Source organism: Cenococcum geophilum (assembly GCF_001692895.1).
Source record: "Cenococcum geophilum 1.58 unplaced genomic scaffold K441scaffold_31, whole genome shotgun sequence".
Taxonomy (NCBI): Eukaryota; Fungi; Ascomycota; class Dothideomycetes; order Gloniales; family Gloniaceae; genus Cenococcum; species Cenococcum geophilum.
The window spans coordinates 729,942-796,938 of NW_027137589.1; the positions used below are offsets into that span (position 1 = coordinate 729,942).

The 66,997-nt window shown below is 36.4% G+C and overlaps 5 protein-coding genes across 5 annotated transcripts; 4 read left to right on the forward strand and 1 right to left on the reverse strand.

Moving 5' to 3' along the window:
* Nucleotides 1-39,634: 39,634 nt before the first annotated feature.
* Nucleotides 39,635-42,120, forward strand: K441DRAFT_502449 (uncharacterized protein; the record flags this gene model as incomplete). The annotated part of the gene is made up of 6 exons (XM_067642021.1): nt 39,635-39,955; nt 40,012-40,405; nt 40,704-40,880; nt 40,941-40,965; nt 41,029-41,634; nt 41,694-42,120. Coding segments are annotated over 6 exons (1,950 nt in total), but the record flags the coding sequence as incomplete, so codon positions are not given.
* A 729-nt stretch (nt 42,121-42,849) lies between these two features.
* On the forward strand, nt 42,850-43,065 carry K441DRAFT_508659 (ankyrin; the record flags this gene model as incomplete). The annotated part of the gene is made up of 1 exon (XM_067642073.1): nt 42,850-43,065. A coding segment is annotated over one exon (216 nt), but the record flags the coding sequence as incomplete, so codon positions are not given.
* Nucleotides 43,066-43,290: 225 nt separating this feature from the next.
* Nucleotides 43,291-43,575, forward strand: K441DRAFT_504347 (ankyrin repeat protein; the record flags this gene model as incomplete). Its single annotated transcript, XM_067642041.1, has 1 exon — nt 43,291-43,575. A coding segment is annotated over one exon (285 nt), but the record flags the coding sequence as incomplete, so codon positions are not given.
* Nucleotides 43,576-44,801: 1,226 nt separating this feature from the next.
* Nucleotides 44,802-46,879, reverse strand: K441DRAFT_639628 (uncharacterized protein). The gene is made up of 5 exons (XM_067646586.1): nt 46,612-46,879; nt 46,414-46,529; nt 45,196-46,329; nt 44,987-45,136; nt 44,802-44,933 (listed from the first exon to the last, which is right to left on the reverse strand). The coding sequence occupies exons 1-5, from the start codon at nt 46,626-46,628 to the stop codon at nt 44,908-44,910; spliced, it is 1,443 nt and encodes a 480-aa protein (XP_067502137.1). The 5' UTR covers nt 46,629-46,879; the 3' UTR covers nt 44,802-44,907.
* A 701-nt stretch (nt 46,880-47,580) lies between these two features.
* K441DRAFT_569456 (P-loop containing nucleoside triphosphate hydrolase protein) lies at nt 47,581-48,806 on the forward strand (the record flags this gene model as incomplete). Its single annotated transcript, XM_067643865.1, has 2 exons — nt 47,581-47,725; nt 47,797-48,806. 2 exons carry the CDS (start codon nt 47,581-47,583, stop codon nt 48,804-48,806), a joined length of 1,155 nt encoding a protein of 384 aa, XP_067502138.1.
* Between the last annotated feature and the right edge of the window lie 18,191 nt (nt 48,807-66,997).

The following is a 66,997-nucleotide window of genomic DNA, read 5'->3' on the forward strand; positions in this document are numbered from 1 at the left end:
ATTTTGGGGATTTTAGTTATAATAATCTAGTAGGCTCGCCGTAATGGACTGTAGTAGCGCTCTACCATTCTAATGGAGTTATATGCTTTAACCGGTACTCCCTTTATACTAATTCCCATAATAGTGGTATATTGCTTAAATTCCTTACTAATAAAGTTCTTTCCGGCGTCGTGGGTAATTAGGTCTGGTGGCCCTAGGTAGATATTAATCTAGTATATCCGTAGAACGTCCTATGTGTGTTTAGCGCTAATGTCTTATAGCTATCTACCGGCTTAGAATCGCGTTCCTTTATTAATAACGTATAGGAGGGGTGATCCGCTAATGTATATAATATTAACAATGATATTATAGTTAAAATTAATATTATCTTATAGGGTAAAGCAGAATCTACCTGGTAATTTGCTAAACTTTTAATAGTGGTAGTAGAACTTAGTTGCTTAATGGCTATTCTATTAGTTTTATGGCTAGTATAGTAGAGTAGTTTTTATAATTTCTTAACTAAGGGATATCTAAATTAACGGTGTAGGCGCCGTAGCTCTATATCTGTTAAGTAGTAGGGGTTTACGTTAAAGGATTTAGATAAATATAACTGTAGTAATAAGCTCTATAAGAGAAATGGGTGGCTAAACTATCGCACTACTGGCACCTTTTCGGTGCAAGTAATAACAACATTTCTAAGGTTATTGTAGTAGATTTGGAGTCTGTCTATATCCGCTAAATAGAGTAGGAAGGGGGTATCCGCATAGACAATATGAAACTATATCTTGCCTATAGGGGTAATAACGTTCGCAGTTCCAATGGAGGTAGTAATTCTAATACCGAACTGCACGTTAACTTGTCCTTTAGTTAAGGTATTAAGTCTTATAAATTAATCCGCGTTCTATAGTGCCTGGAATTATCTATAACCGGCCATAGACTTCTTTAACGCACTAGTATTAATTATAGTTCCTATAAATACTGTAGAAGTATAGCGTAAAGCGGCGGTTGTTATGTTATAGTTAAACGGGTTAGTTTCCGTAGTAGGTTCCGTAGAGGTTATAGTAAGTAAGTAAGCGTAAGCCTTATTAGCTAGTTCTACGCTTATAGAGGTTGCTTTGTCTATAGTAAGAGTCCCGAATAATATAAGGTAGTAGCCGTTAGGGTCTTCTAGTTCTTCCTCGCTGTTATTATTATTAGTGTTTTTATTAGCGTTTGTGTCTAGCATAAGAGCTTTAAAGGTCTTATTGCACTTATTATTGTCGTCTCCTTTATAGTAGATAGTGTATTATCTAAAGCGTTTTTTAAAGTTACCGTTGCGGCCCTTGTTATTATTAAAATATCTTTTATACTTATTTCTAGAACGGTTCCGCTCCTCCTCTATATGTTTCTATAAGCGGTAGCTCTCCTTTTAGTAGATATAGTACTTGGCCTTTAGGGATCTGATGGTGTTTTGTCTATAGGAGCGGGTTTGGTTACGGTTATTATGGATATTACGGCGGTATATGCGATCCGTAAAGTAGGCTCCTTAAGACGGTCTTATTAAGGCCTAGGAGGGGTGTTCCTTCTCCTATATAACTATAGAAGATTATAACTTGCTAATTAACTAGGAGAGGTCTTTAAAAGGGTTAGAAATGGCGATATGGTATGCTAGTACTCCTTAGCAAGTAGTAACTAGTTTATTTATAAGGAAGAGGTTTATATAAAACTCTGGGTGTAATCTATGGCGATGTTTTAAGAGCTTATTAAGGAGTAGTTGGAAACTCTAATAGATTTGCTTATTAGGGTTCTTGTTAATAATTCCTTGGAAGTTAGTAGCGTTCCATTTAGTAAGGTTTCTCTAATAGTACTCTAGTTCTTTAAAGAAGTAACGTATATAGTTGCATGCCTTAGTAAATAATCTAGTTAAAAGGCTGCTATTGTAGTAGTGATCCTAGGCAAGTCCCTTTAGTATAGTTGGGAATGCAGTTATATAGCCTTTAGGAGGTAGACTAGCTCTCTTGCAGATATTATAGAAGATAGTTAACTTAAAGTTAAAGCTATTACTTACTCCATTGTACTTCTAGTCGTCTATATAGATCTTAGCAATAGTAGCTGCCTCTTTGCTGTACGTAGGCAGGTGTATAGTAGAGTCGGTATTGGCAGTACTAGGGTAAAGATACTGGGTAGGAGGAAGACTAGGTGGGATAGGAGCGGTTACTAGAGGGAGGGTAGAGGCAGTTGCCGTAGGCGATAATTACTGATTCTGCGTCTGTAGGAGTTAAGTAAGGAAAGTAAGTAGTTAATCTTAGGTAGAGGTAGGTGCAGCTTGCTATTAGGTAGCGGTTAGTGCAGCTTGCTAGGGTATAGATGTAATAGCTAGTTAGGGTGTTATAGGGGTAGGTATTTGCGTTCTAGGTGTTGTAGCTGTAGCTATAGGCTGGATTATAGGCGTTGGAGGTAGTGGAGGTAGTTAATGGTTTGTAGGCGTCGGCACCGTATAGGAAGGTAGTGGGCTATAGGGGGAGGTTGTAGGAGCTGAAGAGGCTATAACTGACGGGGGTATAGCTTAATTTAATATTAAAGCTGTTTATATTGAGTTAAGTTGTTCTTATAGTGCTACTATAATTATAGGGCTGACTTCCTTAAGAGCTCCTGTGATTTCCTTATCTGTCCATTCGTGAGGTTCCTCTTCTGTAAGAATATTATGTAGAACCTTATAAAGTAGGTATCTATTGCTATGTGTGGCGATATATACTCCTCTTTGGAGTAGGTAAGTATAGAGCTTTACTCTAGTAATAGAGCGTATCTTTCTAAAGTCCTTAATAGTAAAGCCTTTAAATTCTTCTTAGAATAGCGACTATAATGTATAATCTGTAAAGTTCTTATATATATACTTATAGATTTTTGTTTCTATATATTCTTTTAGGTCTTCCTCTAAGGCAGTTATTATATTAATCCCGTAACTATATCTAGTAATTCTCTCCTTCTATTTAGGATCTATTTTATTATGTAAAGCAGTATGCTAGTTTTTGTATATATTGTAGTTCAAGGTTAAGGTTAAGGTTAAGGTTGAGGTCGAGGTCAAGGTTAAGGTCGTCGAGGTAAGGGTGTCAAGGTGAGGGTGTTGAGGTGAGGGTGTCGAGGTGAGGGTATTTGGGTGTGTACGTCCTTTACAGCCGTTGGGCCTGTAAAGTATTCTTAGCAAGACTGCGATTCTCTTAGCGATCTGTTATATTGGCTGTAAGGCTAGTATAAATTCTCTTAAGCTTAAGGGAGGTCGTAATCTTCTCCAAGTAAAGATATAATTCTCTAGGCGATTTAACGCGTTAGCAGTTAAGCTAATACGTGGTCTTAAGCTTTAAGGGTAATATAGCTTTCTCCTGTAACTGAAATAGACAAGGCCAGGCGATCTGTGTACTGTTACCAGTACGGTTCTCAAGCTCTAGCTTATTGCGTATTTCCTAATCTGTACGTCTACTAATTAGTGTTGGTATACTCGCTTTATCAACGGGCACGAATATCACTGTATAATATGTATGCGGTGTTGAAGTTGGTAGTTGATTAATTGTCTAGAAGTAAGGGGTTGCTCCAAGGTCAGGTTAGCTAGCCTCGCTTCGTGGTCTTGTAACCACGTCACATAACTAACATTCCGATAGTAACTAAATCTTTAATTTAGTGCATATCTATTATAAAGGCCTTAATTTATATACTATATATTATAGGGCTTCTTTAGGGTAACTATAATGTTAACCTAATTGTTATTAGCCTGTTTAAAGCTTAAACCCTCTATTAAAGCTTTATTTTTAACCTATAAAAAATTTAAGCCATTATATGGATTTTATAGATAATTACTAACGATATACTACCTAAATTTAATTCTTTTTGCTATAAGACCTTGCCTTTAGGTCTTGTAGTAATACTTAGTAAAGTAGTACTTCTTAATTAAAGCTATATTATTAAGAAATATAAGCTTAACAATCTACTCCTAATATTTTATTTTAATAAAGGAGAAATATAATAGTGTATAATTACAGCACCTGTTATACCGACCGCGTGCTTACGCGTTCGGTACACCAGGTACGCGTTTACGCGTTTAGTGCACTAACTACTCGCTTACGCGTCTGGTGCACTTATAAAGCACTAACTAATTAGGGGGGAGGTGCATTAGTATATAGACTACGTAGTCTGCTTTATACAATTAACAGTCACTGTTATCTAAAAGAGTATACGATACTATATGTATTTCATGCCCCTAGATCTAACTTACTCGTGCTATTAAATTGGTACAAATACTGATTAGTAAGCGCGCACAGATTAGTAATTACTTAATACCTCCCCCGAGCGATATATACGACAGCGACTACCTGTTTAGAATCCTAGTACGACCTACTAGAAGGTCGGAAGTTGGGGATTACGGACCTATTACTAACTCTGTATACTTATTTAAGTCTTAGTACGGTTTACCGGAAGTTTATAAACGCGAATATAGACCTTTACAGAACCTCCTACCCTCCCACAAACTACTACGGACCTACTAATTACCTTTACAGACCGTTATAAGACCTTACGGAAACCCCCTACCCTCCTGTAAATCGTTATAGACCTATTAACCGCCTTTACGGACCACTATAAGACCTTTTCCACCCGCTACGTACTATATTATATAGTATAGCAGACATAAGCAAGCAGATTAATAAAGGTTAAGAGAAATAGAGCTAAGGAGTCGACCTTATGTCTATAACTAACGTTAACAACTATATTAAATATAAAATTCTTAAATACGGATATTTTAAGCTTATAAATAACGACCTGTGGGAGTAATATAAGGAAGACTTTGCGGACTTTACGGAAGCTATTTTTAAGGCTTGTAACCCTACTGCCATCTATAACCTATAAACCCTTTTACGTTACTAAGGCGTATGGGTTAAAAGGAATAAATAAGTTACTGTTGTACGGTCTCTATATGACACACTATATAAGGAGGACTAAATGGAATAGACTAAAGAGTAGATCTTAGATTATATTAAAACCAGCAACCTCTTTACCTCCTTTAAACTTAATAGAATCTCTAGCCTTATAGCTAACCCATTTAATCGAATTTGTTCTATAAACCCAAGTGGTATTAAAATTAATTTTACTGGCTAAAGTATACCTAATACTTAAGTTACGGACTATAATACCCCTTTAAACCAAAATACGGACTAAATTACCTCTATTATTTAAGTCACAGATTTACAAGCTATATATTTATAAGCTATATATCCGCAAGCTATAGATCTGTAAGTTATAGATCTATAACCTACCTAAGTAAAGACCTATAGTAAGGAGCTAGCTAACCTGGCCAAGCTCTATACCGACAAATCTAAGTATAGCGGTGAAAATAATAATTTTAACTTTAAACTGACTATCTTTACGGACCTCTGTTAGAAGGCCGATATCCCTAAATAGAAGTTTAGCCAAGCCTACTCTACTATACTGCGCGGCCTAGCACTTAACCACTACTACACTAACCTTAAGAGTAACCCCCTTGGTATTCCCTTTAATAAGCTTTACAAAGCTACCCGTAACTACTTTAAAGGACCAGAATATAAGCGTAATATTCTTACCTAATAGAATGCAACTAAGCTACGGACCGTAATTAATAAGAATATTAAAAAATTGACTATAGAGTGCCTGCAAATTCTTATTAAAGACCTTCGGCACCTATAGCACGGCCTTAACGCTAAGCTTTAAATAGACGACTTTCTGTATAATAAACTTATTATAGCCTGCTAGGAAGTAGAGCCCTATAAGTACGCCTATTATAAGCCTATAGATACCTTAGCTGGCCTTATTAATAATCTACGCTCCTCTATTATAACATATAAAGTCTTAAACCCACTAGGCAGCACTTAAGCCTTTATTACGGATATTTAATATCCGTAACTAGACTTAGATGTCTACTTTACGGACCGCCGCTATTGCTAGCAGTACCCGTACCGACCAAGTCCTACCCGTAACCCCCATAGTAACCCCTATACGAAAACATACCCCCACAGATAAACTAGCTAGAAGTACTTCGTGTGCGGTAAGAAAGGATGTTGGTTTATAAGGCATACCTAAGAAGAACGTAATAACTCTAGGAAGAGACTTAATAGCCGTATTAACTAGTTCATTTTGGAATACGAAGGAAAGGAAGTAGAAGAGCCCCCTAATAAGTCAATAGAAGCCCTTATAATTAACTTTAACTTAAACGCTTAGGAATAAGAGACCTTAGAGACATTCCTAACTACTTTTAGACCTTTTACGGATAGTTAAGCCTTCAATATTACGACCGTATTAGCCGACCGTTCCTTTATATACTTAGTTACGCCTAAAAACTATTTTGTAAGTACCCCTATTACAAACATTATAGATTATAAGCAGGACCTATTTGTATATATTACTATAGAACACTATACCCCTAAGGAATTCTACGGTGTTATAATCGATATAGGTGCCTCTAAGAAGTTTACTATAGGTTATGGATAATACCTTACATATAAGACCACTATAAATGATAATACGGATATTAATACTATATAAACTGGGGCCGTAAACGTCTAATTTGGTATTGGCTTAACCGCATTGATTAGATTAGTTAAAGTTAAGACTTTAATTGGCCCAGTTAACTTCCACATAGTAAAAGCGGATACCTCTTTCCTACTCTACCTTGCGGACATGGACAGGTTATAGGTCTACTATAACAATGTTACGGATACCTTAATTGGCCCTATAACTGCCCTAGGAAGCAAGTATATTACCCTGCTAATTATATAACGATTTAGACACCCGTTCCTTATATAGGGAGAGACTCTACGGACCTATATTTAGGAATCTTTTAACTATAACCCGTGCTACCTTACTAGTACTAAAATCCACCGCCTGTACCGCTGTTTTGGCTACCTGTTAGCTGAAAAGCTATATAGAGTCCTTAAACGCTCTGGACACGACGACGTTAATAGGAAGGTAATTAACCACCTAACTAAATACTGCTCCTTTTGCTAGAAATACGGACGTTCCCTAGGCTGATTTAAGTTTACTCTTTATAAAGACCTTAATTTCAACCACTTAGTGTACGTAGATATTATGTATATTAACGGCAGCCCAGTATTATATATAATTGACGAGGTAACCCGCTATTAAGCTGCCCGTTAGTTGCAAAATATATTTATAAAATACACTTAGGACATTTTATGGACCTACTGGATTAATATATACGTTGGACCCCCTAAGTATATTACCTACGACGCTGGTAAAAACTTCATTAGTAAGGAATTCTAGCAGTATGCTACGGCTATAGCTATATTAACAAAAGCTGTTCTAGTTAAGGCGTATTGGTCCGTTAGGCTTATTAAGTGAGCTTACCTAGCCTTATAGAGAGCTTACTAGATTATTATGGATGAATGTAAGGACATCTAAAAGAAACTGGCTCTATAGATGGCCGTAAAAGCCGTTAATAATACCGCTGGCCCGGACGGACTAGTACCTACCCTTTTGGTCTATGGAGCCTACCTAAGGATAAGTAACCTAGGCCCTCTTACCCCGTTTATTATGGAACGAGCAGCTATAATATAGAAGGCAATGGCCGAAATAGTTAAATTACGGGCCAAATAAGCAGTTAATAGCGCCCTATATTACCGCAACGGACCAGACATAACCTTAGTTTATGACCTTCCGCTTAATTCTAAAGTCCTTATATGGCGTGAAAGCGGTAATTGGATAGGACCTTACTGTTTACTAGCCGTAGAAAATGAAACGTGCTGTGTATAACTCCCTAGCGGACTAACTAGCTTTAGGAGCACGTCTATAAAACCCTACTTTTGGCCTAAAAATACCTATGACGTTGAGCTAGATAAACTAGAAGCAACTACTAAACTAGATAAACTAGAAGCGACTACCGAATTAGATAAACTAGAAGCACCCTTACCTACCCTAGAAGTCTCCTAGAAACTTACTAAACCTATTAAACCTGCTGTAAAGCGTAGCTAAGGACGCCCCTAAAAGCACCCTATAACTAAGAACCCCGTAATAAAGAATTACCTAACCTTTATAGGAATATCCGCAAGGCAATCTCCGCCTGCGGATATATTAGTTTTAGTATAGGAAACCCCTTTTACGGACTTATAACGTAAAGAGATTAACGGACTACTTAAGAAGGGCGTCTTTATAGTTATGATGGAGAAAGACGTTCCATAAGGCGTCCGTATATTTAACTTACGCTTTATTAACGAAATTAAGCACCCTAGTACTAACAAAGCCTTTAAAAAGTTAAGGCTTATTATATAAGCTTATAACGACTAGGGAAAGGACTTAGTCCTTACGCAATCGCCTATAATTTAACGAGTTAGTTAACGGATTATACTTGCACTTACGCCTAAACTACAGTAAACTAAGCCTGTAGCCCTATACTTACGGGATATCTTATAAGCCTATATGCAGTCTAATACCTACCTAAGTAGGGATATCTTTATATGACTATCCCGCGAGCTTAACCTATAACTAGGAACAATTTTATAGGTTATAAAACCTCTTTACAGAGTACCAGAAGCTAGAAACCATTAGTTTAAGATATACTACTAGTACTATATTAGTAAACTTAAAATGGAACAGTCGACCTATAACCCCTACCTCCTATATAGCCCATTAAACGGCCTTGGTATTATTGGACTCTAAATAGATAATACCCTCTTTCTAGTAGACTAAACCTTTGCGGATGCTAAAGAAACTAAACTATAAAAGGTAAAGTTCTTAGTAAAGCTGTAAGAGTAGTTAACTAAGCAGACTCTAATTAAGTTTAATAGAAGCTTAATTATATAAAAGGGTAACCTAATTAAGCTGACTTAGGAACGCTAAGCTTAAAACCTAAAGCCTGTTATAGCAAAGCCTATAAACCTTACTAGTTCCCGCGGAGAGACCCGCAAGACTGTAAATATAAAGGACTAATATGCTATACAGCGTGTAAGAGGCGCCTATATTGCTATAGTTTGTTAACTTAAATCTGCCTATAATTTATCCTTTGCGGCCTAGGTAATAGACCTATAAGAGGAAAATATTAAATAGCTTAATAAGCGCATTTAGTGGTAAATTATAAGATTTAATTTACCGTCCGACCTAGTCCCCCTAATGGGTCCACACAGACTAATTCCTATGGGAAAAACCTCTTTACTGAGAAAAACCCCATTTTTAAGTGTACAAAAAACCCCCAGGGGAGACGTGAGAGGTAATATTCCAGATAACATCCATACTACATTAACGGGAGGAAAAACACTGTTAGGTTGCTGCTTTGAGACTCCCTTTACACAGGAGTGTCTAAATACCTATCTTGCCCCATCTGCTATTTAAACCATCTTTGCTATATTTATATCTTGCTTATCTAAGTTGTATGCCTATCCCTAGCTCCTTTTCTAAGTCTTCTATAAATATCTCCTAATAAATAACACTTGCGTTCCGCCCGGGCCTATATACTAAGGTCTCTTATCTACTCCTCTATTAAAGGGTTTCTATAACGGGGTGTATATAACTTAGTATTGCTTTTGCCCTAGGGCCTAAACCTAGGCCCTTATACCTATTTATAAGGTATAGGAGGATAATCTAGTATTTAATAGGGGGCCTAATCTCTATAACTAGATACCTAGGTTACCGGATAATGTTAAAATAGGGGGCCTCTGCTACGCTTAGGGCGCGGATTGCTTATATATGTGTGTAGATGCTATACGGTATGTGTAGTATTTATAGGAGGGAGGGTCTACGCCGAAGGGATAATACTTGTCGATTTAATGTCTAAATATATACATTAAAGATGTAGTAGCGGTGTTTAACCTTTTTACTAAGGCTCACCCCTTAGTAAAAAAACCTTTGCACCACCACTACGTCGCTGCGTAGGCGCTGCGCAGCCGTATATACGTCTTTGCGTTTGCTCTAGTAGTCTATTAACACAATCCAAATGGAACATTAATAGTAGCTACTAGGTTCCTGGGCTCCACCGCATAGGGGTACAGAAGTCGCTTTTCTAGAGTCGTTTTTTTAACTGGTTTAGCGCTAAGGCCTATAAAAACTCTGCTATTCTAATAGCGTTAAGGGTTAAGTATTTAAAGGCCCCCTCTAGCCACAACGTAACGCTGCTACATCAGTAACAGACGAGATCCTCACTCTCAGCTTGGCCATACGGACAAGATGAGACGGAAAAGAACCCCTATAGGACCGTATGGGTCAGATCTCAATTTTAATATTCCTTTTTAGTAGTAAATTAATAATACAGTAAGGGGACTTACTTTTATACCACTAAACCTGAATTTCCTTAGCTTACTAGCATTTATAAATACCTCCTTTACTAATAATAAAGACCTATTATTATAAATCGGCTTTATAATTGTACTTACGGACCGCAATTAGGACATAAATATACTGTATTAGTCTTTAATTAAGTGTAAATAAGTAACCTATAGTGTACTAGCTTCTAAACTATATATACTAGCTTATAGCTTTAATATAGCAGCCGCAATTAAATTAATAGTCTAGAAGATTCTATAACTAGAGTAGTTACCCCTAGTTCTATATACCGATTTAAAGTCTCTCTATAACTACCTAGTTAAACTAGGTACGATATAAGAGAAGAGGCTTATAGTTAACCTAATATGCTTATATTAGGCCTATAAACGACGTAAAATTATAGAGGTTAAATAGATTAGCGGCGGAACTAACCCAGTAGACGCTATAATTAAGGTAAAGCTATATTAAGCCCTTAAAACCTTAATTAACACAAATAAGCTTAACCTAAAAGTTATAAAATAGGTAGAATAGGACTAATGGAGTACCTACGGTACGCCTACGGCCCGTTAGAAGGCCGTACGGCTTATTATACGGCCTATTTTACGGACCGTAAACTATTAGGTAGAAAACGGTAGAAAGCTACAATAGAACTTAGTGGACTTACGTAACCTACCAAATTCTGCTATAATCTGCTAGGGTAGTTAAATTAACTAATTACGATTTTCTATCCCCGGGATAGAAAATCGCTATTAGCTCGCTTAGTACTAGCGCCTTAGCGGCCCCTAAGATCTAACTTATAGCTCGTCTATAGCCTATTAAAAGGCCATATAGTTTATTTTATGGACCATAAGCAGGACTTATGGCTAGCTTAAAGTACTGTTTAGAAGGCAGCCTAGACGGCACCTTAGGGGAGATTTCCTATGTATTTTCCTTTATATTTTATGGTTTTATTAAAGCAATTATAGAGGCTGTATATAGGTGGTTTTATTTTTTAAGTACCGCTAGTGTATAATTACAGCACCTATTATACTAACCGCATACTTACGCGTTCGGTACACCAGGTACACATTTACGCGTTTAGTGCACTAACCACTCGCTTACGCGTCTAGTGCACTTATAAAGCACTAACTAATTAAGGGGGAGGTGTATTAGTATATAGACTACGTAGTCTGCTTTATACAATCGACAGTTACTATTATCTAAAAGAGTATATAATACTATACGTATTTCGTGCCCCTAGATCTAACTCACTCGTGCTATTAAATTGGTACGAACAAATAGATTTAAAGGTTACTATATTAATTAATTTATATTTTAATAAAAACTTAATTATATAATAGCTTATATAGCTATTAAGTAAAAAAAATTAGGCTTTATTACTAAATAATTTGGTTTTAAGTTAAAATATATATAATAAATAATCTAAATATAATATAATTGGTTATTTCATTTTTCCTTAAGCCTATATATATTTACTAAGGCATTTTGGCTTAATATAACTATGTCGGTATAACTCTCTTTATTAACGTGCACGAATATCACTTATAGTAGTACATATGCGGTATTGAAGTTAGTAGTTAATTGTTGTTTAGAAGAAAGGGGTTACTCCAAGGTTAGACAGTTAGTCTCGCTTCGTAGTCCCGTAACTACATCACGTAATTAATGTTCTGATACTGGAGCAACTCTAAAAAGAAGGCTAATCTACACTCCAAAGTTAAGTCTTCTAGACTACTCGTAACGTATACGCAATAGCGACTTTCTACTAAATTCTGCTATGTTACTAAATTCTGCCAAATTCTGCCATGTTACCGAATTCTGCCAAATTCTGCCGAACCTAACTTCATCCCCGGGATGGAAAATCGCTATTGGCTCGCTTAGTACTAGCGCCAACGCTAAACCAAAGTCGAATCCATTCGCTTAACCCACCCTACAGCCTATAATTTAACTCAATTTGTGTTAATAAGCTATAATAATACTATATAGGGCTTACTCTTTATCATAGCGTCCGCAGGGTTAGTATCTTTATTAATCCACTTAACTTTAGTAATCTATCTTTATTTATAAGCTTAGCGAAGGCATATTATATTAATTATTAAGCGTTTCTCTTACGTAGTTCTTAGTTGGACAAGACAGTTATATAAAGACTTTAAATTAGTATAGAGAATAAGTAATAAGTTAACCTATAAGACCTTATCTAGCGTAGATTTAATTATAGCGCCTATATTAAAACTATACGCTATACTATATAACTCTAAGGCTAATATACTCCTAGTGACTCTTTTGCACTTAATTAAGGACTAATAAACAATATTTACCTTATTTAAGGCGTCTGCTAGTATAAATACATAGCCAATTTACAAAGATAAGTCCTTATTATTAGTAAAGGAAGCGTCCGTAAATACCAGGAGTTATAAGGTATTAATATCTAGCTTAACGAACTTTAGGCCTCTATTTACGTTCTTAATCTACTAGCTTAATCGCTTATTAAGACTCTTTATATTATCTTTAACTGGGTTAATTACCTAGGTAATAAAGGATAGGTTAAATAAGGCCTCTAGCTGACAGACTAAGGTAATATAGGCTCCTCTAGCGCGTTAAGCGATATACTAGTCCTTTGGTATAAACAGGCTATACATAACTCCTCTAGAGCTAGTGCTATCTACTAGCGTAGTATTAACTACACTAAGGTTCTCACACTGGCGCTTTTGTGTTAGCGTAATACTCCCATTTTATGTTAATTAAATAAGTCCTCCGTTAAACTTAATTGGTATATTAGCGGTTAATTACTTTCGCTCCTTAGCTATAAATTTAGCCTTATATAGTTCGCTTTATTTAACCTCTATAAAGGTATTATCTGCAAGGAATAGTATATCGTTAATCTATAGGCCAGTAATTTTAAAAGGCTTATTACTATAGAGTAAGTAAGGGTTGTATATAGACTGGTCTATTTACAGCTAATTAACATAGTATAAATAGTAGGTCTTAAACCAGTGGTTTCTAGCTTTAGGTACTCTGTAAAGTGGCTTTATAACCTTTAGAATGGAGTCCGTATTAATTCCCAATTGTTTATTTAGCTTATATAGTAGTTATATATAAAACTCGCGGTTTAGGTTCGTAGTAGACTAGATATAGGCTTATAAGATGTCTTGGAGGTAGAGTTATATCTATAGTAGCATAGCAGCAATACAGAGAATCAGCCGCTGGCTAACCCGTTAAATTGTTGGTAACTAAGTAAGGACTAGCTCTTTCTCTAAATTATTATAGGCCTATATAACAAGTCGTGATTTCTTAAAGGCTCTATTAGTTCCCTTATTCTTAATCTTATTAACAAACCGTAAGTTAAAGAGTCTGACCCCCTTTGGCATATCGTGTAGCTTAATAATCTTAAAGACGCCTTTCTTAAGTAGGCCTATAACCTCCTTTTATTATAAAGCGCTAAATTAGGTGTTATCATCGTTCTATAAGTAGATAGCGATATCGGCGATATCTATAATATCACCCGTAAAAGCACCTGTATCTATTATAGCGTCTATAATAGCCGTGTCTGCGACAGCCGTAAGTAATAGGTATTTATAGGGGCGACCTCTACCTTACTTTGGCGGTAGCTGTAGTTCAGCTTTAGGTAACGATTAAGGTTCAGCTAGTAAAGGTACTAATTCAACTAATTTAATAGGCTCTCGTGGTTCGACTAGGTCTTATAGGTCTAGTAAGTAAAATTTTATAACCGTAGAGCGGAAGGTTGTAGGCCTATTTAGTAGCTTTACGGTATAGGTCTTACCGTCAACGGCAAGTAGCGTATATAGCCTATCCCAATAACCACTCTGGCCAGTATTGCCTTCTCTCTAGACTAAGACAGGCGAACTAGGTGGGAGGCCGTAAATGGCATTAGTTTGTGGTCCGTTTCGCATATTAAGAGCGTTAGCGATCTATTGTTCAGCTTATAGCTTCTGGATTTCTACTATTGCTTTCTTAATAGCCGCAGCTCGCTATGTAACTAAAGGTAATAGCGCGTCCGATTTAACCATTTGGGGGTAAGCTCCGAAGACTAGAAGTATAGGGATTAGGCCTTCTAGGCCAGCTGTGTTATTAATAGCTTTAAAGGCTATTTATAGGGCCATCTCCTTACTAATTTCAGGGATTTCAGTTATAATAATTTGGTAGGCTTGTTATAGCGGACCGTAGTAGCGCTCTACCATTCTAATAGAATTATATAATTCAACTAGAACTAACTTTATGGTTACTCCCATAGTAGCAGCGTAGTGCTTAAACTCCTTGCTAATAAAGTTCTTTTTGGTGTCTGTAGTAATTAGGTCTAATAGTCCTAAGTAGCTATTAATCTAGTATATCCGTAGAATATCCTAAGTGTGCTTGGCGCTGATATCTCGTAGCTATCTACCAGCTTAAAATTAAGTTGCTTTGTTAACTATATATAGTAGGGGGGAGCCGCTAATATATATAATGTCGACGATGATATTATAATTAAAATTGACGTTGTCTTATAGGGTGAAGCGAAATCTACCTAGAGATCTGCTATACTTCTAGTAATAGTGGTAGAGTTTAGTTAGCTCTTTAATAGCAGATCTATTAGTATTATAGCCGTAGCCAGCCTTATTAAGAAGCTTTTGTAGTCTATTAACTAATAGGTAACTAAACTAATGGTATAGACGTTGTAGTTCTACGTTAGTTAAGTAGTAAGGGTTTGTATTAAAAGACTTAACTAAATAGGACTATAAGGAGAAGCTCTATAAAAGAAATAGGTGGCCAAATTGTCTAACTACTAGCACCCTTTTAGTGCGAGTGATGATAACGTCCTTTAGGTTATTGTATTTAATATAAAGTCTATCTATATCTGCTAAGCAAAGTAGGAAAGGGGTATCTGCTTTAACGATATGGAATTATATCTTACCTATAGGGCTGTTAACATCTATAGTTCCAATAGACGTAGATGCTCTAATTCCGAATTAGATAGTTACTTAACCCTTAGTTAACGTGTTAAGACTTACGGACTTATCTACAGCCTATAGAGCTTGGAATTGGCCGTAGCTAGCCGTAAACTTACGCAAAGCACCCGTATTAATTATAATTCCTATAAAGACCGTTAAGGTATATCGTGACGCTGTAGTTGTAGCCATACTATAGGCAAATAGGTCAGTCTCCGTGTAAGGTTCTGTAGTAGACTTTGTGGTAAGTTCTAAAGCCGTAAGCAAGTATATATAAGCCTTATTGGCTAGCTCTACGCTTATAGAGGTTGCTTCCTCTATAGTAAGTATTTTAAAGGTGGTAATATAGGCAGAACTATTGTTAGGTTCTCCGGCATTGTTCCTAGAGTCGTTAGCGTCTTTAGCGTCTTATATATAGGCTTTAAAGTCTAAATTATCGTCTTTATCTTTTTCGCAAGCAGCGACGTATTACTTAAAGTAGTTGTTAAAGTTACCCTTATTACGGCCCTTAATATTAGTAAAGCGTCTCTTGTAATTATCTCTAGACCGATTACGCTCCTCCTTTATATATTTCTATAAACGGCAGTCCTCCTTCTTACAGATATAGTACTTGGCCTTTAGTCTGCCGTTAGTTCTATAGGGGCGATTACTATTGTAGCGGTTAGTGTTTTGGTCTCGATTCTGGTTATTTTAGTAGTAGCGTTAATCTATAAAAAAAGCTTGGTGAGACGATCTTATTAAGGCCTGTAGGGGGTATTCTTTTTCCTATATAACAATAGAGGATTATAGTTTGCTAATTAACTAAGAGAGGTTTTCTAAAGGGTTAGAGATAGTAATACGGTATACTAGTACTCCCTAATAAGCAGTAACTAGCTTATTTATAAGAATGCGGTTTGTACGGAAGTCTAGGTATAGTCTATAACGTTATTTTAGTAGCTTGTCTATAAGCAGTTAGAAGTTCTAATAGATTAACTTATTAGGGTTCTCGTCTATAACTTCTTAGAGGGTTATACTATTCCACTCCGTAAGGTTCTTATGGTAGTATTCTAGCCCTTTAAAGAACTGTTATATATAGTTACAGGCTTCCGTAAAAGGTCTTAACTTAAGGTTACTATTATAGTAGTGGTCCTAAGCAAGCCCTTTTAGCATGCTAGGGAATGCTACTATATAGCCTTCTGGTGGCAAGCTAGATCTCTTATAAATATTATAGAAGATGGTTAACTTAAAGTTAAAGCTGTTACTAACTTTATTGTACTTTTGGTCGTTTATGTAGATCTTTATAATTATAGCTACCTCTTTATTATATCTAGGCCCTTACCTAGGTCCTTACTCCACACTAGGCATAACTAGTTTAGGTAGTATATATATAGGTAGCTATTACGGCTGCTGTGGTTGCTGCGACTATAGTAATTAGTTAATAAAAGTGTGGATTTAGTTATAATTGGAGGATTAAGGACCAGGAGGGGTAGTAGGGGTAGTAGGGGTAGCGATTGGAGTAGCTAGCGGTACAGCAATCGGAGTAGCTGGTGGTGCAGCGATTGGAGTAGTTAGCGGTACAGCAGTTGGAATAGCTAGTAAAAGAGCTGGTGATGCTTATATAGCTAATAAGGGACTATAGAAAGGTGTTAACACTAGTAGAGCTATAGTAAGCTTGTCTAAGGTTAAATTAAGTTGGTCTTGCAGAGCCATAGTGATTATTAGCTTAATATTATTAAGTGCTAGACTAATCTCTTCGTCCGTCCATTTATGAAACTCTTTTTCTTAGAGGAGGTTAAATAGTGCTTCTAAGATTAAATATCTGTTATTATACTTTCCGATATACACTCCTCTCTTAAGTAAATAGATGCGTAACTTTGCTCTTATATCAGTTCGCATGCGTTTAAAATCCTCAGTAGTAAAACCTTTAAATTCCTCCTTAAATACTGTCCATAGTGTATAGTCTATAAAGTTCTCCTATATATGTATATAGACCTTTATTGCTATATAGTCTCCTAGCTTATCTTTAGAAGCTATAGCAGCAGTAATTCCATTACTATACTTTAATATCTTTTCTTACTACTCTATTGTAGTGTAAAGCAGTATACGTTTAGGTGGAGGTTATAAAGGTTTAAGGTTTAAGATTTAAGGTTTGAGGTTAAGGTTAAGGTTAAGGGTTAAGGTTAAGGTTAAGGTTGAGGTTAAGGTTGAGGGTAGTGTATACGTTCTCTACAGCTATTAGGCCTGTAAAGTGTTCTTAGCAAGATTGCTATTCTCTCAGCGATCTATTATATTAGCTATAAAGCTAATATAAATTCTCTTAAGCTTAAGGGAGGTTGTAATCTTTTTTAAGTAAAGATATAATTCTCTAGGCGATCTAACGCGTTAGCAGTTAAGTTAATACATAGTCTTAAGCTTTAAGGGTAATATAGCTTTCTCCTTTAATAAAATAGATAAGAACTAGGCGATTATAAACTGTTTCTAGTACTACTTCTTAAGCGCTAGCTATTGCGTATTTCCTAATCTATACGTCTACTAATTAGTGTCGGTATAACTCTCTTTATTAACGTGCACAAATATTACTTGTAGTGGTACGTATACAGTATTGAAGTTAGTAGTTAATTATTGTCTAGAAGAAAGGGGTTGCTCTAAGGTCAGACAGTTAGTCTCGCTTCGTAGTCCCATAACTATGTCACGTAATTAATGTTCCGACAAACTACATTAATAATAATTAATTAAGGGTAAATATTGCCCTTATAATAGATATATATTTATTATTATTAATTCTATTTATCGCCCGATTTGGTCCCTTTTTAGGTCCATATAGGCTTCTACCTTCTATATATAGGAAAAAACCCCCTAGGGGGGAAAACCTAGGTATATCCTTTTAGCTAGTCTTACGCGCTCCGCCTTCGCCTAGCCTATATACCTTTATATAATGTCTGCCTTATATACCATGCTTCCAAGGTATCTTGGAAGATCTAGGGGGTAGTAGAAGGGTTTAGTAATTCGCCGGCGTGCCACCTTTGACTAGGTAGGGGGTGTCCAGTCTCTAAGAGACTAGAAGGGGGCGTATCCTTTAGTGTCCTCCTGCTGGATCTCATTTGCTGTCTAGAACTGCTAAAGGACTCCTTAGCTTATAAGCCATTATGCTGCTTCGTATAGACCCCTACTTATAGAGAGCATTTAGGTAATATCATTTGTGCCTACTCTAGCGAACAACTGGTCTCTTGTAGTGCGTTAGTTGCAGAATAGTAGTATATAGCGTACTGACTATATAGGCCATCCGCACGTACAGTATAGCGTAATATTTGGGACATAGATGCTTGCTAGCTATACATTTAGCCCTAGGACCTCTGTCCTTAGTAAGAAGGCGGCTATAAATTCTACCTTCGTCTGTCCTTTGTATAGGGGGAGAGTTAATATCATCCATAGGGTAATCCATATAGCTGCCCTCTGTGTTTTTGCCGCCTTCTTCCATTATTAGTTCTACTTAATATCTGCCCATCTTGCGATGTATATAGTGGATCTCCACTTATGCTAGTGGCCTCCTATCCTCTACTACCGTAGTAGCGCTCCGCCGGCGTAGCGCCGGGTCTCCGCTTAGTGTTATAGTAGCTCCCATATTTTCTGTTCTTTCTCTGCCGTATATAGGCGGAGGGCTTCCTAGCTTATAAGCTTAGGCACGTTACCCCTCTAGGGGGCCCTTACTCCTTATATACAATTAAATATTTGGCGTATATCCTTCTCCACTAGGTGGTCTTATACTATAGCTGCTCTCTATATAGTAATTGTGTCTATATATATATCTAGTAGAGGTACTATTACTTCGCGTTTTAGTGCGGCACGTAGTGTCCTCTTATAGGCCCCTATAATTCTACGTAGGTATTAGTTTTATAGTTTAACTAGTGGCTCTAGGGAGCTTTTTACTAGTGGCTTGCCTTTTAGGTTTACGCCCCAGATCTAGGCGCCGTATAGCATTGTTAGCCTTACTATAGCTGTGTATAGTAGTCGTGTGCGTCTAAATAAGGGTCCCCAGGTCAAGGCTGCGATACGCGATATCGCTGCGAATGCTGCTGCTCCCCTATGAGTCGCCTGTGTGATATACGCATTCCAGTTTAGTCTAGCGTCTACCCATACCCCTAAGACCTTAAGGGTGGCTTCTGGTTTTGCTTCGTAGCCCTAGATGCTTACTATTGACGCTAGGTTGTTATTCGCCTTCCTTTTCCTTGTAAAATAGATAAGCTAATATTTATCTAGTGCAAATTTAGCGCCATGCCGTTTTGCCTATATGACGCACCTATTATACACCTAGTTTAGTCTAGTGCAGTTTTCTGCTGCTGTGTTTCCCTATGTGATTAGGTTTATATCGTCTATAAATCCTAAGGCTACTATTTCCTGGTTGCTCTTAAATGTCTCTAGTAGCTTAGATATAAAGAATAAGAATAGGATTGGCAATAGGGGCGACCCCTATAGGATGCCTGTAGGTATTGGTATTAATTCGCTTTTATAGCCCTTAAACACTATCTTAGTAGTACGCCCTNTTAGAAAGGCTTNTNTAAACTTNACTATCNATTNTAGTAGACCCTTCTTTCTTAGGATCTATAGGAGTCTCTTATACGATATGTTGTTAAAGGCTCCACTTAGGTCTAAGCTGAGTATAAATACTACGCATCCTAGGCGGGCTTACCACGCCGCCTAGACGCTAAAGGTAATTAGGGAGAGGGCTAAGAGGGTTAATCGCTTCTTTCTTGCGCCTATTTGTGTCTATAGTAGTAGTCCTTACTTCTCTGCGGCGTCTTATATGCGCTCTATAACTATCTTTTCTAGAAGCTTTCCTAGTGTATTTTTAAGGGCGATTGGTCGGTAGCTTTTTAGGAAAAAGTAGTCCTTTTTATTTGGCTTTCTTAAGACGACTATAGTTGTTACTTTATAGCAGTCTGGTAGATTGCCTTCGTATAGGTAGATAGTTGCAGCGTTCGCTAGTAGTATTGCTAAGGCTTCTAACGTAGCCTTAATTGCCTCGTTTAGGATCCTATTTAGTCCTACCGCTTTGCCTATAGGGAGCTTCTAAATAGCTTCTTTTATATCCTTTATTAAGACTATCTGGCTTATCTCTAGGGGTAGGGGGTAGTCTTAGTTGCTGGTGTCCTATAAGTCTGCTTAGCCTACGCCTAGAAAGAACCTCTCTGCTAGTATTCTTATTTTTTCCCCATTATTATTTGTATACTAGTCGTGTGCTGTCCAACGTAGTGCGGGTAGGTGGGGGTCCCCTAGCGTTTCCCCTACGGCTCGCCTACTCTACTTTAACATTCGCCAGAGTCCTTAGTTGTGTGGCTTAGTGGGGTCTAAAGTAATTTCCTTAAGGAACTAGCGCTAGCTGTTTCTGCTTTCCTTCCATATTGTCTTCTTAAGCCTATTCTTTAGGGCTTTATAACTCTATTAGTGGTAGACCTCGCCCGTCTTACTATATTATCGCCTTGCCCTCCTTAAGCCTGCGAGTATCTGCGCTGCCTTTGGTAACCATTCGCGCCGGGCGTGTTTACTAGGCTAGGCCATTAGGCAATACTTATCTAGGCAGTTACTTATAGTCTTTTAGATATCCTCTAGCGTTACCTAAGGTATTGTTGCTAGCCTGTTGGTGATTTCCTGGGTATATTTTTCCTAATCGAGTTTCTGGATAGCGTATCTCTGGCGGGTTCGTTACGCTGGTGCGTTAACGTTAAGGGTTATCCGTATAGGTATGTAGTCTGCAGTTATTGCCTATGTATTCTCTAGCCCGCAGAAAGCTAGCTAGTCTACTAGTGCTTCGTGTATAAATATAAGGTCGATTATACTCTCTTAGGTTCCTCTTTTCCAGGTAGGTTCGCCTATTAGGGTGGTTAGGGCGAGGCCTCGCGTTTCTAGTTTATTAAGTAGGTAAGTTGCTTATACTTCTACTATGGCCTGCTGTCCTCCCCATACTATATAGTGTGTATTGAAGTCCCCTAGGACTATTATCTCGCCTTCTGCTATGTCAATTGTTTATTAAAGTAGCCCCTATATAGTTATCTGGGGCCTATTATCGCTTAAGTTATAAACATTAATTATACTAATTTAGCCCCTATTTGTAGCTATTTGTAGTTTAGCTATATTAGGGCTAATAGTATAATAGCTCTAGGCCTATATATTAATGCGTTAGCTAATTAGAAAGCATACACGGGTAGACGGGTTTAGTTTATATAGGAGGTAGTATCCTTTTAGTTAGTACGTTTTACGGGTTTGTTTATTATACGCTAGCTCCTATAGGGCTATTATTTAGTATTCTTCTAGGTCCAGGCTGTTAAATAAAGGGCGTATTGCTCTATAGTTTAAGTGTCCACAGTTGTATTATATTGTTGTTAATCCTTTTATAGTTCGTCTAGTGACTTATAGGCGTCTTCTATTCGTGTCTAGGGCGTTTTACTTAGGGCCGCTACAATTGGGATTCTTTGTTAGGATAGGTCTCTGGCAGCGTTAGTGCTGCCTTATAGGCGTCCTACGGCTCGTCCAGAATACATATGCATTGTAGAACTACTATATACAGCAAGTTTACCTAAACTGCTTGCCTAGTTCCTTACCACAGTTAACGCAGTAGCTAGTGGACAAAGCCAGCTCCTACCTATATGCACCTAATTTACTCTATAAGCCTATCCTTATAGCTTGCCCCTGCCTAAATAAACCGACACGCGCATCTGTCCTTTTGGGCTATACAGATAGTGTCATTAATAAGGTATTAATCCTTCCTTTAAGACAGGTCCACTAGGAGTTAGAGCCTAGTAAAGGGGTAAGGTTCCTAGAGTTATTTATCGCTGCCTAGAATATATATATATTATAGAACTACTATATATAGTAAGTTTGCCTAAACTACTTGCCTAGTTCCTTGCCACGGTTAACGTAGCAGCTGGTAGACAAAGCTAGCTCCTACCTATATGCACCTAATTTGCTCCATAAGCCTATCCTTATAGCCTACCCCTGCCTAAATAAACCGACACGCGCATCTATCCTTTCGGGCTATATAGACAGTATTATCAACAAGGTATTAATCCTTCCTCTAAAACAGGTCCACTAGGAGTTAGAGCCCAATAAAGAGGTAAGGTTTCTGGAGTTGTCCGTCACTGCCATTATATACCACGCCCCACAGCCGTTGGCTGCTTTGCGTTACCTATAACGCTCTTACAATAACAGGCCGACTGTATCTTATAGGCGTGGGCCCATAATAACTCAACGCCGCGTAGCTACCGTCCCTTAGCCGCCTACTAACTAAACTTATTATCCTTTTATCTTAACCAATACCTACATCTAAGTCCGTTCTAGCCTACCTATATAGGTTTATCCTAGCTCTTTCTTAGTCCATTTTGGATTAACGTCGCCGCCTAAAGAAGGGTGCCCCCAGCTCTTTCTTAGTCCGTTTTAGATTAACGTCGCCACCTAGAGAAAGGTTAACGCCGCTACGTAGAAAGGGAGGATTAACGTCGCTAAATGTGGTTAATGGTGTTGAGATTCTTCCTATGCCCTCGCTATAGGTATAGTCTTAGAGCGGAATAAGTACAGAGGTGCCCTATCGTCTCCTTAGATTCCTATCGCTTCCACCAGCAAATACAAGCGCTGGCTTGTGGCCCTAGGTCGGCGCCTAGGTAGAGAGACGTCAGGTAGTTTTTAAGACCATTCCTCTATTCTTAATAAGTTGCCTTATATTGTTAACAAGCGCCAAAACCCGCAAAAACTCTGCTGTTCTAACGGCGTTAAGGACGACGCATTCAAAAGCGCCCTCTAGCCACGACGTAACGCCGCTACATTAGTAACAGACGAGATCCTCACTCTCAGCTTGACCGTATAGACAAGATAAGACGGAAAGGAACCCCTATAGGACAGTATGGGTCGGATCTCGCTTTTAGTATTCCTTTCTTAGATATATATTTATATCTATTTAGTAACTATATAAAAGCCTCCTTTTTATAGGGACCTCTTATAGTTATTAAGTTTGAATATATATATAATATTACTCTAAATTTATCCATATTCTAGGTATTTTTGGCCTATATATTAATCTTCCTTTCTACCCCTCTTATAAAGATTTTAAAACGTTTAAATTTGCTTTAATTATGCCCTATTAGTTCTATATAGTTTTTATTAAGTATATAATTTAATATTTAATATTAAAAATTTGGTAAAAATAGCTAATTACCTATATTATACCAAAGGGCTTAGTATTACCATTTTAACTAAATATTTAAGCTACTATTTTGTAACAATTATAAATATAAAGGAGTAAATCTTTATAGGTCCTATTTAAGTACCTAATTAATAAGTAAGACCTCCTATACAGGAGTTAATTATAGCTTATATTGGTGTATAAATTGGTTTAATAGCTTGCTATTTAATTAATCGCTTAAAATTAACAAAAGGACACTATATACAAGCACAGCTTTTCGCACAGACGTATAAACACCAGATTCGGAATCTACAATAGCCATTTATAAGTTCTGCTTATTTTAGTCCATATTGATCGACTTGTTGTGGAGAAAATAGGTTAATAAATCGGTGAGTTGATTTTGGTGTGGTGACCGAGTTCGGGAGGCGACCGAGTTCCGGGGGCCCAAGCTTATAGGCTTAAAATAATTGCAAGAGCTAGATCTATTAACGGTAAAATTTTAGGCCTTATATATGCGCTTATTGCGATATTATAGTTGTTTCTGTAATCTTTAATAATACGATTTCTAACTAAATCGAAATTAATTTAACTTTAGGCTGTTATTGGCTAATTTAGACTAGATATTTATGAAATATTAGGTCGTCCCTCTAATCGATCAACTTTTAGTAGTATTTTAAGCCGTTGTGGTTAAGCAATTCGATCGCGAATATAGGGAAAATTATGGAAAATGTCGGAAAATGTAATAAACGTTGGAAAAGTGCCTCAGACGTGATTCTGGTGGTGCACCACGAACGTAGTTAGTCATTCGCTTGCGGGCCGATTGACTCCGTTATCTCAGTAAGCAACTTAGACGGCAAGGGTAGAACTTAAGGCGCACTCACTAATACTAAAGTATTACTAGTTTTTATCCTAAAAAACGCTACTTTTTTTTAACTAATTAGCTATCTACCGACCTTAAGTTCGCCCTGCCGTCTGAGGGCCTTTAGTGCGGGTTTTGGTGAGGCTTAACTTTAATTTTCACAATTTTGTATAAGAGACACTTTCACCTATATATTTGACTCCCTAATAACACCTATTTAACCTAATAAACTAATAAGTTAAGTTAGACCAGTCTCCTTTATAATTAATTACTTTTTTATAATAGGGATACTACTTCCTCCTAAGTTACGCGCTTTTAGTATTTGGGTAAATACTAACGCGTTCTTATCCTCCCTACTCTCTAATATTAACTCCCTTTCCCCCTTAACACCGTCCTCTATATCTCTATTACCTTAAAGGCAAATTAGGAAATAGCGGAACTGTCTTTACTAGCGCTAAAAGCTCCGGGCGATATAAACATTATAGCGGCAGAATAACTTTAATATAAAGTAATTCCTTAAGGTATGGGTTACAGAGGGTGTTAATAATAGATTAGGTGGCCTCTATATTAGTTAGTGGATTTTATTATTATGTTCTGCTTTAGAATAAGCGGAGGTTTATATAGCCCTTTAATTAACTAGTTACGTATTAGTAGGGGATATTTCCTTAATAGAACTTATCTAAGAACTTAATATACTGCTTGGGCAGCCATATTTTAATAAGTTTAACCACTCTACCTCTATAGAGAAGGTTAACTTCTCTTAAGTATTAGAAAAAATTTAATTAACTACTCCTAAATGGACTGTTCTACTTAAAAAGCTTATAAGCAATTAACGCTAGGGCTAGAGTAGTTATAAAGGGTTAGGCAATTCTAAGATTGTCTAGCAGTAATTATATTTAATTACTTCTATTATTTATAGGAGTCGTACGCGGTTTACTGCCAATTTCTTTATAAAAATATTAGGAATCTACCTACTTAGGAGTGATATTAAGCGTTAAGTTATTAAAGTATTAGCTAGGCTGGGTCTCTATAATAGTTACAAATACATTAATTAACACCTTATAGATATTGCTAATAATATAAAGGAAGGTTTAACCCCTTAGCCTATATTTTATATAACTAACTAATAAAAAGAATAAGCTACTAACCCTTGTAGCTAATCCTTAAGCGCTACTAGTTTATAATAATTTTAAAGACGATGTTAGAGATTAAGTGCTCGGATTTTCTGGAATAAAAATTCGTAATATAACCACTACGCTTCTTATCCTTTATCCTAAGATTTTAACTACTAGCCTTAAGCAGTTAATGTTTAACCCGTTATAACCGCTTCTTCTTAATAATAATATTTTATCTTTAGGTCTTCGACGGGACTAGATCTTATAGCAGTTGTTAATATACTTTATTACTACTACTATTCGTCAGCTTTATTTATAAGCAGTTAAATATATTTTTAATAATAAGCTAGGTCTTTTTCCTATAGTACTAAAGCTTAACTTACTATCTCCTTAAAAGACTACTCTATAACAGCTAGGTGCGATCTTTTATAATAAGGGTACAATTGAAGGTATATATAGTGTTTATTAAGATATCTAGATCTATAAACTTGGTCTTAAAGAGGATAATAAGTTAGGTTATTTTACTTAGCGCCTTTAGCTCGCCTAGGGCGATTAGAAGACCGTTTAGTATATTAGGAGCGTAAAAACTAAGCAGTCTCTTACTAGTTAAGCTTTTAACTATTAGGATTGGTTACTTAGGCCACCTACGTTCTTTTATATCCTTTAAAGTTTCCTTTACCTTATAGTTTGCACTTATTGGGAGAGTCCTCCTAGCACTTACTTAAAGGCTATACTCCATTATAATATTACCCGTAACGTTTTGGTTTTCGTAAACTTAACCAACACTACCTCACTAGCTAGGTAGCTGCTAGTACGGTATACAGCCCAGCAAGGAACCCAGCCGATTTTAACTAGCGATTGCTAACAAAACGAAAATTCCTTTAAAACTAAGATAATAAACTATATAGTATATATTATTATAATCTAAATTAGTAGAAATAATAAAGAGTCCTATCTCTTTATACCTGCTTACTTTTTAAATATTAAACTCTCTCTAGGAATAAAATCGTTATTTTTTAGTAAAGAGATAATTAAGGTTCCTATAGTTTTAAATTTTATAGAAGTATAGTAGATTTTTATAATTTAAAAAGTGAGTAGGTATAAAAAGATAGTAATAATAAAGAGTTCTAGTAAGTTTAATTATACTATTTATATAGTCTATAGTTTATTATTAAAGTTTTAAATTTTTTAACCGATTTTTGGTTTTGTTAGCGATTTGCTAGTTAAAATTTTCTGGGTTCCTTGCTGGGCTATACACCGTACTAGCAGCCACCTAGCTAGCGAGGTGGTGTTGGTTAAGTTTACGAAAACTAAAACGTCACGGGTAGCTACTAGGACCGGCATCGAATCTTATAAAAGAATGCTAAATTTTATTTTGTTAAGCTATTGATTATATAAGGCTAGACAGTTTAAGTGGTCGCACTTTAGTATAATATACTTAGTACTAAGGGATAGTTTTAAGGGGTTAATAGCAAGGAAAATAATAGGAAAGAATCCTATAATAATGCTATTATATAGCTGTTGGTATGTATATTTATATCACGTGTATAGAGCACGTGATCTACGCGAGACGTATATATATACTATTAACACTGCATTAGAAAACAAGTAATTATCTAACAACCAACACCGCATACGTATTGCAATATAGTGATATTTATGTACGTTAATTAAAGTATGTATACCGACACTAATTAGTAGACGTATAGATTAGGAAATACGCAATAGCAAAGCTCGAAACCATGTATTAGCTTAACTGCTAACGCGTTAGATTGCAGAGTTATCGCCCTATTTTAGTTAAAGGAGAAAGCTATATTACCCTTAAAGCTCGAGACTATGTATTAGCTTAACTGCTGACGCGTTAGATCGCCTAAAGAATTGTATCTTTACTTAGAGAAGATTACAACCTCCCTTAAGCTTAAGAGAATTTGTACTGGCCTTATAGCCAATATAATAGATCACTAAGAGAATAGCAGTCTTGTTAAGAACACTTTATAGGCCTAATAGCTATAGAGAACGTATATATAACCCTTAACCCCAACCTTAACTTTAACCTTAACTCTTACACCTACCCTTATACCTATAACTATGGCATTAACAGAGGAACAAGAATGGGCTGTAAAGGTTAGGAAACATAGCGGCGGAATTAATTTAGGCGAGACTATAAAGGATAAACTAGCGGAGTTTGTGGAAACAAAGATTTATATATATAAGAAGGAGGACTTCTTAGACAATACCCTATAGACTATATTTCGAGAAGAATTCGAGGAGTTTACCCTAGAAGACTTTTGAAAGATACGTTTAGATACTAGAGCTAAGCTGCAAAAACACCTACTTAAAAGAGGAGTATGTGTTGCCAAGTATAATGCCAGAATTACCCTCTCTAATATATTATTTAATATTATTTAAAAAGAAGAATAACGTGAATGGACGAACAAGGACCTTATAGCAGCTATTAATAAGATAAAGGGACCGCTAAATACTGGAAGCTTATAAGATCGACTTAATCCCACCCGCGATAGTCTAGCTATAGGTTTAGCTACTGGCCTAGAATTAGCTTAGCCTATAGCTATAGCTTTAACACCGCCTAGAACATAGATACCTACCCCTATAACACCTACCCCTATAACACCTATACCCCGGCAAACTGCGCTAACTGCTACCTAACAGTAGTATTACCTTTAGTATAACCCTTAGTAACCTGGCTAATAGTAGTATACCCTATTATAATCTAACCTATAGCAGCAACTAGACCTAGGAGTAGGAGGAACAGCCTTATATAGTAAAGAGGCTACTATAGTGGCAAAGATGTATATAGATAGCTAGAAATACAATGGAGTTAGCAAAAGCTTTGATTTTAAATTAACTATTTTCGAAGACATCTGTAGAAGAGCTGGCCTATAACTAGACGATTATATAATTGCATTCCCTACTATACTAAAGGGACTCGTATAAGATTATTACTATAACCGTACCCTTTCAGCTAGAACGTACCCAGAAGCATATACCCATATACAGAACTTCTTTAAAGAACCTAAGTTTTATAGAAAGAACCTTATGGAATAGAACGCAATTACACTATAAGACATTATTGACGCAAATACCAACAAGCCTATATACCAGTGTCTTCAGCTACTAATTAATAAGCTATGCAAGCAGCAGCATAGAATTAACTCTGAATTTTAAACACTACTATTTCTTACTAATAAACTAGTTATAGCTTGCTAGGGAGTTCCTACCTATAGAATTGCCGTCTTAAACCCTGGAGAAGACTTATCTTAGTTAATTAACAAATTGCAGTCTTTAATTATTGTATAGGAGAAGGAACACCCTAGCTAAGAAGTATATACTACCTTCTTTACGGATCGCCGCTACTATAACCAAAATCGCAACCGAAATAACTGAAATCTTAGCTGTAACCAAATATACGGACAATTTAATAGTAACAGTAGATCTAAGGGACGTTGCTACATCTACTAAAAAGAGGATTACCGTTTATAGAGATATATAGAGGAGGAACGTAATAAGGCTAAAGAGGAATATAAAAGCCGCTTTAGCAATTAAACTAAAGGACGGTTTAACAACCGCTTTAAAAAACGCTTTAAGTAGTACATTATTGACTGCAAAGGAGACAATAGTGAGGATTTAGAGGACTTTAACAAGATCTTTAAAACGCTTATTACAGACATCAGATCTAAACTTAGTTTAGAAGAGCTAAAGCAACCTCCTACTACCTACTTTATAACCTTTAGAGACCTTATACCTAATAAAGCAACCCTTATAAGCATAGAGCTGGCCAATAAAGCCTTTACCCACTTACTAACAGCGGTAGATATAACAGAAACCGCTATAACCGCTCTAAGCACTAATTCTTTCGCATATAGTGCTAATGCTAAATTACAATACACCTTAACCGTATTTATGGGCATTATAATAGATATAGGAGCTTTAAGAAAGTCTACAGCTGGTTATAGATAATTTTAGGCACTATAAACTGCGGACTTATCTATAAAATTAAACACCTTAATAAAGGGCTAAGTTAATATACAGTTCGGAATAGGTACTGCTTCCTTAATTAGAACTATATATATTAACAGTCTAATAGGCAAGATATAGTTTTATATCATTTAAGCTAATATACTATTCCTACTCTGCCTAGCAGATATAGATAAGCTATAGGTATACTACAATAACCTTAAGAATGTTCTTGTTACCCATACTAAGGAAGTGCCAGTAGTATAACGGTTCGGCTACCCCTTCCTTATATAGAACACTTCTCTATAAACTTATCTTTTAGAATCCTTTAATTTAAACCCTTACTACCTAATAAACACGGAACTATAACAACTATACCGTTGGTTTAGCGACCTATTAGTTAAAAGGCTGTAGAAAGTACTAAACTAAGCTAGCCATAATACTAATAAGAAGACTCTTAAATATCTTGCTAAGTACTATTACTATTGCTAAAAGTATAAAAAGTTACTAGGACGGTTCCGCTTCACCTTGCGGGATAACATTGATTTTAACTACTATATTATTGTTAATATTATATATATTAGCGGAAGCCCGTTATTATATATAGTCGATAAGGGAACACGCTTTTAAGCTAGTAGGTAGTTATAGAATATAAGCGCTAAATATACATGGGATATATTATAGATATACTGGATTAATATATATCTAGGACTACTAGATCTAGTTACACATAACACAGGCAAGAACTTTATTAGTAAGGAATTTAAACAGTACGTAAGTACTATAGGTATTAATATAAAAGGAATTCCAGTCGAAGCCTATAACTCTATTAGTATAATAGAATAATACCATAGACCGCTATAACGCGTATATTAAATAATCACCGTTAAAATCCCTAATATTAATAAAGACATAGCACTATAAATGGCATTTAAGGCTATTAATAACACCACTGGCCCGGATAGATTAGTCCCTACACTATTAGTATTTGGCGCATACCCTCAAATGGTCAAATTAGATGCACCATTACTATTAGTAATACAGCGAGCAAACATAATTAAGAAGGCCATAGCAGAAATTCAGAAACTATAAGCTAGACGTTAAATCGCAGACGCCCTAAATATGCATAACGGACCTAAAACTAATGCAGTACACAACCTACTACTAAACTCACCCGTTCTAGTATAGAGAGAAGGAAATATGGGCCAAGCTAGACACTGGGACGGACTATATAACCTACTTATAGTTAAAGGAGAAATATATACGGTTAAGTTACTAAATAGACCTATATCTTTCCAATTTACGGTTATTAAACTATACCTACAACCAAAACTAACCGAGGAGCCTCCTATTTATAACGCCGTAGAGCATATAGAACCTACGCGAATTAACGAACCTGCGCCTCTATTTTAGGAAGCTGCCCCTTAACTAGTACTAAAATGAGGCCGAGGTCGCCCGCGTAAGTACCCCCTACTTATAGCTATAGCAGATATTATAACTTACCCGCAAGATAATGTCACTTAATTTAGCGCCTTTTAGTAAAAGGAACTCACCAGTCTACTTAAGAAAGGAGTATTTAAGATTATAAAGCTCGTAAATATACCCTAAGGTATATAACTCTTTAACTTACGCTTTATAAACGAAATTAAGAACCTAGGTACTAATAAGGCCTTTAAGAAGTCTTAACTAGTTATATAGGCGTATAATAACTAAGAGAAAGAGCTCGTGTTAACTTAATTACTAACCATTTAGCGAGTTAGCTAGCGACTTATTCTATATATAGCCGCTATAGGGCTACACAGCCTCTACCTATGGGATATATTATAAGCCTATATACAGTTTACTATAAACCTAAATTGTGAATTCTATATACGCCCACCTTATAAACTATAGAACGAACTTAAAATTAGCAAGGATACGGTCTTAAAGGTGCTAAAGCCTCTATACGGAGTACCAGAAGCCAGTAACCACTAGTTTAAGACCTACTATTTATATCATATATAGTAGCTATATATAGACCAATCTACGTACAACCCTTGCCTTCTCTAAAGCAATAAACCCTTTAGCATTATAGGCCTATAGACTAATAACACCCTATTCTTAGCAGACGAGACCTTTATAGAGGCGGAGTAGAACAAGCTATATAAGGTAAAGTTCATAGCTAAAGAGTATAAGCAACTTACGGTCAATACACCCCTTAAATTTAATAGTGGCCTTATTTAACTTATTCTGGATAGAATTACCCTTACTTAAGAGCGGCAATACAAAAACCTTAGCCTAATTAGCACTAAACTGGCCACGAGTACTAGCTTAAAAGGAGCTACTTATACTTTAACACCAAAAGACTAGTATATCGCCCAACGTGCTAGAGGTATATATATTGCGTCTATTTATCAACCAGAGGCCTTATTTAATCTATCCTTTACTACCTAGGTAATTAACCCAGTTAAAGACGACACAAAGAGTCTTAATAAGTAATTAAGTTAGCAGATTAAGAACGTAAATAGAGGCTTAAAGTTCATTAAGCTAGATATTAATACCTTATAACTCCTGGTATTTACGGACGCTTCCTTCGCCAATAATAAGGACCTATCTTCGCAAATTGGCTACGTACTTGTACTAGCGGACGCCTTAAATAAGGTAAATATTGTTTATTAGTCCTTAACTAAGTACAAAAGAGTTACTAAAAGCGTATTAGCCTTAGAATTATACAGTATAGCGCATAGTTTTAATATAGGCGCTGTAATTAAATCTACGCTAGATAAGATCTTACAGGTTAACCTACTACTTGTTCTCTATACCGATTCAAAGTCTTTATATAACTATCTTATCCAACTAAGAACTACGCAAAAAAAACGCTTAATAATTAATGTAATATGCCTCCGCCAAGCTTATAAGCGGAGACAAATTACTAAAGTTAAGTGGATTAATAGAGACACTAACCCTGCGGACGCTATAATAAAGGGTAAGCCTTATACGGCACTATTATAACTTATTAATATAAATTAAGTTAAATTATAGGCCGTAGAGTGGGTTAAGCAAACGGATTTAACTTTAGTTTAGTATCACTAAAGGTAGACGCGGGGGCTGCTAAGGCGCTAGTGAAGTCAGGGCCAGCAATATGGCAGAATTTGGCAGAATCTAGCAACATAGCAGAATTTGGCAGAATTTAACAACACGGCAGAATTTAGTAGAATTCAACAACACGGCAGAATTTGGCAGAATTTAATAACACGGCAGAATTTAGCAGAATTTAACAACACGGCAGAATTTAGCAGAATTCGGCAACTCGGCAGAATTTGGCAGAATTCGGTAACTTAGCAGAATTTAGCAGAATTTAATAACACAGCAGAATTTGGCAGAATCCGGCAATATAGTAGAATTTGGTAGTATAGCAGAAGTCGGCGGAATGTGGTATATAACGGGCCCTAGCGCCGTTACAGCTATTGCGTGTTATAGACGGAAGAGCTAGTTATTGCGTATATGCTATAAATAACGGGAATAGCACAATTTAGTTTCTTTTTAGAGTTACTCTAGTATTGGTATGTATATTTATATCACGTATATAGAGCACGTAATTTACGTAAGACGCGTATATGTACTATTAACACTGCATTAGAAAATAAGTAATTATCCAATAACTAATACCGCATACGTATCGCAATACAGTGATATTTATGCACGTTGATTAAAGTATGTATACCGACAATAGCTAACTCTATCTTAATTTCTTTAGTTAATTAAACGTATACGATAATAAGTATTTACCTACTCCGCTTAGACTGGTTAAGGGCATAATAATAAGAAGTTTTTTAGTATGTGTTGGTATCTCTAATAGGTTAAAGCTTTTATAGTCCTATAGCATACTATCCGTTATAGCAATATTAGTCTAATCCGCTAACTTATTAATCTACTCTTTATCTAGTTTTATAGGGCTAAGTAGTTACGGTACGGGTATAAGATGCTTTATCTTTAATGGCTTCTTATAAATTAGATCGTGACTGCTAAGCTTTAATAATTAATTCTTACGTTAAGTTTAGTAAATTTAGCGGGTTAACTAAATACCTTTAAAGCAATTGATCTTGCCCTAGAGTATATTAACTACTACTATACCGTTAATATGAAACTATATAAGAACTCCACTTATAATATTAAAAAGATATTTAAACGGGTTGCGCTTTCTAGGTTATATATTTCTTAACTACGCGCTATACTAGAGACTTTATTTAGTTAAAGAGCCGATTCCAAATATAGTAAAAAGTTAGCACTTGCTAATATATTTAGTCTTATATACTATTTCTGGGCTAAGGGTTATACATATATCTAAGCAGTTAATAGTAATTATAACGGTTAATTTAAGTCTGCTAATATTCTTGCCAATAGTATAGAGCTTCTTAAAAAAAGATTTACTTATTTAATCTTTAAAATATTACTATACCTAATAAGATTATTTCTATTTCGTCTAAAGATAAGGAGTAATCTACTACTGCTACTAAGCTATTAGCACTTAGAGATTATATAGAGGCAATTAATAATATATTTTATACTAAAGATAGAGGTTATTAACTGCTTTACTTTAACTTTACTTAACTTAACTGCTGCACTTTACCCCCTTAACCCCTTAACCACCTATTCGGCTTATTGCTTACCACCCCCCTAACTACTTATTTAGCTTATTATTAACTACTTCTTCTATAACTACTAGTTAAGGACTACCCTTATTTCTACTCTCTTTGCCTTATTTATTACAGTTAATAACTACTTACTAACTCCTTACTTTTCACTTAAAGTCTACCCCTTTAAGTCACTGTATGGTTCATACCTAATATCTTTTACGTTATTATTTTAAGAAAACCGTCTTACTAACTACTTATAGTAGATTACTTATTATAGTTAGCATTTATAATCCTAATAGCTTCGCTAGCCGTCCTAACTCCTCTCTCCTTAACGTTAACTTTTTTAATATCCTCTATCTTAACCCGTTTAAGACATATACTGCTAGGTTCCTAAAGTTACAGATTTAATAGCTATTGCTTTACCTCTACCTTAATAGGCTTTACAACTAGACTCTACCTAAGGGCGTAAATATAGTGACTTTAAATAATATTAAGAACTAGTTAATAGGCTCCTCTAATACTATCGCTATAGATAGGTGGGCAGCAGTTGCTTATAGGGGTTAAGTAGGCTAGTAGTTAACCTAAGATATAAACCATGACCCAGTTAACCGCTATTAGCCTCTTTAGTTATATACTATCCGCTTTAGCCTCTTAAGTAGGCCAACTTAAATTAGCAGTAATAAGAGTGGTAAGGATACCGGTGAATTAATTACAATCAGCAGTAATAAGGATGAGGGTAATACCGGCTAGGAGCAGTCTTGGCAGTTGCGGCAGTTATAGTAGTCGCAGCAGTTAGATAATAAGCAGTCCCCGCTTTTTAGGGAGAGATAATAACGTCTGTATGCCTTATAGGAGTTGCAGTAGTCTAACCCTATTAAGCTATCGGATGACAAGGAGCCCACGCCTTTTAGGGAGAGGTAATAATAGCTATATACCTTCTCCGCAGGTTAAACATCAACTAGTAAGAGTACTCTAATACTAACTAGTTATGGTTATAGTGCTCTGGCATCTTATAGCGTAGCCTTAAGCACGTTTACCTAACTACTACTAGTCTATCTAATAGAGGAACGTTAGACCAATCTTCTTAATATAGCGAGTCATTAAGGTGCTATTGTAATTAGTATTATACGTGGGTTAACTGCTTTAGCGTTCCTTCCACCTTAATATATAGTGGTGGCGAGTCTTAATACTTATAATTAACTAAACTATTAAGTATAACCACTTAATCTATTTTTTAACGAGTTGCCGCTATACAGTAATATAATGCGCACGTTATTAATTTCCTTCTATAATATCTTAAGTCTTAGTTAACTAGTTAGCTGGTTTATTAATAACTCTAAGAAACAAGTAGCTTAGTTTTTAAACTAGATAAAGTGGTATAATAGTATACCTCTACTAGCAGATTAACTAGCTCCTCCTAACTCCTTAATCTAGCCGCTCTTACGTATATCTATAAATCCTCGCTTAACTCCTTAGACTCCCTCCTAACGCTCTACTCCTTTAGCTTTAACCCTTTAGATTTCTTCTACTTTAACTCACTAGCTTCTCTCCCAGTGGTTTGCTCCTTATAATTAGGCTACTTAAAATCCTTTATTATTAACTGCTTAGGCTCCTCCCTAATTAACTTATTAGCCTAGGCCTATATTTATAGACGTATATAATAATAAGGAGCATATTTTATAAGCTGCTTAGGAATTATATATATAACTAGTAGATTATGGTTTAGTAGATAGTTTAATAAATAGGTTTATAGTTCTCTTTTTAGGATAAATAAGTAGTAACTTATAGCCTTTAGAATAGTTAAATAAATAGGCCAATTAATTCCTTAACTGCTTTTTGGTTTAATTTAATATAAAAGTTTACTTAGAGATTAACTGCTTATACCCTACTAGCATATAATAAAGGTAAACTATCTAGGAATGCTAAGCCCGTCTTATTTACACCTCCTACATTCCTAAATATATAGCTTTTGGTGTTAACAACCACTTACGCCTATCCCGCCTATTATTTCTTATCTCTTTATTATAGTTTTTTAACACTAGGCCGCTAATATTCTCACTAATAGGTGCTAATATTAACTGCCTATATAAGATAGAAGCTATACTCTCTAAACCCCGCTGCATCTTATTAGCAGTAAAATCTGCGGTCCTTACCCTTCTTTTCCTACCTCTATAGGTTCTACTACTAGAAGCCATAGGTAGTTCCAGGCTAGGCTCTATACTATTAGTTAGCAAAGCAGTTTATAAGTCCACTAGTTAAGTCTCCGGTACTATTAGTTAAGTCTTTAATACTAGCAGTTTAGTCTTCAGCACTAGTAGTTTAGTCTCTAGCACTACACTCTTACTACTCTATAATTCTAGTTCCTATAACTGCTCGCATTTAATTTCTCGCTACTATAACCGGTATAAACTACTACAACCTCGTCCTAGCGACTAGTTATACTATAGCGGAGGGGATAGCATACTACACTAGTTAAGGGAAGATGGAGTAACTCCTTTAGCTAAAGACGGCACCACTATTAAGAAAGGGAATTCTAATATTAAGCTAAATAAGCGTATATAGTTCTCTATAAGCTTCTTTTACTATAATATAACTAGTAAAGCAGTCTTATTATTAATCTTAGTTTGTCTTTCTATAACCTATACCCTTTATTTATTAGCTATAAGCTTACTATTACTAGCGCTACTAATCCTAGGAGATGAGTTACTAGTGCTAGATACTACTTTCTTAGGTTTCCTGGACTCTAACTATTTAGCTAGTATACTATCTATGACGGCGCTGGAGCGCGTCACCTAGTCAGGGGTTCGCTTAAGACTTGGCGTGTGTATATAGACGTGGCCTCACCACCTTCTCTTGCTCCTTAGCTTAATATCTTCGTAATACAGCATTCGTTCGCTTGATCTTGCAAGCATTCGTTCAAGTCTCTGTCGAGACATTTGTTCGATGGTTCGAGCCGTCACACTATCTACATTCTAGCGAAGAAACTAAACTAGCCGCTCTTCCTAAGATGTGGTATGCTTTTATTTATCTAATAGGAAATACTTACGGAGATCTTCTATAGTTTGTATTAGAAACTTAATAGCTAAGGTAACCTTATTAAAGGCGTATATAATTGCCTACTAGTAGTAACTAGACAAGAAATATAAAGAAGGCATTAGAGTAAATCTTTCTTTTATTAGGATTAACTTATCCGCTTATACTTAACACCATTTAACCAGCTATTAAAGAGCAATACCTTGCTTTAAGCCTAAGGTTAGTTTTTAAAGGGAGACAGAAGCAATTAGCGTAATAATTATAATAAGAAAATTAGGGTTATAACTTATACCGTTACAATAACTCTCTTATAGTGCCTTTAGAGTTTATGTCTTAGGATTACATTTATCCTCCTAGAGAAACTTAAGTAGGTATTTACGGTAGCAGTCGCTATTTAGTATAGCCCTCTAGCAATCGCTTATAGAGTCCCTACTTTTAATCTCCTGCTTTATCTAGGGATAAACTTTATTCTTACCAGTTAACTAGTTAGTAGCTATACCGTTAAGTTCCTAGTTTAAATAATAGTACTAGTTTAATAAGTTGCCATTATAATTTAAATCGGACTCGCGACTACCCCCCTAAGAAAATAATTGCTATAACTAACTCGCCTAGTGATTGCGTGAGAGCATATTACGTCTACGTTTTAGCTTAAACATTATTTGACTAATAACTTCTTCTATTAACTCCTTCCAGTATCTTAGCTAATTAAACGCCTAATATAGCGCAAAGAATATAGCTACTCTAGTTTTATTATAACCCCTTACTGCATAACTAAACCTCTGCTATAGATCTCCAACATTATCTATAATTGGAAAATTCTATTAAATAACCCTATTAATATCTGGTATATCCATACCTATTTTAAGAGTAGTTATAGCTACTATAATCTAAATATTTAACTGCTTGCTGCGGAAGATATTGTATATTCTATCCTAATTATGCTTTGCTATATAAGATATATATATCCCAACTATCTAGTTTGTAAAACGCGCTAAATAGCCCTTTTAAATAAGAGACTCCTTAAGGTACTAAAAAACTGCCGTAATATATCTTCTACCGTCAACAAATATAATTGTTTTTAGGATTTTCTAAGGGGTTAAGCCACCGTCTAAAGACTTAACTACTTAGTTAAGTAAGAAGTGTAACTGCTTATAGTAGGTTATCTTTCCTTTTAGTATCGGAAATATATAAATTAAGATATCCGGTTAGTTAATAAATATATAGATAATCTCTAATGTACCTAGGCTAGTTCCCTCTGGCTAAAACCCACTATAATTTTTATTACTTACTCTGTCTTAATATTTATAGTTATAGAGCAGTTAAAGAAAATAATACTTAATAGGAGAGACCGGCGTAGCTTATAGATTAAGATAAAGTTGCTCTAAAACTCCTTCCACTAATAAAGTATATAACACTTATTAATAGCCACCAGTCTAATTTAACACTGGAAGAATAGATCCTATAGGATCTTTTAAAATTTAGAAGACACAGCTTGCTTGGGCCTAAGTAGTATATAGGTATATATACCATTCTTAATATCCTTAAGCAGTTAAGAGTTCTGGAATTTTATATCCACTAATATTAAATATAGGTTTGTACTAGGGTACTAATAAATTAACTTAACCTATTTCTCCCCTAGCTTACTTAATAGGATAAGCTATATTATAATCTAGCCGGTTAAGACTAAGAAAGTATAAAATACAATACTTTTACTAAAGCCAGTTTTTGCAATAAGTATAGTATCCCCTATTTTATAAACTAGTTAGTAAAGCGCCCTAACCTACTAAGTATGGGGATTCTTTTCCCTAAGGAGTCGGTATATAGCACGGGTAAGCACTTCTGTCTAATGTTTAATATTCTGGGGTTTAAAGCCATCCAACATAAGCCTCCGGAGCTGTGGGATAGTTAAGGTTAGTATACGTTTTATTTAGGTAGTATATAGCTAGGTATAGCGAGGAGTTATAGAGGCTAGAGAAGTTATAGAGGCTAGAGGAGTTAAAGAGGCTAGAGAAGTTAAAGGGTTATAGCGCAAGTCGCCACATTATTGTTGGTAATACCGCTTGCTTTAAGGCATTAAGAGAGGATTCGTAAAGTTAACCCAACAAGACGTGTTAAAAATTTTCAACCTGTAATTTTAGAACTTTATATTAGCTAAAATACATAAATAAGTACATAGATAAATAAAGTGGCCCTTAAAATATAATTGATTACCTTTTAAAGTGGTTAACTAGTCAACTGGTAGAGATATATTACTTTGTAGTAGCGTCGCGTTCAATTAATAAGTTGACCCTCCTATGTTTTTGTACCAAAGGCCCTTAGACAGCAAACGAGACAGCGCTTATAACTATAGGGGTTAATTTATACTAGCAGGGGTTAAATAAAGCTAGCATAGGTTTTATATAAAGCTATACTAGTTAAGTACTAGTGAGATTTACTGTCTCGTTTGCCGTCTGAGTCGCTTACTAAGATAACCAATTTTCTTTTTCAGGAGACAGGACAAAACGCACTGAACACTCAAAGGCGAACTCCTATCGTGCAATTCAGTGTGTAGAAAACTCGGGAAACCATTTGTCTGACATTTAGACCCGCTACGCTCAGAAAAGCATTATGTCGCTCGTGAACCTCAGTGCGGGGTTGGCAGCTCCGTTAGTGATACCAAGCAACGCTTTACGAAAATCAAACTGACGCTTTAACCTAGATCAAGCAAAAATTTGTGGGAGTGTGCAATAAAAGAACTAAGTGTGCAGGAGTTTGAATGCGTTAATTCGAATTGCAAGAGCGATTTGCATATCCGAGTCCTTTTGGTTGAGTTGCAGCAGGTGGCTATAGACACCAGAACACAAAGCGAAGCCGGGAGATGGACGATTAAAAGGACCAACAAGACGCCAATCGTATTACGAGATAAATTTGACCAGATAGCTACTTGGGTGGGGAAGTTTATCAAAATCATTGACTCTGCGGTGCAGTACGACCCAGGACACGCCGCACTCCCCTGGGCTGGAGTTAAGTTGATTCTGCAAGTTGCGCACAAAGTTCCTAGTCTAAATTTAGCTAGCCAGTGCTGATGGACTTCCAGGTAATTTTGACCGACCATCAAACATTTGGCGCTGTTGTCGAAGGCATGGAGCGCATCAGCAACCTCATCAGCCGTTACGCGATCTTCGAAGATCTTTACTTGAACCCGGAACTAAAATCGTATGATGGCTTGGAACGGGCTTTGATCGAACTGTATCTAAGGATTTTTAAATACCTTTCGAAAGCTATAAAGTTTTATAAGAAAGGAACAGCAAGTATATCTCAACTAAACGTTGATGTTATGCAACTAGTTAACAGAATCACCGTAGCTCGCCTGGTGGATACCATCAAGAACAGCGCAGAGAAATTTGAACCTCTTCTGCTCAGCATTATACAGCAAGAGTCAGAGGTCGAGCGCTTCGCAAAGCTTGCTGACGCGGAAAGTATACTTCCCCGTAGGAGCACTTGGAGATCTAATCTGACGAAATTCTCCTTCCAGGTCAAGAAGCCATGGCCAAAAAGCTAGGCACCCTTGCTTCGAGTAAGATTTCCGCCCGAGATTTGTCGCAAGACTTAAAGTTAACCTTCTCAGGACAATCTTCGAACTACAGCAATTTGAAAAGCCTGTTAGCCGAGCTGAGAGTATCAATTGTTGAGATGAAATGCAAAGTATCGGATTTGCACAATGACCACACCAGTATTACACTAATCAAATATTTACTTTGAGTATCTAACTGAGTATTCTTTCTCCAGCTCCAAGCCAAAGAGATGTCCTGATGTGGCTGTCGACTATTCCGTATGCAAAACACCACGATATTATACTCCATCAAAATAGCTTGAAGGACTCTGGATTGTGGTTATTCCGGAAAAGCGAATATGATAATTGGGAAAAATCTGGCACAGGAAAATTTCTGTGGCTACGTGGAATTCGTAAATATCACCAGACGTGATACCTTCTCTAGCCGCATAGTAACTGACAATTCTGATTAGCTGGATCCGGCAAGACAAAACTTGTGTATGAATCCTCCCCCCTTCTTAAACTGGGGTCACCACCAAGCTATGAGTCTAATCCTAGTAGGTCGCTTGTAATTAATCACTTGCAGTTAACAATAAACCGAGATTCTGAGTATGTGGCATACTTTTACTGTGTACGTAACACTGCAGAGCCCGAAAGAGGAAACCCAGAGGAGATACTTCGAAGTATCCTACGACAACTCTCTTGTTCGGACCCTATCTTCCCTATCCACGAGTTAGTTCAGAAAGCGTACATAGATATACAGGATCAAGGATTCGGGCCAAGGAAGCTAACTTTGGATGAAACGTCAAAGCTCATCATCGATGTAATTAATACATACTCGTCAGTCACCATCATCATCGATGCACTTGACGAATGCAATGTAGACACGCGGTCTACATTTCTGAGAGCATTAAAAGATATATCTAAAGAATCGGCAACACCTGTAAAGATACTAGTGTCCAGTAGAGATGATGGGAATGTTCTTTTCCAACTCAATGACTCGCTACAAGTGCGCATTGGGGAAGATGACAATGCTGTCGATATCGAGCGGTTTGTTCACCATCAAGTTGAGGAATGTATCCGAAAGAAAGAAATTCTTAGGGGAGCTGTTTCCGAAGAGTTGAGGCAGTTATTGATCGATAAGTTGATAGAGGGTGCTAAGGGAATGTGGGTTGCTACTCGTCCTTTAATGGAAGTCCCGAATATTGCTAAACTCTGCGTTTCAGGTTCTGTTGGGTTAATTTTCAGCTTCAAAACTTCCGCAGTCGGAGAATGATTTTGGAAGACATAATGGATGAACTTGAGAAGCTGCCCAAAGGTCTGGCTGATATTTACTCAGAAATCTACCTACAGTCATTAACCCAACTGGGACCCAAGAGTGGACCGATCAGAGACCGAATCTTGAAATGGCTCTTATGTGCACAAAGGCAACTTTCTACCGAGGAGCTTCTTGCAGCTGTCAGTGTAGACTCCGAAGGCAACTTCACGCATGTTTCGAAGGAAGAAGCTTTGTATATGTGCTGTGATTTCGTTATCCTCGATGAAGTTATGGATGTCTTTCGGTTTGCGCATGTTACCATCCGCGACTACTTGGAAACCCGCGCTGGATTTTCCTCTGAGACTGCACATTCAATTGCTGCTGAACGATGTCTTGCCCTCTGGCTGGCTACTCCATTAGATCGTGAGAATGCTAAGGCCGCTGTGGCACAGGCGAATGGTATCTTCAGCCAATATGCAACATTGCACTGGGCTTCTCATTGCCAAGCAAGTGGTAACTGTCTCAGTCAGGGTGTTCTTGGGCGGTTATTCAATCGATTTGTCTTGAATAACCTTGATGAAAGCCAATCATTCAGGGAATGGAAACGCTTAGCAATGCCCTATCTGAAATCAATGGCTTGGGATGATTCACTCAGAGCAAAATTGAAGTTATCATTAAGTTGGTCACCATCCACCTTTTTCGTTGGCTGTATCTGGGGTTTCTGCGATTTAGTGGATCTTTCATTGACATCAAGCAAGGCCCGGGGGGAGGCGGTTGATGTTGTTCTGAACAGTGGTTTAAGAGTTGCCAGTGAATATGGCCAGTACAAAGTTGTCAAGCTCTTATTGGAGAGAGGTGGTAATACCATGGCAAAATATCACGCCGGAACGACAGCATTGCACGTGGCGTCTAGCAGAGGAGAGAAAGAGATAGTCGAGTTGCTCCTGGACAAAGGGTCCAGCAAGAAGATTATTAATGCCAAGGATGAAGACGGCCGAACCGCCCTGCACCAGGCGGCGAAGGAAGGGCACGAGACTATAGTTCGAATATTATTAAAAAAAGGCGCTGAGCTCAACGCTAAGGATCAGGCCGGATGGACAGCTCTCCATTTTGCCGCTGAAGAAGGCAAAAAGGGCGTGGTTATGTTGCTCTTGGAGATAGGCATCTCCTTCGAAGCACAGGACGAATTCGGTTGTACAGCTCTTCACCTTGCTACTGAGAGGGGCCGAGAGCAAATAGTGCGCCACCTATTGGAGGCTGGTGCTAACGTACATGCGAAAGATAGCCATGAATGGGTAGCGCTCGGACGGGCAGCCGAAAAAGGGCACGAGAGCATTGTTCGAATCCTCCTAGAAAATGGTGCCGATATTGAGGCAAAGTCTGGTAGATGTAGCACGGTGCACTGGGCAGTGGAGAGAGAGAACGAGAATTTGTTGCGAATATTACTTGACCACGGCGCCAATATCGAGGCCAATGACGACTCTGGAAAGACAGCGCTACACCGTGCAGCAGAAAGAGGTAATACGGCAATAGTACTGCAACTACTAGAAGCCAATGCCAAAATTGACTCGATAGACAAAAATGGATGCACTGCGCTCTATCTAGCTACAACAAGAGGACATGAAGAAGTAACGAATTTACTTCTCGGGAAAGGGGCTAACCCCACGATAAAATCTAACAACAAGAAGACTGCGTTGCATGAAGCTAGTATGCGAGGCTATACCACGATTGTCCAGCAACTTTTAGGCTCTGACATCGATATCGAGGCCATCGATGAGAACGGATGCACAGCAGCCCAACTTGCTATTTTGGAAGGCTATGAAAGTGTAGCAAGGCTGCTAGTGAAAAGCGACGCTAAATCTGCAGTATGAGTTAAATGGAGAATGGCTCTGAGAGCGAAATTAGTATAAAGGTGCGATTTGTGTAACTTGTGCATGTAGATCTTATCAAACAGACAGTGATGTATCTAATTAAATTGGACAAATCATCTTATACAATGCGTCCGTAGTTAGGGACGCAGCAGCAATTTCCTAGTCTTCATTAACCGGTAAAGTTACTTCAATTTCCAGACTCGTCTAGGCACAGAATGATTGAGGTAGACAGCTTTAGAATTAGCGAACTCAGCAGATCACGAAGGGGTCTCATCTTTCGGCCTTATAATTGACCAACTCAGTGCCGTCTATACCCTGTGAACTTAGCAATATCTAGAGTCAATCGCACCGCAAGTATCGTGAGACATGTCTTGAAATAGTTCTAACTGAAATAAACACACACAGAGACACGATGACGTATTTGGTCCGCCCAGTATGTCGGGTATAAATACTCCGTTAGGATAATGATACACCATTAGGGGTCCCAATGATGAATGAATAAATAAATTGACCACTTATCGCATCGTATTTATAAGAGAGCCGATTTATCGCGATATTGCATAGAGGCTATATCACCAGTCTTGGTGTGGTGTTGTAGCGATTTGCTGTAGTCGACATTGTTTTAGAGTCCTCTATCCCCCTTCTTATTGCTTGCCATCTGCTTGCGTGTATATTTAAATAAGCGGCGTATAATTAATACTATACACACACCTCAGTATCCTTTTACTACACCACAAGGCTTTAAGTTTCCTATATATATTTATAAGGATTTCAAAATATTCAATCATTATCACTGCTTATGAATGAATATATCATTGGGGCCCCTTTACACCATTGATTAAGCTATTCCTCAAGGGTAGTTAAAATATCATAAATACCACGAGTTCTTATCTTTTAGATGATAAGAAAAAATTATTGGAGTACTGGAGCTTCTATAACTAGTCCTTACCTTGACTGGTGTATATGAAGTGACGCTCTGAGGAAGGTGAAAGGCGCTAAGAGAGGCTTGCATGATCCCTAGGAACACCGAATGGCGTGGTGGAAGGCTGTTGTGTTTAGACTTCGGGTAGGCTACAAAGATGCTTTTAAATGATCTGCCTATGAAGAATATTGCCGAAGCTTACGTACCATTTCAGAACTCCTGGAGGCGTGTTGGTTCAAGATTGTGTTAATAGCACAAAACAATGCCTATGATATTCTGATGACGGAAACTATAAAAACAAGCTTTATATTTCATCTTATCTGATTATAGTAATGTTCTTACTATAATTAAGCCATCTCTTATTATGGCTTTGTGAGTACCAACGTGCACTATATATTATTCCAGTTGTGACCGTCTTCATTCTTTAGCGAGAATTTAACATTAGTTATGAAATTAGGATTAGCTTACCAAAGGTATATTGCCATGTTCCCTCATATACAGACGTGTCCGTAAATGGAGGGTTCTGACTGTCACCTCGTATAGGATCATGATATCGCCAGTTTGGTGGCGAGCTCTGCTGTTGGGGGCCACTGGAGCACCACCCTGATACCCACTGTCCTATATTAAGTGAGCTTTTTTACTCGTAACATGCAGCTACTGTTGACATGTCCACTTACCACGATGATACGTATTATATGACCAACGACGGTACTCCGGATTCCAGGCCGACCTTGTGTATTTGAACGGTTTTCCGGGTAGGGGGTGGTCGGGGGTGGATGATTGCTCCCTGGCATTATCTTCAGAAGCTGTGGCTTGGTGAAAACGAGCCGGTGAGGAAGTTCTGTCAAGCTCAAATGAATTCGTTGTTGGCCTACTCTGGGAGCCTTGCCTTTGCGACGGAATACGGGATCCTTCAAAGGGAGACCGAGGCGGACGCGGAGTAGATGGCTTATTCGAAAACNCATGGAATGAGGCACCACCACTGACGTAGCCTGACAGACCTCGTTGGCTGGGGCTCATTGGCCGTATTTGAGCTTCTGCAGATGAAATCCCGGCGTTTTCTTCCTGCTCCAATGATGTGCTATGTGGTGCGTCACTATTATATTTCTCTAGGATCGACCATAATCTATTTCTCTCTGTTTCTAATTCCGCGATCTCCCTTCGAATCAGGTTGATCTCTGACTGATCTGTTTCCCGAATTGTCTTCTGCATTTCCTTTTGTGTTTCTCGTAGGCTATTTAGCTCACGATCAAATTCTTGTAATTTTTTGAATTTATCTTCCAGCAGAACACGACCAGCCTTGGTATCTGAAACAGACGTCTGGTTGTGACTTTCGCGCAGGACATCCAGCATAATCCCGTCCGAGGGCGGATGTTTCAGCAGCTTGCGAATTATCTCCTTTGCCTGAGTCTTTTCGCCTCCAAAACGCTCTGTTGTTGCTTCCTTCTCTATCAATGGCTTCCAGTAATTATTCCTCAGGGTATCTTCCCGAGTAAAGGCGATACTTCTCTCGGTGCAATCCCACATCGTTGTAACAAGAATTACATGTTTTAGGAAGTCATCGCCACACATTGCATCGAGTAAGCGAATGTTTCTCTGGGCGGAGCCTAGCATCCGATTATCGGTAATACGGTGAAGGTATATGATACCAGCTAAACTGAGGCCATCTGCAGAGAGCCGATTAAGATACCTAACAAATTCCTCAAGTATATCAATATCCTGCCTCTGCCCGTCATCAAACCCGGGGGTGTCGAGCAGGATTATATTCCTGTCTTCAGAGCGGATTTCATATTGTTGAATTTTTGTAGTTGCTAGAGCGAGAACACGATTAGCCATGATATATGAACGTAGATGCTGTTTAAATGTGGACGATGTATGGCAGGGTGCATCCTAACATGACTCCAATGAGTTTCCTAAAGCCAAGTCTTGTCCTGTGGCCTTGGATATGAAATAGGTCTTCCCTACACCCGTGATGCCCATCACTGCTATTAACGACTGCTGACGTTTTGGCCTAATCAGAACCGTTAACCATTGCCTTTGCACTTCATTTAGCACCACAGGAAAAAGGGCTAATGGTAGAAGTGTCAGCTTACACGATGCCGCTGATCATGATAGCGAAAAGGCCTATTCTGCTAGACACCTTTTCGTGTCACAGTTAGGATTTCAAGAAAGATGTGGCGCAATGAGGCTCAAATTTTTTGCGAGGGGTAATAAAAAAAGCAAGGGGATTGTTTTCTGGCGGCGGCGTCAAAGTGCTGATATGTATCGTAATAGTACGCCTGAAGCGAATGAAGCTAGGGTCATTCTTTACTTGTAAGTGTGTCGCAGCGACTCGGAATGCCTCCTGTAGTCTGGCCCAGCAGTATCCCACGTGCATCGGGCTGAGAGCTGTCATTTCATATGCACGCCTAGCCTATGAACTGTAAAGCCACTGCGGTAAGTTCGTGTCTTCCTTATCATTGACAACGTGCGCCAATCATTTTCACCCAATGTTCACTGGGCGCAATACGGGAAGAACATTTCGAGTCACGACATACATAACATCATTCAGCATATTGCGTCGCGATACCAATGTGCGGTTTGTTTGTAAGCCTCTTGCTCCATTAAGCAAGGTCCCAGGCTGGACCCAGCTGAGATCGGAAGCTGGGATCATACGTTGACCAGACGTCCTCATTGTCTTAGTTAACATGATTCTCTAAACCTCTCGAAACTGTCCATCCAGCATACATCTTCCTTCAACGTTCTTCGAGACCGTGATGGCCCCTGCGGACCCTGCTGAATCAGCGCCAAATGGCACGAAAGACAAGGCCTCTTCCGAGATCCTGGAAAACCCCACTGCGGGTCCCAAGCCGAATCCTACAGCAGCGAAAACCACAGAACGAAAACTACCAATAATACCATCCCAAAAACTTGCAGAGAGTCCCAAGAGTGACTCACTGGAAAGCAAAACGATAGGTAAAGTTCCCTTAGCTACTTTAGCGGAGTCCAATTCATCGCAAGCAGAAGATGCAGCGGCGGGAAACCAGAAATCCAGCTCGACAACAGATGGCGTCGCCGATGGTATGCAGCCATCTCCACCTTCACCTCCAGAACCTTCTCCAGATATTTATATTGCTCTCATGGGCCAAACGGGAACAGGAAAAACTAGCTTCATCCGGGATGCTACTAAAAGAAAAGACTTGAAAGTTGGGCATTATCTAGAGTCCTGTGCGTAACCCCCATTCTTGTGAATTGAATACAAGGTATCATATTGTTATCCTACTAACATTCTGTCATAGGTACCCAGCATGTCGAGGTAATTGAAACCACGATCGGTGATCGAACTGTTAAATTGATCGACACTCCTGGCTTTGACGACAGTGGTCGTTCCGATGCAGATATCCTCGAGACAATAAGTGATTACTTGCGGGCGGCATACACACAGAAGATTTACCTTACAGGGGTTATCTATGTTCAAAGAATCACAGATAATAGGATGCAGGGCTCCTCTCTTAGGTGCTTGCGCCTCTTGAAGAAGTTGTGTGGGCCTGAGTACTACGGTAATATCGTGTTGGTAACAACCATGTGGGACAATATTGCGCAGAAGGAAGGTGAAAAACGTGAAAACAACCTACGAAACGTAGACGCATATTGGGGCGAACTCCTGCGGCAAGGTGCTACTTTCCAGAGGCATTTCCCAAGGGGAAATGCTAGCGCCCTCAAAGTGATAACACATTTACTGGAGAAGACGCCAGCAGTTTTGAACTTTCAGAGGGAGTTATTCAAGGCACATGGAGTTATTGCGGACACGTCAGCCGGCCAAGTCCTTATGCTTTTCTATGCAAAGAAATTAGAGGAAACTCAGGAAAAAATCAGCAAAGTACAGAAAGAACTTGAAGAATCCCAAGCAGTTATGAAAAAGGCGAAAGAGGAACTCGAGAAATCCAGAAAAGAACGAGAAGCTCTAGAGGAACAGGTCAAGAGAGAAAGAGAATCTCTGCAGGCACAGCTTAAAAGAGAGAGAGAAAGCCTAGAGGCAGATGTAAAGAAAGAAAGAGAAGCCCTGGAAGCTGCCATGACAAAGGAAAGAGAAGCTCTTGAAGCAATGATGAAAATAGAGAAAGAAGATAGGATATCCCTTGAAAAGAAAATGAAGAAAGGCGAAGAAGAAGCGGAAGCCTTCAAGGAAGAGATTCAGAAACTTAGAGATGAGATAGAAACCAATTCGGGGCAAGTTAAAAAGATGGAAGCTGCACTTGAAGAAAAGTCGCGAGGCATTAAGAATATGCTAGCTTGTCCTGTCCAATAGCATTTGAAAGTCATAGTGGTGCATGCAGTTCATGGAGGAAATGGTGATTTTAGGAAAGGTGCTTAGCGGCTTGTATGTGTTGAGCTTCCTTCTTTCAATTGGGTTAAAGAACTAATTGGACGGTCAGATCAGGATGGTAATTGTCTGTATTTACTAAAGGTCTTAGACCGATCACACACCCGCTTCTTCAGCATATTTGTGAGCTTGTTTTAGCTAATTGTAACCAAAAGCATTGTTATGTCTCGCATTAACTGGCTCTGTACCTCCGTGCCATCGTTTCCTGTCTCTAAACTAGAACCAGTGTGGGTAATGGTCAGCGTATAGAGTAATAACAGCCAGTCAACGATATATATACAGCGCGCTGACAGCTCGCTGCATAGGTGGTAAGAAAGGATAGATTTTGCAGCTTTTAGTAAAAAAGGATATTACGTTAAAGACTATAGAATTAGATAAAGTACTAACGTAGTAAGAGGTACTACCGCGATAGAGGACGTAAGTATACTAAAAGGTACGAGGGAGTATTTAATTAAACACTTTGTTAGAGACTTAGCTAATCAAGGCACGAGCACAGCAAAAAGGATGCATGTAAGCCTGTACGATTGGATTATCTATTAACGAAGATCTAAAGCTAGAGAAAGGAAAGGAGAAGAACAGCAACGTCGCTAGAGGTAGGGTATTTTATATAGTCCCCTAGTTACGTAAGAGTTATGTAAGCCCTGTATATACTATAACCTAGGTCTAACAGCGAGTCTTCAGCGAGCTTTGGGGCTTAGCAGCGAGCGAGCTGGCCAATCAGGGCCGCTAGCTGCGCTACGCTGCCCAAATCGAGGTCAAGACTGCAGCGCGCTGGCAGCATTTCCTAATTAGGCAGTTTAGATAGAGTTTTTAGAACAGCAGTTAAAAATTTTGGCAGCACTTTTGTGCATACAAAGGCCGACGGTTTTGAAAAGCGTCCATCTGCTAAAACGCAAGGAACGTCAAAATCTCTACCTTTTGGAATTCGTATGCAATTTCAACCCAATACCCAAAATTCTTAATTAAAGTATTATGCGATAGAGAAGAAGCAGATTGGTTATTCTATAGAATATTGCGATAGTTAAATTCAAGGTGCAATTGCTATTTATTTGTTATCGCGGGCCTAGAATACGCAAAATACTCGCTTAAAAAATTGGCCGATTTTCAAAACCGGCGGCCTTCGTATAAATTGACGTTACCTAGTTAAAAATCTATCTATATTCGCCTAGTTTATATTATATCTAAAGGTTTAATAAAGGGTTAAGGTACTTTAGCTAAGGAGGCAGAGGCCCTATTTTTAAGTTAGTTTCCGCTCTAATCTTAAGCGTATATATAAAGCTTACGACTCTAGTGTTTCTTCTATTCTAAGGGGCTTATAACCAGTAGGATCTATATTAAAGCTTATTAGCTAGGGCGTAGTTAACCCATTATTGGTATTAGTATAGTTAATTAAGCTGCTTAGAATAAGGCCTTTAATTATTATTATTGGTTCTTGTTTAACGTCTAATACGGTCCTTTTATAAGTCTATACAGACGGATATCATTAAGTTAGGTATAAAAAACCTCTAAGGGAGATGTAAGAGGTAATATAGTATAAACCCCTCTAAGTAGTACGCCCGTACTACGTTAACGGGAGGGGAAATACCCCTAGGTCGCTGCTTTAAAACTCCTATAAGGGAGTATCCTAATCGCTTATCTTGCCCTATCTACCGCTTATACTCTACTTTTACTTAAATTAAAATACTGTAAAGTTAATGTCGCTAACCTACCCTTGCTCCCTTAATCGCCTTATATATATATATATATATACGCCTACAGCCTTCCTACTTATAGTATAATTTCTATTCTAAAGGAACAATGGGACGAATATAGATCTAAATCTAGGTATTTTGTCCTAGTTGTCCTAGGGCCCTAACTTAGGTCCCCTATTCCCTATCTCCTATATTTAATAAATGTGCTTAGCTTAGTGCTAGTAATAGTAGGTGTAACGGAACCTTGTAGTAGGAACTACAATGGGTTCTATCAATGGGCTAGGTGTATAGGAAATGTAAAGATAGTAGTTAATAACATAATAACAACTAATGGAGTAGTTGCCTAACAGATTAACTCTAATTATATTCTAAGAATTACTATAAGGAAGGAACTATCTAGGTAGGGACTAAGGGTCCTTAAATACACAACCGTACTCCTAAGAAATCCTTCTTATACGTAATGTACGTCTTGTTTATATTAGACGTGACGTTCCTTATATTTAATACAGCTAACACGTTTAACCATTATATGACTCGCTTACTATTCCTTGTTATATAGTTCTACGGGTTCCATCCTAGTCCGTGCCTATATTAACTAACTAGCTTCTTCTAACTCTTCTCTAAGTAGTCGTAATATTATACTTAAAGCGTCCGTAATACCATCTCCCTTTTCTTTATCTTCGTCCTTAAAGATACCTATTATCTCTAGGTTGTTTACTAGAGGTATAATATCCGTCTAATTAATTTGGTTAATATTATTGCTTATTATACCTAAAGCAATTTCTTCTCTCTTTTAGGTTAAGCGTCGCCTTTGTACCGTCTCCTCAATACTATTACTAGGTGAAGTAATAGCGATTCCTTGCTCTCGTTGTGCGAAAAAGGGGTTAAGTTACGTTATAATCGCGAGTCCTTCTAGTTGCTAACCTTCCTTTTGTTCTAAATACACTTACGCTAATATATATTTATCCTATAATGTTTGTTCTATATCTAATGCTAAATATACACGTCCTATTATTCTTAATAGTTTTTAAGTTCCCTAAGTAATTTATTATAGGGTCTTATATTTAATCTACTGCTGTAAAGCTTAATAGTAAGCTGGCCTCTACGCTGCTTAAGGTTTAGCGTGCCTTAGAAGAGTCCGCATATGTCCTTAAAGCTTAGCATCTAGCTTATACTTGTCTTTAGCGTTTAAAACGTGTCCGTAAGAAAGTTTATTTAAAGGAGTAGAAGCTTATTTAATAAGGTCTTTAGGAACTAGGTAATAAAAGAACTAACTCTCCTCCTATAGTAAGGGGAATAACTCTAAGTAGTTCGGCAGTCGCTCTTCCTAGGTCCCCCTTAGGTGACTTATTCTTTAATAATCCTTCTTTATTAATATTACCTAACCTGTTTTCTTCTAATACTCCTATACCTTTCCTATAGCGTTCTTTAAATTCTCTAGTGGCTCCTAGGTAGTCTTAGTATAGCCTATCCACTTAACCTTATACTATATTTTATTGTTAATATCCTTATAACTAATAATCCTTAAAACTTGCTATTTATCTTCTTTCTGTCCTTTATACGTGTCTACCTTATAAACTAGTGGCTTAATATTCCTATATACTAGTTCTAGCATCGCAATATACTATATAGGGTAGATCTTTATTTTAGCTAGTAGGTTTAACTTAAATATAACTAGTAAAATCCTTTATATAATTTTAAAAGGTCCTAGTCTAACGTGGTCTAACTTCTTACTTAGTTATTAACTTTTAAAATTTTTATATAGTAGCCATACTCTATCTCCCTCCTTAAGATCTGGTCCCTTAGATCTCTTAGCGTTATAGTATTTTTTTATTCTTTGCTATACTGCCTTAGCTGTTTCCGTAAGGTTTGCATAAAGATTTATTAAAGTCTCTATTCTTTACTTAGCTTTACTACTTGTTTTCTTTACTTAATGTAGCGATAATAATGTTCTTAGCTTATATCTATAATTCGCCTTAAATGGTAACGTACCCATTCCTTCTTATAGTATTATATTATATATAAACTATATAACTGGTAATAGCGATACCTAATTGTTCTATACGTAATTAATATAATGCCTTAGATACTGTTCTAGTGTCTAGTTTAATCTTTCTATTTAACCGTCTATCTGCGGATAATATGCGGTAGAAGTTGCTGCTTAAACTTCTTACTCTGCTAAGAATACTTCCTAGAATGCTGCTACGAATCTTAGATCTCTATCTAATATAATTTTTCTTAATACTCTATATCTTATAAACACTTCTTTAATATAGATTCTAGCGACATCTTCCGCTAAGATTTCTTCTATATATGCTATAAAGTATCCCCACTTTATAAGCTTGTCTACTATTACTAAGATTGCGTTATAATCTTATCCGGTAATAGAATCTCTTAATTTTAGTAACTTAATAATAAAGTCCTATAATATAACCTCTTATAGTCTCTCTGGTATTTTAATAGGTTGTAGCCCTCTATACGGCTTATGCCTTATTAGTTTATTTCTTTAGTAATCTAGACACTCTCTAGTAACTCTTCTAGCTATTCTCTAGATTCTGTTAATAATATACTCCTCTTAGAGTCTTAATACTAAGCCCGTAGCTCCGTTGTGTCCTTAAGTTAGTCCCTTATAGAAGTCCTCTATGAACTGCTCTGCTATGCTTTTTAGGATATACTTTACTTCTTAATTTTCGTATATATCTAACTGTAGATCTTCTAGCTATGCTTTTAGAATTCTTTATACCTAAAAGCTTTCTAGTATCTTATAGACTTTCTCTAGCTTATCTTCTTAAGTTGCTATAATCTTTGGATAATTATACCTAATTAATCCGTCTGTATCTTTTCATAGTAAAGCCCCTAATAGCTTTTTGTTATTCTATAGTTTAACCTTTCTACTTAGAGTATCTGCTCGTGCATTTTCCGTACCCTTAGTATACTAAATCTTAAAATAATATTCTATAAGCATCTCTGCCTATCTAACCTATTTTTAGTTAAGCTCCTTTATTATTAGGAATCCTATTAGGTTCTTATAGTTTATTCTAACTATAAATGGTTTCTCTATGCCTTATAAGAATACTCTTTATTTCTTTAGTGCTGTAACTATACCTAATAACTCCTTATTATAGATGTTATAGTTTAACTCTAGTAGTATTATCTTCTAACTATAATATGCTACTAGATGCTATCCATCTAGATACTTTTATATAAAGTATACTCCTAATATAAAGTCTAATGCATCTATTTCTACAACCGTTTCTAATCCTAGTTAATAGATCTTAAGAACTGGCTCCTAGGTAAATAACTCTTTAACTTTTTTAAAGAGTTCTTACTATTCCTCTCCCTATGCCTATAGTTCTTCTTTCTTTGTTAATCGCGTAAATAGTTTAATATCCTTTAACTATTACGCTATAAACCTTTTGCAGTAATTGTAAAACCCTAAAAACGATCTTAATTGCGTGACGTTTTCTAGTTCTTGCTAATTTACTATAGCTTTAATCTTCTTTAGATCTATACTAAGTTGGCCTAGTTTAATAATAAATCTAACAAAATCGGTCTTCCTAGTAAAGAACTCGCATTTCTTAATTGCTACTAGTATTTATTCTTTCTATAGTCTTTTTAAGACCTATTTAACGTGTTCTCCGTGCTCTTCCTTATTTATTAAGTAGATAATAATATTATTAAAGTATACTATAACAAATTTATTTAAATATTCTCCTAATACGTTGTTAATACGCTTTTAGAACGTTGCTAGTGCGTTTATAAGCCCGAATTGCATAACTAATAGTTTATATAGTCCTTCCTTTGACCTAAAGGCTGCCTTCTATTTNTNGCCNTCCTTAATCCTAATCTANTNGTANNCCTATCTTAGATCTATCTTTNTAAAGATTTGCGNATTACNNATCCTNTCTTAGATTTCGCTAATTAAGGGTAAAGGATACTTATCCTTCCTAGTAATGTTGTTTAACTATCTATAGTTGATGTATAGCCTTAGTTTACTATTCTTTTTTAGTATAAATAGTACTGGATATCCTACTAATGACTATAATAGTCTAATATATCCTTTTTATAAGTTCTCTTGGATAAACTCTTTTAATACTCTACCTTTTTCTTTAGTAAGCTTATAGATTAGAAAGAACCTTAGACTTATTCCTGGTTCTAATTCTATTTTATAGTCCTATACTGTATACTCTAATAGCTTTTTACTCTTAGGTAACCATAGTTTCTTACTATACTTGTAGTATCTCTTTAGTATATAGCTTAGTCCTTTTTCCGTTTCTTTATAGGTTGCTCCTACTTAGTACTATACCAACTTAGCTTATTATCGCATCTTACGGCGTTAAGTATCCCTAATATCGACCTAACCTATAACCTAATTGATCTTTAGATTGTATTCCTATAACTAAGGTATTCCTAATACTACCTTATTATTTCCTAATAGTAATATATTAAAAGACATCTTAACTTGTTTTCCTTTAATAGTTAACTAAATAAGTCCTGTTTTAAGATTAATAATACCTCCTCTATAGGCTATTAGATCTCCTAAAATTGTCACTAATAGGTAAGGATGTTTCTTCTATCTATATAGTAACCCCATTCTTTTAACTGCTACTAGCNAGATATNGTTCCTTATTACTNNANTATCTATTAATNCCTTAAACTNTTAATNTTGCNACTTAACTNNTAAATTTAGGTATTNTNCTTAAATTCCTTTAAGGGTCTAAGGCTCTACTACTAGCTCCCTCTGGTCCTGTAGGCCTCTACTTTTCCTAACTATTAGCTGCTTAATCCTATTTATACTTAGTCTAACTTAGGCCAATACTTAGTTTATTTTTTGTCTTTAATATACTATAGACAGGTGTTCTCTAGACATTTCTACTATTATTATCCGTCTAGGTATTCTTCCATAAGGAATCTTCCTAGTTAAAGTATTAAGTCCCCTTGTTTTTAAACTTCTACTAGGTGCCAACTATGCATATACTTAGCATTTTAATATTTTGCCTTGTCCGTCATCTAATATATTCTTATTAGATACTTCCAATTTTTATCCTTTAGTGCTCTATATATATTACACGTATTATCCATGTATACTATCTACAATAGTATATAATATGCTTAATATTTTAGGTTAACTCTTAGCTCGTCTTTGTCCTAGAGTTTAAACCTCTCTTGTATTAATCTAAGCGTTATAACTTTGTTCGCGGGTACTAAGATTTATCTTTCGCTTCTCTAGTTCTCTAATTACTCCTCTAAATCCTTTGACATTATAATTAAGGCCCCCTTAATATAAGTTATAGCCTTCTCTGTAATTAGGTGGTCTTAGATAACTTTTTCATCTAACCATATATAGAAATCCTCCTACTCGTCATTATATCGTTGCCTATACTATTTTTAGTACAGCTGCTTAAGTGTATATGGCTCGTCCGTAAGGAAATATCTCTTTATTGCTGTATTATAACAGCCTTTAGTATATTATTCCTTGAACCTAGTAGGAATCCCTAAATCCTCTTTTTATTCTAGTTTAGTAAGCTACTTAGCTCTTAATGTGCCTACCTTAGGCCTATTAGTAATTCTTTATACTAGCGCTCTGTCCTTTATACGTCCTAATATGCTAGATCTCTTTTTTAGTTTCTATTCTTGCCATAAGGTAATTCTTGCTCTAAATTCCTCTATAGTTTCCTTTATATTGCGTCTTATAAGTAGATCCTTAAAGTCTTTATACTTTCTAATCTTAGTATTAACTTTTTGATCTTTAGGCTAAACACTATATTCCCCTAATAAGTCTTTTAGGTCTATATATCTATCTCCTAGTTTAATTACTATTTACGCTATAGATTCTCTAATCTATAAAGAAACTCCTTGTTTCTTACTTATAGGTGTCCTAATTTATACTCCAAATTCTTATCCCCTTAGATTACTTAATCCTAAGCTTACTTCTAACTTAAGCTTAGCTCTTGCCTTAGTTTAACTAGGCGTTACTAGTGTCCTTATCTTATTTTAAGAGTCCTAAATCTTACTCATCTCATCTTAAGAGTCTTATGCCGTTAGGAATTCTTATCCTAAGCTTATTTATATGTCTTTAAACTAAGCTACTACTCTACTCTATTGGTTTCTGTCTATTATAGGTCTTTAAGCTTACCTTATCTTATCTTAAGAATCTTAGTTATCTCTTATCTTACTATAAGAATCTTAAGCCTTTGGCTTTTTGCCTTTATTAAGTGGTAAGCTAGCACTAGTAGTCGTCTACTTACTTAATCGTCTCTAGATATTACTCCTTCTATCTTATAAAGCAATAGATGCCATATCTAATGGTGTTATAATGCCCGTTACTAAACCTTACTCTATAGCGGTCTTAGTCTCTACTTCTATTACATTATTAAAGTTTAGATACCCCTAGTTAGTTCCTTTACTATCCTTGTTGCTGTTAATTAATAAGTACTCTAACTTTATTATTATTATTACTAATTATTATCCGCGTGTTGCTGTAATATCTTAATCTAGCTTATAGAGTTAATCTTATTTTTTATCTAACTCTTTAGTTCCTCTAAGTTCTTTTAACTCTAGCTCTTATAGCTAATAGCTTATACCGTACTTAGCGTCTTTATAAATTCGGCATATATTATTATAATAAAATGTAAAACTTCTAATTAAACATTCTTTTATTTCTTGCAGTATACTATCATCCCTCTATATATATGTGTCACATATTATTAGTCTAGTTCCCTTTATTACATAGTAACTCTAACTATCTTTATAATCCCTTATAAAGTGACCCTATTTTCCGTAATTTATATAAGCTCCGTCTCTAAACTATTAACTTTATTATAGAGTCCGCCTAAACATCTTCTACTGTTAAGATCCCTGGTTTAGCCTCTGCTCCTTAGTCCTATAATCACTAGATCCTTAATTTCTAGATTTTTATAGTTTCTTACTCCCTCTCTTATAGGCTTCTTTAGTACTACTTAGGTCCATTGGCTTTGCGCCATACTATAGTTTCTAACTTAGCTTTAGTTATTACGTACTCTGCGTCTTATATAACTATAAAACTCTATCCTAGCCTCTCTTAGCCTGTTCCCTTTAGAAGATCCTATTATTAATCTTAATCGCTTAATCTATTAATTCCCTTAGGGTATCCGCATCTTCTATCAGAATGATTATATCCTAGACTTTAGCCTTAAGTCCCTATTTATACTATACCATAAGCGCCTTATTATTCCATTTAACTTATATCATAAGTGTTTAAAACTATATTATATACTTAATTACTAAAGTTTGCTATATTAGGTTCTAAAGCTTTCTCTTTACTATAGTTATTGCTTCCGGGTCCCTAAATATCTATATTAATTGTTCCGTAAATCCTGCCCAGCTAAAAAATACAAATTATACCTCTTAATTAGCAGTAGTTATTCCGTTAGCCTATATTTCTATTAAATAGGGTTTAAACTATTTAAGTGCCTAACCTGTTAGGAATAGTCCTGCGTAGGCTATCTAGTCTATTATTATAGCTAACTTAGCCCCTTCTTACATGACTTTAAAATGCATTTACGTTAGAAATCCTTTAAGCTTTAATCTCTTTCTTGAGAATTGTTTAATTAATAGTAACTTAACCTTTACTACTCCGATTCTATTGAGTCTATTTTTAAATATTATATTATTTTCTATTAATTGATCCACTATTTCTTATAATTATCCTACCATTACAGGTTGTTGCGAGTTAGTGTCCGCTATACTAGTGTCACCCCCTAACCTTAAAGTAGTTGCCGCCGTTAATGGCGTTGTGGTGGCTGCTTTTAGTGGCATGTTATTCAACTTTTTATATTTAATACTATAACTAGGTAGTAATTATGTAACAAAACCTTATAGTAGGAACTACGATAGGTTCTGTTAATAGGCTAGGTGTATAGGAAATGTAAAGATAGTAGTTAACAACGTAATAATAACTGGTGGAGTGGTTGCCTAACAGATTAACTCCAATTGTATTCTAAGAATTACTATAAGGAAGGAACTATCTAGGTAGGGACTAAAGGTCCTTAAATATATAACCGTACTCCTAAAAAATCCTTCTTATACGTAATGTACGTCTTATCTATATTAGACGTGACGTTCCTTACGTTTAATATAGCCAACACGTTCAACTATTATGTAACTCGCTTACTATTCCTTATTATATAGTTCCACGGGTTCCATCCTGGTCCGTGCCTGTATTAACTAACTAGCTTCTTCCAACTCTTCTCTAAGTAGTCGTAATATCGTACTTAAAGCGTCCGTAACAGTAGGGGTATATAATATCCCTATACCTAAGTACTTATACTGCTAATAGTACTAAAATATAGCTAGGTTAATTAAAGTAAAAAGGAAGATAAAATACTACGCGGTAAGTTTAGGCTATTAGGTAAGATAGGGAATAAAAGGCTTATTATAGACTTCCTAAGGCATATACGTTTGGTCGCTATACCATACCGTATAGGTGCTATATATATAGTTATATGCTATATAGGAGGAAGAAGGGGGGGGGCTAGATATAGATACTATAACTTAAGTCGTAGTTTCGATATATAGACGTACGTAATAGTCGTTTTTAAGCCCTTCTATTAGGGCTTACCCTCCCAGTAAAAAAATTCTCCACGCTACTACTATAATATTGCTGCGCTGACGCTTCGTAGCTATATATATGTCTTTATATTTACTCTAGTAGTCTATTAGTATAATCCTAATAAAACGCTAATAGCTATCTACTAGGTTCTTAGGCTCTACTATATAAAGGTAAAGAGGCCGATTTTTATAGAGCCCTAAGGCCTTTAATTAGCTACTACTTCTAGCACTAATTAGCTTCTATTATATCTAAACTAAAGCGATTTTATTTATTAGTTACTACCTTCTTAGCTTAGCTAAAGGCTCGCTTATAGCTAATATAAAGAAGAGATCTAGGGCAACTTTAGTAAGTATTAGATAGAGGATCCCTTTAACGCTAAGCCACTAGTTAAGAGAATTAGGTAGAGGAATAGTGACCTTATTATTATCCTTTTTAATCTTTTAAAGTATAAGGCCTTCTTTATAGTATTATTTAAGCTTAGTAATAAGCTTTTATTTCTTTCACTAGCGTATAGATGGAACTAGATTCTTATTAACTACTAGTAATTACTTATAGACATTATTATTTAAATTACTACTTGGCTTACAAGGGACCTTCTATTAGTACTTCTTAGTAAAATCCTAGTCTTCTTTATTAATAAGCTTATTAATATAGGTATTAAAGACTTCCTCTATAGCCTTTTCTGCGTGCTTTTACTCTATAGGCTAGTTTCGTCACTTATTACGGAAGCAGCTATACTTATTATAGACGCTTTAAGTACAATATTACGACTACTTAGAGAGGAGTTAAAAGAAGCTAGTTAGTTAATTTAGGCACAGTCTAGGATAGAGCCGATAGAACTATATAATAAGGAATAGTAGCTAAGATTATATAATGTTATATACAGTGTATATAGTATACGAAGGGAACGTATATATAATATGTATAATACGTACCTTATATATAAAGGGGATTTCTTAGGAGTACGGTTATATATTTAAAGGACCACAGTCCCTACCTAAATAGTTCTCTCCTTTATAGTAAATCTTAGAATATAATTAGAGTTAATCTATTAGGCGACTACTCTATAAAAGGATATTATATTATTAACTTCTTATTTACCTATATACCCAGCCTATTAATAAGCTTACTGTAGTTCCTGCTATAAGGCTTCGTTATATATTTACTACTAAGGTTATAGTATTAATAAAGTCAAATAATATGCTACTAAAAGTATTAGCCACGACGCCGTTAACGGCAGCAACTATATTAAGATTAGGTAATAACACTAGTATAATAAAAGACACTAACTTTTAGCTAGTTACCGTTAGATAGCTATAGGAAATAGTTAACTAATTAATAGTGTTCGTACTAACTTAATAGCACGAGTGAGTCGTATCCACGGGCACGAAATACATGTAGTATCGTATGCTTATTTGAATGGTGACTGTCGATTGTATAAAGCAGACTACGTGGTCTATATACTAATACGCCTCCCCCCTAATTAGTTAGTGCTTCAGAAGTGCACCAGACGCGTAAGCGGGTGGTTGGTGCACCAAACGCGTAAACGCGTACTTGGCGTACCGAACGCGTAAGCACGCGGTTGGTATAACAGGTGCTGTAATTATACACTAGCGGTACTTGGAGAATGAAACCGCTTATATATAGCCTTTATAATTGTCTTAATAAAACTATAAAATATATAAGAAAATATATAGGAAATCCCTCCTAAGGTGCCTTCTGGGTTGCCTTCTAAATAGTGCTCTAAGCTGGCCGTAAGTTCTGCTTACGATCCGTAAAATAAACTATATGGCCTTTTAACGGGCCGTAAGTGCACTATACGGCCTTCCGACGGGCCGTAGCTGAACCGTAAATGCTCTGTTAGTCTCGCTCTACCTATTTTATAACCTTTAGGTTAAGCTTGTTTATATTAATTAGGGTTTTAAGAGCTTAATACGGCTTTGCCTTAGTTATAGCGTCTACTAGGTTGTCTCCGCTGCTGATCTATTTAACCTCCGTAATCTTACGTTGTTTATAGGCCTAATATAAGCACATTAGGTTGACTATGAGCCTCTTCTCTTATATTATACCTAGTTTAACTAGGTAGTTATAAAGGGACTTTAAATTAGTATATAAAACTAGGGGTAACTACTTTAGTTATAAAATCTTCTAGACCGTTAATTTGATTATGGCTGCTATATTAAATCCATAAGCTAGTATATATAGTTTAGAAGCTAGTATACTACGGGTTACTTGTTTACACTTAATTAAAGACCAGTACAGTATATTTACGTCCTAATTATAGTCCATAAGTACAATTATAAAGCCGATTTATAATAATAGGTCTTTATTATTAGCAAAGAAGGCGTCTATAAATGCTAGTAAGCTAAGGGAACTTAGGTCTAGTGGTACAAAAGTAAGTCCCCTTACTGCATTATTAATTTGCCACTAAATACGCTTATTAAGCTGCTTAATATTTTCTTCTTATAGATCTACTGCCTGGGCTATAAAGGACAAGTCGTAGGCAGATTTGGGTTAGCAGACTGTGGCAATATAGGCGCCTCTTACACGCTGTGCAGCGTATTAGTCCTTTATATTTATAGTCTTATAGGTCTCTCTATGGGAGCTAGTAAGGTCCGTAGGCTTTACTATAACAAGCTTTAGGTTTTAAGCTTAGAGTTCCTAGGTTAGCTAGATTAAGTTACCCTTTTATATAATTAAGCCTCTGTTAAACTTAATTGGAGTCTACTTAGTTAACTGCTCTTACAACTTTACTAGAAACTTAGCTTCTTACAGTTTAGTCTCTTTAGCGTCCGTAAATGTCCGGTCTGCTAAGAAGAGGGTATTATCTGTTTGGAGTCTAATAATACTAAGGCCGTTTAATGGGCTGTATAGGAGGCAGGGGTTGTAGGTTAACTGTTCTATTTTAAGTTTACTAACGTAGTGCTAGTAGTATATCTTAAATTAATGGTTTTCGGCTTCTGGTACTCTGTAAAGAGGTTTTATAACCTATAAAATTGTTCCTAGTTGTAGGTTAAGCTTATAGGGTGGTCGTATAAAGATATCCCTACTTAGGTAGGTATTAGACTACATATAGGCTTATAAGATATCCCGTAAGTAAAGGGCTACGGATTTAGTTTGCTGTAGTCTAGGCATAAGTGCGAGTATAATCCGTTAACTAACCCGTTAAATTGTAGGTAATTATGTAAGGACTAGGTCCTTTCCCTGGTCGTTATAAGCTTATATAACAAGCCTTAATTTCTTAAAGGCTTTATTAGTACTAGGGTGCTTAATCTTGTCAACGAAGCGTAAGTTAGATATACGGACGCCTTGCGGAACGTCTCTCTCCGTTACAATTGCAAAGACACCCTTTTTAAGTAGTCCGTTGATCTCTTTACGCCGTAAGTCCGTAAAAGGGGTTTCCTGTACTAGAACTAATATATCCGCAGGCGGTGGATCTCCGTACTGATAAGGTAGCACGGGTTATAGTTGAAAGATTCCTAAATGTAGGTCTGTAAAGTCTCTCCCCATATAAGGAACGGGTGTCTAAATCGTCGTATAATTGGCAGGGTAACATGCTTACTTTTTGGGGCAGTTGCGGGGCCGATCAAGGTGTCCGTAATATTGTTGTAGTAAACCTATAACCTGTCTATGTCCGCAAGGCAAAGTAAGAAAGGGGTGTCTGCTTTTACTATGTGGAAGTTAACTAGGCTAATTAGGGTCTTAACTGCAACTGATCTAATTAATGCAGTTGAGCCAATGCTAAATTGGACGTTTACGGCCCCATTTTGCGTAGTATTAATATCCGTATTGTCATTTACGGTGGTCCTATATATAAGGTATTGTCCGTAACCTACAGTAGACTTCTTAGAGGCACCTATATCAATTATAACGCTATAGAATTCTTTGGGGGTATAGCGTTCCGTAGTAATATATACAAATAGGTCCTGCTTATAATCTATACCGTCCGTAATAGGGGTACTTGCGGAATGGTTTTTAGGCGTAACTAAGTGTATAAAGGAACGGTCGGCTAATACGGTCGTAATATTAAAGGCTTGGCTATCCGTAAAAGGTCTAAAAGTAGTTAGGAATGTTTCTGAGGTCTCTTATTCCTAAGTGTTTAAGTTAAAGTTAATTATAAGGGCTTTTATTGACTTATTAGGGGGCTCTTCTACTTCCTTTCCTTTGTATTCTAAAATAAACTGGTTAATATAGCTATTAAGTCTCTTCCTAGACTTATTATGTTCTTCCTAGGTATACCTTATAAACTAATATCCTTCCTTACCGCACACGAAGCACTTCTAGCTAGTTTGTTTGCGGGGGTATGTTTTTATACGGGGGTTGCTATAGGGGTTATAGGTAGGACTTAGTCGGTACGGGTACTGCTAGCGGTAGCGGTGGTCCGTAAAGTAGACGTCTAAGTCTATTTGCGGATATTAAATATCCGTAATAAAGGCTTAAGTGCTATTTAGTGGGTTTAAGACTTTATATATTATAATAGAGGAGCGTAGATTATTAATAAGGCCAGCTAAGGTATTTATAGGCTTGTAGTAGGCGTACTTACAGGGCTCTACTTCCTAGTAGGCCATAATAAGTTTATTATACAGGAAGTCGTCCGTTTAAAGCTTAATATTAAGACCATACTATAGGTGGCGGAGGTCTTTAATAAGGATTTACAGGCACTCTATGGTCAATTTTTCAGTATTCTTGTCCATTACGGTCCATAGCTTAGTCGTATTCCATTAGATAAAGATATCACGCTTATATTCCAGTCCTTTAAAGTAGTTATATATAGCTTCACATAGCTTATTAAAAGGAACACCAAGGGGGTTACTCTTAAGGTTGGTGTAATAGTAGTTAAGTGCTAGGCCGCGCAGTATAGTAGAGTAGGCTTAGCTAAACTCTTATTTAGGAATATCAGCCTTCTAGTAGAGGTCCGTAAAGATAGTTAGTTTAAAGTTAAAGTTATCGTTTTCGCTGCTATACTTAGATTTATCGGTATAGAGCTTAGCTAGATTAGCTAGCTCCTTACCGTAGGTCTTTAGTTAGGTAGGTTGCGGATCTATAACTTATGGATTTATAGTTTGCGGATATATAGCTTATGGATCTGTGACTTAAATAACGGGGGTAATTTAGTCCATATTTTGGTTTGCGGGGGTATTATAGTCTATAACTTAAGTACTAGGTATACTTTAGCCCGTAAGATTAATTCTAAAACTGCTTAGGTTTATAGGACGAATTTAGTTAAGTGGGTTAGGTATAAGGCTAGCGATTATATTAAGTTTAGAAGAAGTAAAGAGTTCCTTAGTTTCTTAGAACTGGTTTAGGATTTCCTCTTTAGTCTATTCCGTTTGGTCCTTTTTGTGTATTATATTATATAAGGACTATATAATAGTAACTCGTTTATTCCTTTTAACCTATACACCTTAGTTATATAAGAGGGTCCATAGGTTACAGATGGTAGTAGGGTTATATGCTTTAAAGATAGCTTTCGTAAAGTCCGCGAAGTCTTCCTAGTATTGCTCCTATAGGTTAACGTTTATAAGCTTAAAATATTTATATTTAAGAACTTTAAATTTAATATAGTTGTTAACGTTAGGTATAGACGTGAGGTTAGCTCCCTACCTCTACTTTTCCTAGCCTTTATCGACTTGCTTCCTTAAGTCTGCTATACTATATAGTGTAGTGTAGTACGCAGTAGGTGGAAGAGGTCTTGTAGTGGTCCGTAAAGGCGGTTAATATCTATAGCAGTTCGTAAAAGGGTAAGGGTGTCCATAAGGGGTCTTAATAGGTCCGTAGTAGTTTGTAGAGGGGTAGGAGGTCTCTATAAGGGGTCTAAAAAGACGTCGGAGGTATTAAAAGAGGGTGTAGTAGGGATAGGGGTTTAAGGTTTAAGGGTAGGGGTTCTGTACAGGTCTATATTCGCGTCTATTATACTTCCGATAAACCGTACTAAGACTTAAATAAGTATATAGAGTTGGAGATAAGTCCGTAATTCCTAACTTCCGACCTTTTAGTAGGTCGTACTAGGAGTTTAAACGGGTAGTCGCTATTATATATCGCTTGGGGGGAGGTGTTAAGTAATTGCTGATCTGTGCGCGCTTACTAATCAGTGTTCATACTAACTTAATAGCATAAGTAAGTTGTATCCACGGGCACGAAATACATATAGTATTGTATACTTATTTAGATGGTAACTATTAATTATATAAAGCAGACTACGTGGTCTATATACTAATGCGCCTCCCCCCTAATTAGTTAGTGCTTTAGAAGTGCACTAGATGTGTAAGCGGGTAGTTAGTGCACTAAACGCGTAAACGCGTACTCGGCGTACCGAACGCGTAAGCACGCGGTTGGTACGACAGGTGCTATAATTATATAAATAGACAACAATAAAATATTTAAAGAAAAAATTAGTAGAATTAGAGTAGCTAAGGTTAAATTACCCTTAATTAAGTAATTCTTAGGAAATAAGTTAAAGCTTAAGGGATTCCTTACGTAAATGCACTTTAAGGTTATATAAGAGAGAGTTAAACTAGGAACGCCTATGGACCAAATTACCTACGTAGGATTATTCTTAATAGGAAGGGCACTTAAGTAGTTTAAACCTTATCTTACGGAAATATAAGAATATAGTATAATAACTACTAACTAGAAAGTCTAATATATATTCTTAAGTTAGAATAGGTTTATAAAATAATTAATATAGATGTTTAGAGACCTAAAGGTAACTACTATAGCGGAAAGAAAACTTTAAAACCTAGTATAAAGGACTTTAGTAATTAAGTATATAATATAGTTTTAAACGTTAGTAATATAGGTTAAATAAAATAATAAAGCGCTTATAGCATAGTATAAATAAGGACTTAAGGTAAAAGTCTAGGACGTAATTATCCTAATAGAAGATGCGGACACTTTTAGGAATTAATTAATTAAGCAATTAAGATTAATAATAGGATCTACTAAAGAGAGCAGACTAAGAAGGGTTAGGATAAAGTTCCACAGTTATATAAGGCGTAGAGTACGTAATAATAAAGTTAAAGTTAAAAACTATGGTATAGCGTAGAGCTAATAGACCTAAGTGGTACTAAAGAATCTAAAAAATAGAATAAAAAATTATGGAAACCTAAAGAATAAGGATTAAGTAATTAAAGGTCTAAGGAGTAGAGGCTAAACTAGGGATCTTAATAACAGAAGATATTTAGGCGGACTTTATAGCAAGAAAAATGGTTTAAAAAAGGAGCTTATATAAATTACGGAAAATAAGGTTATTACGTTAAAGACTATAGAAGTAGTTAGAGCTACTATATAGTAAAAAAAATAAGACTAGTAGACAATATATATGTATAGAGGGATAATAATATACTATAAGGAACAAAAAAGTATTTAATTAAAAGTTTTATATTTTATTATAATAACGCATACCAAATTTATAAAGACGCTAAGTATGGCGTAAGCTATTAGCTATAAGAGTTAAAACCTACAGAATATAGGGGAACTAATAAACTAGTTTATAGATCGGATATTAAAAATAATAAGTATAACATAGGCGAAATATTCTATAATAATAAGGTAATAAAGGCAGCTTACTAAAAGCATATAGACCTTAGAAATATTATATAAGAAGTAGAGGATAATTCCACTACGGAATAGGGAATATTAGTTAGGATTAAGACCCTACTAAATATAATATCTATTACTTTACAAGACGCAAGAGAAGTAGGATAGTAAGCTACTTTAGCACTTAATAAAGGTAAAAGGCTAAAAGCTTAAGACTCTTAAGACGAGATATAAGACGACTAAGACTCTTAAGACGAGATATAAGACGACTAAGACTCTTAAAATAAGATAAGGCA